A 70,321-nucleotide genomic window follows, 5' to 3' on the forward strand; every position below is an offset into this window, starting at 1 on the left:
ATCTAAGGATGTAAGATTTTCATGGACTTTAAAAATTATAATATGTCGTCATTTAAAGTAAGGATGAGCAAGTGCTAGTCACTCACTTGTGTCCGACTCTTTGCCACTCCATGGACTGTAGCCCTCCAGGCTCCTCTGTTCAAGGGATTTCCCAGGCAAGAATACTGGAGTGGGTTGCCATTTCTTTCTTCAGGGGATCTTCCTGACCCAGGGACATAAAACACATCTCTTATGTCTCCTGCATTGGCAGGCAGGTTCTTTACCACTAATGCCACCTGGGAAGCCCCATACCAGATGTAATATTCCAGGCAGAAAAAGACCAGTTACTAAAGGGTTAACTGATTGGCTCATACATAACTCATGATGCATCCTTACATATGTAGGTGAAGTTATCTTACTCTACACTTGATGAAACCCTGTTTTTACAGCTGCTGCCACAGAAAAACTTCTTTAACTTGCCTTGAACAGAGCACTGACCTTCAAAATTCCTTCAAACTCTAGCCTAATTCTCTGACACCATAAGTCATTGGTATTAGAGACTGACCTTCCTCAGTCACTCACATGAAATTACATATGGAAGGTTCCAAGTGGTGCTTGACACATGGTGGAGATGCTCAACGAATTCTCTTGCCCCCTCTAGTGATTTATCATAGTACCTTCATATCTAGTTACGCTCAGTGGAGGGTTTCATCATTACAAATCTCCAGGGGATCTTCCCGGCTCAGGGCTCGAGCCCAAATCTCCCACATTGCAAGCAGATTCTTTACCATCTGAGCTACTTGAAAAGCCCATAGAACAATCGCAGTACTCCAACTTTTTTAGGGTTGCAAGACACAGTCATCTGTAACCAGATCTTTGTTGGATTATTTGAAAGAATGAACAGATGCAATCCTAGATGAAAGATATTCAAACAAGCATTGGATCTGCCCAGGCACCCAAACTGGAGCTGGGCAGAGATCCAGGGAGCTGGGCAAACAAATCACCCTGTTGTGAATGTCAACAGCACACGTTTTGCGTGGCAATGCTGGGCAGCGATCTCAGGAAGTAGTTACCGATCAACTGCACGAAATAGTCGTTGATTCGCAGGCTAAAACTTTCCAAGCCCTTGTAAATCAAAACCAACGACCAAACTCAACTGAAAAATGATGGTTTTAGAGGTTTATGGAAACATTTAGAGAAAAAAAAAATCCATTCGCATTTGCTAGTGAAAAAATGAAGGCAATTCACAGCAAAAGTGAGTAAGCAAGGACGGCCACGGCAGGGCAGGTAGATCTGACCTATGGTTCACATACCCAGTTATATTGGGGTGTAAAATGTGTTCTTTTTCTCCCCAGCTTTACCGAGGTATAACTGACAAACAAAAACTGTATGTATTTAAGGTATGCAAATATTTTGATTTCTGCATACGTTGTGAAATAATCACTACGATGGAGCTAATTAACATATGACCACCTCATATTATAAAGTATTCTTAAAGTGCTGGGCATTATCTGGGTAAATTCATGTCGTTCACTTTATGGACTTACTGAAATTTTTACCTCCCTCTGTCTCACTGCTGAAGTAAACTGTCAGCAGTCCTTATTACCAAGGGTTAGACCAAAAAAGGAAAGTAACAGTACTTTTCTTTTCTGTGTTTCCCAGAGTTGAGAGACCCTTTTGATGTTGAGCTACTGATTCCCACTGGTTGATATTTTACCTTCTAAAGTGGTTTTCACTTGTTCAATTTATATATCATCTTAAGTAGCTTATGTTCTCCACCTAAGTTTACAAACACATAGAGCATATACAACAGTGTATATTCTCCTTAAAGGCAATACTCTCATTTTAAAAAGTTTTCTTTTAAATTTCCCTGTATTTAATACAATAATTGTATTTGTTGGGTTGGAGCTCACATAATACTGTTGTCTGACAAGAAGTTAGAAAAGGAAGACAAAGCTGTCAAAAAAGGAACCAAGCCATAGAGGAGTCCTTATTTTGTCCCTAACTTGTGTTGATTGCAAAGCTTTTACTGTTCCTCTCTCGTTAATAGTTACAGCCTTTGTACCCTATTCAGGAACTGCCCTGTTTATGGTCATAAACAAAGCAGGGTCGAGGAATGCTAGGTCTAGAATGACATCAGAAATGATTTATTTCAGTTTCAAAACTATTTTTTTTTTCAGTTGTGGAATACATTTGTCTGATAAAAGCTTTATTGGGAGCCCAATAAGGAAGAAAAAAAGAAAAGAAGGGTAAGAGGAAAGACAGAAAGAAAAGGAGGAAAGTGGGAGCAACTGGGGTCTATAGTCATTTGAGGAAATAAAAATAAAATAGATGAGCAGGTCACAGAGTGCAGGAAGGGAAGCTGTACAGGTTTTCTGGAGACACTGGTCCAGAATTGATCAGTCCTTTGTTTCTTAGCCAACTAGTTCATTTCTAGAATGTACCTCCCATCACCCTGCTCTGCCCCACCCCGTCTCTGTCAGCAGGTCTTGATAATTTCCATCTTCCCGTTGTTATTCAACTATTCAAGTAGATAAATTAAATAGCAATCCCCAACCCCCACCCCAAATATGCTGCAGGGAAAACCCCCCAAACTTTGAAAATAACTTAAAGCGTATTTTGAAAGTCATTTGTAATAGTTAAAAAAAAAAAGTTTTGAATAAACTATAGAAATTCAAGCATAAGAGAATATCCAAGACATGGGTATAAAGTAAAACGGTTCTTTGCATCTTTATCTAGTATCAGGGTTTGGGTTGAAAGGTACAGGTCAGCTATTACTATGAGGTCTCTATAAAGAGAACCAGTTAGAAAGATCAAAGGAAATATACAAATAGTAAGTTAAATGCTTAATGTAGCTGAAGGCACAGAGTGTGAGGATTTGTTTAAAAATGTGGGACACGCATTCCTGTTTCTTTTGTTTCTTTTTTTTGTCATTAATCAATGACAGTTGTACCCCGGATGCCGAAATGGCACTTGGAAGAATGCCAGTGTGGGAGGGGCAGAGTTCATATATTTCCATTCCTGACAGGGTGTGGATTGAAACTCGCCTGGCCAGCTGTTAGGAGCACCTCTGAAGGCAAGAAGGTAAATGCTCGCATTGCCTGTTATTTTTAGTGATGGACATTGCACTGGAATTTTACATTAAACGCTTGAAACCCAAAGCTGACTTGATTGAAACCAAAGGCTGTGCAATTTTATTTTTATTAAATCGAATATCTTTTAAAACAGAGCAATTTGTTTTACGATGGTTTGAATTTTTTGTAAATGTGGCAATACCTGTATCTTTCACAAGTATTTCTTGTGTAAGAATTGTTTATCATTTACTTAATTATAACCAGGCTTTATATTTATTCCACTAAAATGGTATCACCTATGTGAACTTAGAATTTCATTCTTGGGTTCTTAATAGCTTTGTGGAAATTATAAAAAATTATAAGTCATGGAATAATTTGGGGATATAAATTTTTTCTTTCTATTCTATATAGGTAAGAATAATTTCACTCAATGTTTTGGGTTGTTAGAAAATCTGTTTAGTCTAAGCTTTAAAATTTTCACTTTAAAGGAAATCATATTTTAATAAGTGAATAATTTCTTATATATAGTAGGAAATTAATCAAAAGTTGATTCTATTGTATAATGTCTATTGATTACAGCTGCCTGCAGAATGTATACAGTTAATAAGAAATAATTATCATCTAATATTTCAAGCATTAGAATTGCTTGCAATGGAAAAGAAGTAAATGATAGCTAATAAATCTATAAAAATGTAGCAAGTGCTCATATATGCCATCATTCTTTATGATGGGATGCAAAGATGAATAGAAACATGGAACCTACCCTCAAGAGCATTATGCTTTGGAAGCAAAGAGTGTGCTCAGTGTGTGGTCCGGTGCTGACCGTGCTGACTGTGCTGACCATGTGGTCGGTTGCTAAGCTGTGCTGACTCTTGTGACCCTCTAGCCTGGAGGCCACCAGGCTCCTCTGTCCGTGGGATTCTCCAGGCAAGAAGACTGGAGTGGGTTGCCATTTCTTTCTCCTGGGGGTCTCCCTGACCTAGGGATGGAACCCAGGGATCTTTACTCAGTGGTAAAGAATTGCACTGCAGGTGGATTCTTTACCACTGAGCCACCTGGGAAGCCGTGGAAGCAAAGATAGAAATATAAAAAACAGACAGAGTGATAAGGGAAACAAATATACAAATGTGTGTGCTTCATGTGAACAAATATAAATATGTTTCATATATACATATGGTTGCAAGATTAGAAAGCACATGGAAAAATAAAGGCAATTGATTTGTCAGTACTGTGAGAGCAAAATTCAAATTTATTGAACTTGTTTGGCCTTGGGAACCATGTTCAGTATCTTGTAATAACTTATAATAAAAAAAGAGTCTAAGGGTTTGCTGCATTGCGGGCAGATTCTTTACCATCTGAGCCACCAGGGATGCCCCTGAATAAATAGATATATGTATATACGTAACTGGATCACTTTGCTGAACTTCTGAAACTAACAGAACATTTAAAATCACCTATATTTCAATAAAAATTAAACAAAAATAAAAAACAAACAACCCCCCAAAGTGTATTGTGCAGATGGAAGTACCTCATTACTGATATTCTGCCATTTGTACAGCAGATTTGAATTTGAGAATCAAAGTTCTTCTACTTCGTTACTTGTTAGGTAAATAACAAGTCACTTACCTGGGAAGTACAATAGGGAAAAATATGATACTTTGTTATTGATATCAAAGTGACATCTTTTTTTTCCCTGAATTAAACTTGCTCAGTAGCACCAGCGATGGCTGGCTTCCCTGGTGGCTCAGCAGTCAAGAATCTGGCTGCAAGTACAGGAGACATGGATTGGATCCCTGGGTCAGGAAGATCCCCTGGAGGAGGCCATGGCAACCCACTCCAGTATTCTTACCTGGAGAATCCCCGGGACAGAGGAGCCTGATGGGCTGCAGTCCATGGGGTCACGAAGAGCTGGACACGAGTGAGGCCACTTAGCAAGCGAGCGTGTATGTGTGTGTACCTGGTTCACTTTGCTGTACACCTGGAGCAAACCCAACATTGCACACCAACTACATTCCAGTGAAAAAACCATTTTTAAAAATGGCCACACCAAGTGACCCACCACACGCCCTATGGCAGGGAGATGCCTCCAGCGGGTATATGTTTTACTGATGTCTCTGAGCGGGGACCTGGGCTGTAGAAAAGGACCACCCAGCATGGCACCCATCAGGGCTGTTCTGAACTGACCTCTCTGCCCTTGGGCAACTCAGGCATTCGTTTGTCTGTCCTTCCAAGACTCCTGTGATCTACCCAGGAGTTCTCCTCTAGATTGAATATTTGCTGGAAAATCTTTTCCACATTGCATTGAAATCTGTGTAAATGCATCATAAATGTAGATTGGAATTGCAAGACTGCAAACCCTTTTATCTCAAATCCAGACTGACTTACATAATTTAATATTTAAGTCCCCAAAACACCTCCTGCCAGCCATGGTGGTGGTGTTTAGTCACTAAATCATGTTCGACTCTTTGAAACCCCATGAACTGTAACCCACCAGGCTCCCTTGTCCATGGGATTCTCCAGGCAAGGATACTGGAGTGCGGTGCCATGCCCTCCTCCAGAGGATCTTCCTGACCCAGGGACCGAACCCAGGTCTCCTGCATCTCCTGCATTGGCAGGTGGGTCCTTTACCACTAGAGCCACCAGGGAAGCCCCACATATACTTATATCTACTCTTTTTTAGATTATCTCCCCATATAGGTCATTATAGAGTATTCAGTTTTGCTCTGGAGCAAGAGTGTTATCTGTGACCGTGGGCAGCGAGGTGCAGGCGGAAAGAGGGAGGCTTTGAACTTGGGCTGAATTGACTGGTGTGAACATCAGCTGCATCACTTAATGGCTGGATGTACAATGAAGATACTTTCTAGACTTATGAGATGTTTTGAGAACTACAGACAACGTTTATGAAATGTGGGTCACATTGAAGGCTCAAATGAAGTGGTAGCTGTTATTACAAAGTCATCATGGGTGAAGGTAGTACTAATTTCTTGAGCTGAATAGATTTTTGAGGGACCTTTCTCTCTTAAAAAGTTGTTTCAAGTCTAAAGATAATGATGACTGAGGTAAATTATGTACAAGTTTTTCAAGTTGTAGTTTATTAAGTGGCAGCTTACATCAGCAACCAGCCTTTAGGTTTAGACCTAGCCAAACAGAAGCTTCGTGTGTGGTGGATCTTTTCTAGATTAGATATAAAGTACTTCCTGTTAATGTTTGGGGAACATATCCTATTTGTATCTGGAGCCAAATTTCACTGTGATAAGTTACTCTTGATGTTTGAGTATAATCTTAGCCCTTGTGTTAAACACAAACTTGCAACGCCTAAAAATGAATTGCCATGTTTAGTAATATATTTAGAGCATATTTTAAAATTATATATAACTTTAAAAAGTTATATATGTATATACACTCCTACATATAAAATAGACAACCAACAAGGACCCAATGGGGAAATATAATGAATATTTTGTAGTTCAGTTCAGTCACTCAGTCATGTCCGACTCTTTGCGACACCATGGACTGCAGCACACCAGGCTGCCCTGTCCACCACCAACTCCCTGAGCTTGCTCAAGCTCATGTCCATTGAGTCAGTGAGGCCATCCAACCATCTCATCCTCTGTTGTCCCCTTCTCCAGCCTTCAATCTTTCCCAGCATCAGGGTCTTTCTCAGTGAGTCAGTTCTTTGCATCAGGTGGCCAAAGTATTGGAGTCTCAGCTTCAGCATCCAATGAATATTCAGGATTGATTTCCTTTAGGATGGACTGGCTGGATCTCCTTGCAGTCCAAGGGACTCTCAAGAGTCTTCTTTAACACCAGTTTGAAAGCACAAATTCTTTGGCGCTCAGCTTTCTTTATAGTCCAACTCTCACATCCCTACATGACCATAGGAAAAACCATAGCCTTGACTAGACAAATCTTTGTTGGCAAAGTAATGTCTCTGCTTTTTAATATGCTGTCTAGATTGGTCATAACTTTTCTTCCAAGGAGCAATTGTCTTTTAATTTCATGGCTGCAGTCACCATCTGCAGTGATTTTGGAGCCCCCCAAGATAAAGTCTGTCACTATTTTCATTGTTTCCCAATCTATTTGCCGTGAAGTGATGGGACTGGATGCCATAATCTTAGTTTTCTGAATATTGAATTTTAAGCCTACTTTTTCACTCTCCTGTTTCACTTTCATCAAGAGGCTCTTTAGTTCTTCTTCACTTTCTGCCATAAGGGGGTTGTCATCTGCATATCTGAGGTATTGATATTTCTCCCAGCAATCTTGATTCTAGCTTGTGCTTCATCCAGCTTGGCATTTCGCATGATCTACTCTGCATATAAGTTAAATAAGCAGGGTGACAATATACAGCCTTGATGAACTCCTTTCCCAATTTGGAACCAGTCTGTGTTCATATCCAGGTCTAACTGTTGCTTCCTGACCTGCATACAGGCTTGTAGTAGTAGTAGGTTTGTAGTAACCTCTAAGAAAAAAGAACCTGAAAAATAATTCACTTACATAGCTGAATCACTGTGCTATCCGCCCAAAAGCAATACAGCGTTGCAAACAACTACACGTCAATTTAACAAATCAAGAGAATTAAAATAAAATATGTAATATGTATATGTATGCACATAAAGTGTTAGTTGCTCAGTCGTCTCTGACTCTTTGTGACCCCAAGGCTGTAGCCCGCCAGGCTTTTCTGTCCATGAGACTTGCCAGGGAAGAATAATGGAGTGGGTTGCCATTTCCTTCTCCAGCAGATCTTCTCAACCCAGGGACTGAATCTGAGTCTCCTGCATCGGCAGTGGACTCTTTACCGCTGAGCCACCAGGGAAGCCTGTTCTGCAATAGAGTGTGGATTTCTCAAAGGCAGAAACTGTCTTGTTCAGTTTATCTTTTCATACTCAGTGACTAAGCCAGTGGGAGAATTTCATAAACGCTTGTTTATCAAAACATTAGATTATTGTCAGATTTAGCCAGTTTCTAATTGTAGAATTAAAAAAAAAAACCCTCAGAAGATGATTGCCATTTAATTAAGTTATTCAGTGTTCATGTTTTCCATAGTTTAGAGTTTTGTATAAAGACAGGTGGCTCAGAGGGTAAAAGTGTCCATCTGCAATGTGGAAGAGTCGGGTTTGATCCCTGGGTTAGGAAGATCCACTGGAGAAGGAAATGGCAACACACTCCAGTACTTTTGACTAGAAACTTTCATGGACGGTAGAGCCTGGTGGGCTACAGTCCTTGGGATCGCAAAGAGTTGCGCAGGACTGAGCCACTCTTGGGCTTCCCTTGTAGCTCAGCTGGTGACGAATCCGCCTGCAGTGTGGGAGACCTGGGTTCGACCCCTGGGTTGGGAAGATCCCCTGGAGAAGGGAAAGGGTACCCACTCCAGTATTCTGTCCTGCAGAATTCCATGGACGGTGTAAGTCCATGGGGTCTCAAAGAGTCGGACAGACTGAGCGACTTTCACTTCACTTTCACATGAAGCCAGAAGGATTCTCCCTATTACAGATGCTCACACAGAGTCATCAATATCCATTGCCACTCTCAGGGCACTCTTCTCTTACTACGCTTTCATCTCTGCCTTGGGAGGGGAGGTGGTGCGAAGCTATGCTGCCTTCTGGGGAGGCTTAGAACTAGCCTACGGGGTTGATGCTGTTCAGTCAGTCAGTCCTGTCCAACCCCTTGCGACCCCATGGACTGCAGCATGCCAGGCTTTCCTGTCCTTCTCTATCTCCCGGAGCTTACTCAAACTCATGTCCATTGAGTCAGGGTTGGCATCCAACCATCTCATTCTCTGTTGTCCCCTTCTCTTCCTGCCCTCAATCTTTCCCAGCATGACAGTCTTTTCTAATGAGTCAGTTCTTCGAATCAGGTGGCCATAGTACTGGAGCTTGAGCTTCAGCATCAGTCCTGCCAATGAATATTCAGGACTGATTTCCTTTAGAATTGACTCTTTCAATCTCCTAACAGTCCAAGGGACTCTCAAGAGTCTTTTTCAGTGCAGTTTGAAAGCATCAACTCTTTGGCACTCAGCCTTCTTTATGGTCCGACTCTCACATCTGTACATGACTACTGCAAAAACCAGAGCTGTGACTAGATGGTCCTTTGTTGGCAAAGTAATGTCTCTGCTTTTTAATATGCTCTCTAGGTTTGTCACAGTTTTTCTTGCTATCACAGCTAACTCGGTTAATGCTCAGGGAAAGAGGACAAGACGGTAGTTGGAGCCACATTAGGGAACTTATGCAAAGTTCACAAAATTGAGTGCAGATTCCATGTTCTTTTCTTTTTAAATATTTCTTTCTTTATTTGGCTGCATTGTGTCTTGGTGGTGTCAGGTGAGATCTTTCACTGAAGCACATGGGCTCCCCACTTGTGGCCTGTGGGCTCCGCAGTTGCACAAGGGCTCAGTTGCTCCGTGGCACGGGGGATCTTGGTCCACAGCATTGCGAGGCAGGTTCTTAGCCACTGGGCCACCAGGGAAATCCAGATTCCTTGTTCTTTACGCACAAATGGGCAGAGAGAGTTTGGTGGTGGTGGTGGGGTGGGGCTGGGGTGGGGCTGCTCTGCAGCTCACAGAGTAAAGACAATTCCAGAATGAGAAATGAGGGCCCAAAGCAGTACATTCAGTGAGAACAGGCCCAGGCAGGGGGAGGGCTCAGCCTCATCTTTTCCCCGCCAGTGTTTCATTGTGTACAGATTCCCTCACCTCTGCCGGCCTGGTTTTTTTTTTTTTGAATCTGGGGAAGAAGGGAGTGGCCGGCATGAACAACTCTGCTCTTTTTAAAGCAGGTAAGACACTAATTGTTGAGGTCTGTGCGTTGTCATGCCAGAAAGCAACGCCCTTTCACTCTGGGCCACATCCACACCAGGGAACAAGGTGAAGCTGTGCAAACAGCTGGGAGCCAAGGGCTGGGCTGGGATCATTCAGTCGTTAATCCAAGTCCATTTTCCTCGTCAATATTGTCTGCATCAAATCTTCTTTTCATAGCAGGGAATAAATAGCCACAATGGCCATGGCCTTCCCCTCCCTTGATACCAAACTTTTTTTTTGGCCAGGCCATGTGGCATTTGGGATCTTAGTTCCCTGATCAGGGATTGAAACCACGCCCTCTGCGTTGTGAGTGCAGAGTCTTAACCACTGGACCTCCAGGGAAGTTCCCATTCCAAAGATTTTGATCAAATATCAACATTGGTTGTACAGCCAAGGCTTTAAAAAACATAAGGCTATTTTTTATCCAAAATTTTATGATTTAACAAAAGCCCGTGAATCCCCTCAACTCAGATATTTTAAAATTTATTTGATTTCTCTACTTTTTTAGTCGACTTGTCACTACATGAGCTGTGCTTATAGGTAGAATGTGTTGGAGGTGAAGATATTTTTCAACACACCAAGTTTAGCTTTCTGAGGTGTGAGGCATTACTGAATTTCCAGACGCACCAGGAACATATGTTTCTTGGAAAGTACCTTACCGGAACCCAGTATTAATAGCACAAAATGAGAAATACGTTATGGACAAATTTGGCAGAAAAAAAATGTGACATTAAAAATGGACCAAGGCCAGACCAAGAGGAGGAAGCGCGTGTGCGGTGGGCATGTGCGTGCCAGCCCGACACTGAGGGGCGACGCAGCAGAAATAGCAAATATAGTAGAGGGAGCACTTAATCTGGATAAATCCGTGGAAGTTTTTAAAAAATCGATTAATTTACTTTTGCTGTGCTGGGTCTTCGTTGCTGCATGCAGGCAGTCTCTGGTTGCCGTGCATGGAGGCGGCTTCCTGTGTGGGGCACAGGCTCAAGGGGCAGAGGCGCAGTCATTGCCTCTCAGGCCCAGTTTCTCGAGGCATGGTGGATCTTCCCGGACCAGGGACCGAACCCGTGTCCCTGGCACTGATAACAGAATTCTTAACCACTGGACCACCAGAGAAGTCCACAAGTGGGATTTAATTCCTCAGTTTCTTCATCTCTAAAAAGGGAGTGATAGTATCTAACTTCGGAGAAGGCAATGGCACCCACTCCAGTACTCCTGCCTGGAAAATCCCATGGACGGAGGAGCCTGGTGGGCTGCAGTCCATGGGGTCGCTAAGAGTCGGACACGACTGAGCGCCTTCACTTTCACTTTTCACTTTCATGCACTGGAGAAGGAAATGGCAACCCACCCCAGTGTTCTTGCCTGGAGAATCCCAGGGATGGGGCAGCCTGGTGGGCTGCCATCTATGGGGTTGCACAGAGTCGGACACGACTAAAGTGACTTAGCAGCAGCAGCAGTAGTATCTAACTTGCAGAGTAGGATTAAAGCTAATATATATAAAACATACATCTGGCACAGTTTTAAAAAGTTGCCTAATGCTATCTTTTTGAATTAGGGTTTATAGACTAAAAAGGTCCATACTTGCCTGGGGGCCCACTGGTTGGGCTTCAGCACTTCCAGGGCAGGGGCTCGGGTTCCATCTCTAGTTGGGGAACTCCCAAATGCCGCATGGTGTGGTCAACGAAATAAAAATGCAAAAAAAATTTTAACAAAGGTCTAAACTGGGAAGATGCTAAAGATGCAGTAACTATTGCCTAACACTTACTGTGGGCCTCAAGTCTAGTGGTAAAAACACAAATAAGAGGGCTTACGTTTCCATCCTGGAACACCACAATAGTCACAGGCAAAAAGACAGAAGAAAGGACAGCTCATCTGAGAGGGATGGGTCCAAGCTGAAGGCTTCGTAAGAGTCTCTTGAGTCTTCTGGAGTAGACTTTTGGTGGGCAAGGTTTAGAACCACTAGTGAATTCTAAACCTCCAAGATCTTTCAAGGCTTATTATCTTGAACAATGCCAATGACTGACTTCAGAGCCCCATGTCCTGTAGGCTGCATGTGGAATGAGTCAGGAGGTGAGAATTTTCCAGTGGACACAGCCCCGGATGACCAGCTGGACGTTTCCGACGTTGTAGAACACAGAGGGGAGGAAACTGAGGAAACACTTAGGTGAAGGAGTTGGAATGACCTTGGTGGTCAACTTGACCTTGGGAAATGGTAGCCTTTGACTTTATTTACCTAATTAAAGGCAGTTCTACAACAAAGTAAGTAGAATTCCTCTAAAGATATGTTTAAACTCTAATCCCCGGTACCTGTGAATGAGACCTTATACGAAGTAGGGGGTTTGCAAATGTAAACAAGTTAAGGTGAGTTCGTGCTGGATTAGGGTGAGCCTTAAACCAAAGGCGAGTGTCCGGATGCGACACACAAGGAAGACACAGGGAGGAGCACGATGCGAAGCTGGGGGCCGAGGTTACAGTGATGTCTCTACAAGCCGAGGACTGCTGCCAGCGGAGCTGGGAGAGAGGCATGGGACAGATCTTCCCTCAGAGTCTCCGAAAAACTCCTTGGTTTTGGACTTCTGGCCTCCAGAACCCTGGGAAAGTCCATTTTTTGTTATTTGAGTCACCCGGTTTGCAGCGATTTGTTACGGCAGGCCCAGGAAACTGATCACACTGCTTAATGAATACAGATCTCTATCTGAGTCAGTATCAATATCCACATCTCCATGTATATACCACGAGGATAATGACCTTAGTTTTCCAGTTTTTAATGACACGGTGACTAATGGTGTATGGTTGTATCTCGGGTGTTTAAAACGACAGCTGTTTACCTACTGTGCCCTGAGGATCGTTTCTCTCTTTTGTTTTGTTTTCTTGTTGGTTTCAGAGTGTCATCAGATTCACAATGGACTCTCTCATCGCAGCAAATACCAAGTTTTGCTTTGATCTGTTCCAAAAGATCAGCACAGATGACTGTCGGAAGAACATCTTCTTCTGCCCGCTGAGCCTCTCGGCCGCGCTCGGCATGGTCCGCCTGGGGGCCAGGAGCGGCAGCGCGCGCCAGATCGACCAGGTGCGGACCGCGCTCCGCGTCCGGGCGCAGAGTCGGCCCCGATCCCTTGGCAAGCCTGACTGTTCCCTGCGCCCCGGGGTTGCTGGGAACTGCATTTTCATTTATGGGGCACGCCCTGCTTTCTCTTCAATCCAACCGTACTTCCAGGCTCAGGGGCGCCCCTGGCTCCCTGAGGACGCCTGCTGCGTCTCACCTGACAGCTGCTCTCCTGTCTCTGTCTGTCTGCGTGCGTGCTCAGCCACCTCAGTCGTGTCTGACTCTTTGCAACCTCATTGACTGGAGCCCGCCAGGGATTTCCCAGGCAAGAATACTGGAGTGGGTTGCATTCCCTTCTCCAGGGGATCTTCCCGACCCAGGGATCCAACCTGCATCTTTTATGTCTCCTGCATTGTAGGCAGATCTTTCCCTACTGAGTCACCAGGGAAGCCCTTGTCTGTCTACATGTCTGGTGCTTTTTCTCTATATAATTATTGATACCAATATTGCCAGTATTTTTTAATATGTGCTTGTGTTTTCTCTCTCACTCATTCCATTAAATAAAAATGTATTAAGCACCAGTTATGTATCCAGTGGTGAAAGATTCTGGTGTCCTCCTTGACTTTCTCTCTCACTTCACATCCAGTTTGTCAGGAAGGACTGCTGGCTTTTCTTTTGAAATACATCCACGACTCTGGCCCTCCCCACCACCTCCCTGATGCCTGAATCCAGATTCCTCACGAGTGGCCTTGCTTCCACTGTCAGGGTTCTCAGCCCTGGTGCCAGAAAGATTCTTTAAAACCAAAGTCAGATCTTGTTTCCTGTTGGCTCAAAACCTGGACTTCCATTTCCCTAACGACAGAAGCCTGAGTTCTTGCAATGGCCTGTGAGGGTTTAGGGGTCTGGGTTCTGGGTAACCTGGCGACTCCCTCCCTCACCTCCCCTCTCTCTGGCCACACCGACCCCCCACCCCTTCCTTGGGAAATCCACACCCATTCCTGCTTTAGGGTCTTTGCTCCATCCTATGCCCCTAGGTGACTGATCTAGAACTTAATCTCTACTTTAGGACTGTGATCAGATTTCACCTTCTCAAACAGATTGACTTTGATTTCTCAATTTAAGGCTACATGTGTTTGTGTGTGTGTGTATGTGTGAGTGTGTGTTAGTTGCTCAGTCCTGTCCTACTCTTTGCGACCCCATGGACTATAGCCCTCCAGTCTCCTCTATCCATGGGACCCTCCAGGCAAGAGAATACTGGAGTCGGTAGCTGTTCCCTCCTCCAGAGGATCTTTCTGACTCAGGGATTGAACCTGGGTCTCCCATACTGCAGGCAGATTCTTTACTATCTGAGCCACCAGGGAAGCCCCTTAAGGCTGCATACTGACCCCCAACACTGTGAGATTCCCTCTTGTCCCAGCTGCTTTCCCCACATGCATTTTCCATCTTCTGACATACCGCCTAGAGTAATTAATTACTATTTCATCCCTCTCCCACTAGAATGTAACCTCTCAGCGGGCAGGACTCTGTCCTAGAGCAGCAACCCAATACAAATGTGTAGAACGAATGAATGCCCTCCAGTAAACCACAGGCTCCTGAGGCCGGCCTTACAATTGCCTGATCTAGTCCAGAGTGCAGAGGCTAAGTGTGAGCACAGCTGTGTCCCTAAAATGGAAGAGTGAATTATTGGACTGAGGCAGCAGGTGTGTGGGGTCATTCTACTTTATTCATGTGCTTTATTTGGTGTGTTACTCCGTCCCAGGTGGCGCAGTAGTAAAGAATCTGATTGCCAATGCAGGGGATTAAGGAGATGCAGGTTCAATCTTCTCCAGAAGATCCCCTGGAGAAGGGAATGGCAACCTATTCCAATGTTCTTGCCTGTAAAATCCCACAGGCAGAGAGGCCTGGCGGGCTACAATCCATGGGATTACAGAGTTGGACACGACTTAGCATGTCCACGCGCACACACACACACCCCCCTTATTCCATTAGCCACACTTGGCTAGATTGCAATCGGCATCCTCCAGGCCAGGTTTCGGATGCTCCTTCTCCAGGCTCTTGAGTGTCACAGCAGACCTACCCTGACGATGCCAGATGCCCCCCTTGTCTCCCATCTTTCTGCAAAGCTCTCGATAACTTATCTTCTGCTCTACTGATTTGAAGCTCTAGGTCAGCGCAGTCTAACACAAATATAATCTAAGCCACATATGTAATTAAAAACTTTTTAGTAGCCATGCTAAGAAAGTATAAAAATAGATGAGACTAATTTTAATAATATATATTATTTAACCCAATACCTTGAAAATATTATCATAGCAACATGCAATCAGTTAAAACATTTAAATAAAAAATTTTATGTTCTTTTTTTTTCATATTAAGTCTTCAAAATCTGATGTGTATTTTATACTTCTAGTCAATTCAGGCCATCTCATAGCCAAGTGTGACTTGCAGATGCCTTGATAATCTTTTAGCTTGGCTACATTCTTTCTTAAATGCAGGGGCATAGCTTTCTGTTTACTTCCCATCCTTCCACTTCACAGCCTGAGTCAAAAGAAACATGTACCTTTCTTTTTTTAAAATTTATTTTTAATTAGAGGATAATTGCTTTACAACATTGTGCTGGTTTCTGCCAAATGTCAACATGAATCAGCCACAGGTATACACTGTCCCCTCCCTCTTGAACCTCCCTGCCACCTCCCCCCCATCCCCCCCTCTCGGCTGTCACAGAGCCCCAGGCTGAGCTCCCTGCGTCAGACAGCAAATTCTCACCGGCTGTCTAATTTACACGAGGGATGTACCTGCCTCCATGCTGCTCTCTTAGTTTGTCCCACCCTGTCCTTCCCCAGCTGCCACCTTTCTTTAAACCGTTATTTAAACTGTTAATGATTATTTTAACTCTGTAATCCTTATCATTGCCACATTATAAAAATGTTTCTGAAGCTGTTCAGACTTCCTGCTGTTTGTGTGGTCTGAAAGACCCCATCTCCACTCTCGCGCAGGTACTGCACTTCAACGAATTTTCCCAGAATAAAGGGAACGAGCCGGATCCCTGTCTGAAAAAAGCAGAGCAAGAAGTGCCTGCTGACAGCAACCTGGAAGGGCAGAAGGAAGTGACGGGGTCCCTGACCCTGCAGGTGGGCCACCATGAACTCTGCCCCTCCGTCCAAAGTGCTCCTCCGGCCTGTCCTGTGTGAGACCACAGTCTTTTCTCCTCCTGAGATCCTGGCAGACCTCAGCAGCCACAGCCGCAGCAATAATCCCAAATGACCCAATTCCTTTCTGATTATGCGTCTTATGTGTCCTTGGCTGTAAAGAGTAGGATCTAGAGTCTTCTGCTTAGGATCAAGAAGCTCAGACCATAGTCCCAGCACTCACCTAGATTTACAGGCCACGGTTCCCCAGGGTGGAGCTAGGCTGAGGAGGATGGGGTGGGGGAAGCAGCTCCCCACGACTCTCTCTCCACTTCTGCTGTTTCCTGCTGGAGTCTGTACTGACACTGAAGGTTTGTATGGGTTGTCTTATACCAGGAACTGTAAAGATATTCTCCAGTTTGTATATCCTCCTACGTTAGGAAGTTTAAGACTCTTTCTTGACTCTTTTTGAAAACAGAGGAAAACAAGGCACACTCATCCAAAATGCAGTGTGCTTTGTCGGGTCCCCGTTTTCGTATTTCCCGCCTGATCTTGATCCAACGTGGGAGCCAGGACAGGGACCACGCCCACCCTCCGTCCCTCGCTTCTTCTCCGCTTGCTCCCCCACCTGGTAACAAAGTGAAATGATAGCTTGCTTTATGAGGCTTTAACGCGTTTTAGTTAAGATCACGTTTTATTTCTTCCTTTGTTTAGACCGAGTCTTCAAAGGATGAGAGTGGACTGCTCAGCTGCTATTTCGGGCAGCTTCTCTCCAAATTAGCCAGGATCAAAGTCGATTACACCCTGAGTATTGCCAACAGGCTTTATGCGGAGCGAGAATTCCCAATCTGCCCGGTGAGTTAGGCATGGCTGCTGATTAAAACCACCCTTTGACTTATATTTCAAAACCATCAGGGAGCTGGATTTCTCCCCTGCTGTCTAGAGCCCAAACCTCTGGCAGGAGGAGGTGGCGCTGGGATGTCCAGGACCCGTCTCTCTCTCCCCCACACCTTCTGTCGCCCTCCTCCCAGTTTTCCAATTGCACACTTCAGGAGGCCCCCTGACGGATGGGAGTGGGCGGGGAGCGGAGGGCCACGTGACGAACAGCCTCTGCAGGCCTGGAGCTCGTGTGGGTTTGGTAAGAATGCTCTCTCCTGTGACCTTGACGGTCTTTCCCACTCACGGTGCCCGGTAGAGGCACTGGTAGCTCCTCTCCCAGCTGGTCCCTCCCTCGCAGCTCAAAGCGCTTCTCTAAAACTCCCTTTTATGCCACGATCAGGCCACATGCCTATGAAATTGTACTCATTTTAAGATGCGGTGCAGTGTGGCCGAAGGAGACTGACTGGAGCCAAAAGGCGCAAGTCCTGTCTCTGTGGCTAAAGGCTTTGGAACCATCCGGGCTTCAGTTTCCTCTCTCGCCACTAGAGAGAGCGAGTGAGCCGCAGCGAGCGTGAGTGGGCGTGACCAATGCACAGGCGGGCCACGAGCGTCAGGGGCGTGTTTCAGGGGCGGGGTCGCGTTCTTGGACCAAAATTAGTATGTTCTCTTATAATGGAAATGAGATTTTATATGTTTTTTTTTTTTAAAACTAGCTTTATTGAAATATAAATTCATATAAAACACAACTCACTTATTAAAAATGCTCACAGCAGTGATTTCGGTATATTACATTACAAAATTCTTTAAAATTGTGGTAAAATATCTATAGCATAAAAACTGCCATTTTAACCTTTTCTAAGTATGCAGTTCGGTGGCATTAGTTGTATTCACGGTGTTGTGTAATGATTACCCTATTTCCAAAACGTTTTCATCACTGTGAATAGAAACTCTGTACAGTACCATTACTCAGTGTTCTAATTCTTAAAAACTTAAAGCATTTTACAGCAAAGGCTCTAAAGTTACTTGCTATTTGTCCTGTGCTGTGCTTAGTCTCTCAGTTGTGTCCGACACTTTGCGACCCCACGGACTGTAGCCCACCAGCCTCCTCTGTCCACGGGGATTCTCCAGGCAAGAATGCTGGAGTGGGTTGCCATGACCTCCTCCATTCCAACTCAGGAATCGAACTGGGGTCTCCTGCACTGCAGGCAAATTCTTTACCAGCTGAGCTGTGAGTCTCCACAAACGGGATGTCCAGGTCTGGTGGGAAAGCTAGTGTGCTTTTAACCGTGGACTGCTCCCTAATAAGCATTCTATACCCTCAATTAACACTACAGGAAATGAAATGTCTCTGTGTAATTAAGTCTGGGGGTAGATAGAGACCCCACGCACCCAGTATAAATGACTAGGCACTTCTTTCTCATTAGGCTTCTCAGGACTGCTTCACTCCTAAACTATTAGCATAATTGTATGGTTTTATGTCACTGTTTCCATTTATCTCAATTTATCAGGAATACTTAGATGGTGTGATTCAATTTTACCACACGACGGTCGAAAGTGTTGATTTTCGGAAAGACAGTGAAAAATCCAGGCAAGAGATTAACTTCTGGGTTGAATCTCAATCCCAAGGTAAGAAAGACCCAACACATTGGAGGTGATGTTCTTTTCCATTTAAAAGAAAAAGTCAGCCCAGCTTTGCAGATCACCGGTCTGTCGGGATCCGAGGCTCACGTGTGTGGATTGGGTCCAAAGCTTGTTGTGCGGGTGTCAAACAGTTAAAGTGCTTGGATGCTGCGGGTACTTATTTCTGGCCCTTTGCTCCATCATGAAGGTGAGATGCCTTCCAGCCAAGTACAGTATCAGCAGGAGGCCAATTAGTTCCATGTTTCTCTAAGGGTCAGTAGAAAGATGGTGAATAGAACCTGTTTATTCAGAGGGAAATAGAAATAAGATCCTAATTCTTGCCAAATTTTACCTAGATTTACAGATATTTTCTGAGTGAAGGAATGGTGGTGATGTGTAGTGAAAATTTGAGTTCAACAAAAATGGAAGAATATTTTCAATCTGAAACTGCCCTGTCTGACTTTTTTGGGGGTTTAGTTTTCTTGGATTAGGCTTCCCTGGTGCCTCAGTTGGTTAAAGAATCCACCTGCAATGCAAGAGACCTGGGTTCGAACCCTGGGTCAGGAAGATCCCTGGAGAAAGAACTGGCTTTCTACTCCAGTATGTTTGCTTGGGAAATCTCATGGACAGAGGAGCCTGGCGGTCTGCAGTCCATGGGGTCACAAGAGTTGGACACGAGAGCAACTAAACCACCACCAATTTTCTTGGATTACTTCCTGGATGAGACATACTTTAGTCTTGGGAATACTAAACTGCATTTAAAAAATCTGTCTACTTGAATACTTTTGCTACAATTCATATTTGGGATGTTCTCTGGAAACTTTTTTTAGGTAAAATCAAGGAACTCTTCAGCAAGGACAGTATCAACAGTGAGACCGTGCTGGTGCTGGTGAATGCTGTCTACTTCAAGGCCAAATGGGAGAAATATTTTGACTGCGAAAACACAGTTGATGCCGTTTTCTCTCTAAGTGAGGTACCAGAGCACTGTTTTCTAGATATTCACTCAGAATTTCCACCGAATGATGGGCAGTATGTATACTCACATCTAAACTTAGGTCTCTGGGTTACGACTGGCGTTTACAAGAGCATTTGGTTATTAATGAAAATCAGTGCCTAAAGATTACGAAGCATTTTTGTGCTAGGTGCTGCACTGAGCATTTTTCCTTCATTATTTCATTTCTTCCCCAAAATGACATTATGGAAATAGGTGTTATTAATAGTCCTACTTAGGAGTCCAGGGGGAAGAAATGCGTAGGTTACTCAGCCAAACTCATGCGTTACGATTCACGTGTGTATTTGCCTCAAAAACCTGTGTCCTCACTTCAAAAGAGCAAATATATATTATCAGTATTATATATATTGTATTTTGTATATTGTATGTGACTTATGACTATATATGAGTATTATACATGCACAGAAAGAGACCCAGTAGGGAACATACATTTAGCTATCAGCATAGGTAATGCCAGGAGAGAGACATGGTGTGTACATTTGTTTATTTTTCTACATTTTCTAACTTTCTGCACAAGAACAGCTGTGCTGTTCTCTCCAGCATGGCACGTGCTCCTCTGTCCATTGGCGACCTGCCGCATACTGTGAGGCTGTCATGAGGCTTACGGTGCCCTTTCCTCTGGCAGAAGCCCAGGTGGCAGGAGTTGTTATTTAGTACCCAGAAGCTTAGCATTTAACTAAGTTTCCCACTGATGCTTCTGTGGGGCCATCCAGGCCAGTAGGGATAGAGCATCCCGGGAGGCCAGAGGCTGGGGTGGAGCAGGTAAGGACGAGGAAGCTGGCAGGGCTGGTTTCAGCTGGAGAGGCTGTGGGTAGACACCTGGATGGACATCCTACCAACAAGGGGTCTTAGGAGCTGAAGAACCTACCAAAACCATGGAAAGATGGGATGTTGGCAAAGTAGGGGCCACCTGGTCAGTGGGCAGAAGGCTTTGTTAGACTGGACCCCTGTGGTTCTGAACTTTCGGGGGAAGCCCCTTCTCACCTGGACTGACCGTGATTTCAGGGAAGTTGGGGATTGTGTGGGTTTGTGAGCTTCTTGTGGCCATGCTGTGACTTTCTACCTTGTCTGCCTCAGAGTGAAAAGAAGAATGTGAAGATGATGAACCAGAACGGGCTGTTCAGAATTGGCTTCGTGGACGAGCTGAAGGCGCAGATCTTGGAGCTTCCGTACACGAAGGGGAAGCTTGACATGGTCGTGCTGCTGCCGTCCGGCTCTGCGGACAACCTGAAGGCCCTGGAAGAGGTAAGTCTTCATTTGCACATCTCTGCAGCTGCAGTCCATGGAGGCGCAAAGAGTCTGACACAACTGAGCGACTCAGCAACAATGACGACAGCATATTTTGGGGCTCCCCTTTTGGCTCAGATGGTGGAGAATCCTCCTGCAATGCAGGAGACCCAGGTTCAATTTCTAGGTCGGGAAGATCCCCTGCAGAAGGGAATGGCACCCCACTCCAGTACTCTTGCCTGGAGAATCCCATGGATGGAGGAGCCTGGTGGGGTACAGTCCATTGGGTTGCAAGTAATCGGACACGACTGAGCGACTAACACACACACACACACACACACCATATTTCATCATATCATCTTGAAGAAGGATGGTATCTGGGCTATCAGAGAATCAGAGAATACATACGAATCTGAATTCATGAGATATTTATTTCTCATTTGTCGAGAACTAAAGAACGAATGCCAAAAATATTGGATAGGACTTTTTTTGCTCATCTCGTGGTTCTCTGCAGTTATTTTTCCAGACCAAGGGATCTGGAAGCCGAGGAACTTGAGAATTGCAAAAATGAAGTAACTTTTCCTTTTTCCTGAATATCCTGACGTCTGGCCTCTTCTCACACTATTTTGCTGTAGCTCAGTTAGCGTTCCTTTAGCTTAATCCTCTTCCTCGGTCCTCGTGCTTGGACAGAAGTGGAGATGCTGATGTTGAAGCAGATTACTTGTGAAGTAGGAATTAATAATAAAGGTCCAGCTTGGTGGGGTGGGGGTGGGGAAGAGAGAAAGTGAGACAGAAATACAGGGATATGGGAGAACAGGGAGACAATGAGAACCATAACTCTTACTCCAAGTTTATCACGTGCCAGCGCTACGTGAGGGCTTCCCAGGGCGCTCAGTGGTGAAGAACCCGCCTGCCGTGCAGGAGACACGGGAGACGCGGCTTCCATCCCTGGGTTGGGAAGATCCCCTGGAGAAGGAAATGACCCTCCACTCCACTGTTCTCATCTGGAAAATTCCATGAACAGAGGAGCCCAGTGGGCTGCAGTCCATGAGGCCACAGAGAGCCTGACATGACTGAGCGACTGAGCACAGCCGTACTGTGGGAAGTACTTTACATACATTAGTTTGCTTAATCCTTGCAAAACTCCAGTGGTATTACCTCTGTTTTATAAAGAGGAGGTTGAACTTCAGAATATTAAGGATTGGCCAAGCTCACCTGATGTAATCTAATGAGCTTTGCTGAGCATTGAACACTAACCTGTCAGACACCAAAGAACAGAGGAATCCAAATTTTCTGGTATCTTTTAAAGAGGAAAGAGATTTTCTTGGAGGACTTTTAAATGAAATCAGAGGATTCTGAGGCAGAGACCTTGAGGATTGTTACCAGCGGTGGAAATAGATTCAGGCCCCCCTTGGAAGTGTATAGGGCATCCTTTGCAAGCTCATCATCTGACCTTGAATATGATTTTCTTCCTCTTGTAGCTTGAAAGGAATATCACCTACGAAAAACTCGTGTCCTGGAGCAGTTCGGAAAATATGTCAGAAAAAAGAGTAGCTGTCTCCTTCCCTCGGTTCACCCTGGAAGACAGCTACGATCTCAACCCTATTCTACAAGACATGGGCATCACAGATATCTTCGATGAAACAAAGGCTGACCTTTCTGGAATCTCTCCAAGGCCCAGTTTGTACCTGTCAAAAGTCGTCCATAAAACTTTTGTGGAGGTGGATGAAAATGGCACCCAGGCGGTCGCAGCCAGTGGGGTTGTCGGCATGGAAAAGTCCTCACCATCCTGGGAGACATTTAACGCTAACCGCCCTTTTCTCTTTTTCATCAGACACAACAAAACCCAAACCATTCTCTTCTATGGCAGGGTCTGCTCTCCTTGAAAGGGGAACACGGTCTGGTGCTTGGAGCTGGGAGAAAGCGATGATACGATTCACCCCTGGTATCACAGGGGCATTTGCGTTTCGCTAGCATCCAGAGCTGACTGAATTTCATCACGACTCCACGCTCGCCACCTCCGGCCGTTGGTCCGCACTTCTCCTGACCTTTCTCTCACCCTGTCGCAGGTTCTCATCTAAGTCCTTTAGTACTAAAAGGTCCTGCTCCCTCCCCGAACTTTCACCACCCTAAGCTTTCAAGCATATAAGTTTACCTGCTGTGACCTGAAGGTCAGCATCATTGAGGATGATATAGATTCTAAGTTGCAGACCTCCTTATAAAGGAATCCTGAAAATTCAAGTCATTAGTCCGCTTCTAGGAACTGGCAGATGCAGGAAACACTTTTCCACGAGTCGCAAGAGAAAAGGTTTCCGTGGGATCTGTTTTGGAAACTCAGCCGTGCTCCTGCTGCGACCCTGTGCCCCGGGCGGGGCGCTCCTCCTCTTGCTGTCTGTCTTCTGCTGCCTGGAGGGTGTCCTGTGGGGCTGGGCTTGGTGGCGGCTCAAGGGAGTAAGACTCCCCCAGCGGCGAGCATTTTGCAGAGAGCAGGGTGGCATTTGTCTTGTGAATCTGACATGGACTCAGGAGAGTAGCCAGTGAATTAAAGAGAGACGTAGTCTCAGTTTTCCTTATAGAGCCATCACCATGAGGCACTTCCTCTGTCTCTTCTTCACACCTGTCCTCAGGGAATTCTCCTCTGAAGTTGCTCCTAAGGGCTTCCCTGGTGGCTTGGACGGTCAAGAACCCGCCTGCCAACGCAGGAGACCTGGGTTGGATCCCTGGGTTGGGAAGATCTCCTGGAGAAGGAAATGGCAACCCACTCCAGTATTCTAGCCTGGAAAATCCCATGGACAGAGGAGCCTGGTGGCTGCAGTCCACGGGGTCGCAGAGTTGGACACGCCTGAGCGACTGAGCTGCACCGCACTGGGCATGCGCTAGTGGCTCCTAAACAGCGCGCTGCAGGAGGGAGGGAGGGGCCGCCCTCACCGCTGGCCCCTCCTGTGCCCTCCCTCCATCCTCTGCCACGTGGCCTGATCTGTCCTCCCAGAGGGCTCCTAAGAGCCCACCGGGGCCTGGGCACGATGCTCGTGGAAACCCTTTCCCATCAACTGCAAGCCAGATACCAGAGCGTTCAAGACCCCAGGACACAGGACCTTTGTTCTCGGAGGTGTCGATCTGAGTTCTTGATCTCTGCCTCAACTGCATGGTCTGGAGTGACCACTCACACTCTCCGGTAAAGGTGGATTCTGGTCTGGCTTGTGGTCCGGTTTCCCTGCTCTGTGACTGCCCTCCTCCCGGCTGCCCCTGTGTTGGTGAAGTGTGGCTGTAGCTGTTTCTACAGGAGGAGGCGGGTTAACTTTACCTGCTCTTGTGCTGGGCCTCCCCCTGGCTCTGTCTGTGCTCTCTCGTGCTCTCTCTCGTTCTCTCTCTAGTTCTCTCTCTCGTTCTCTCTCTCGTTCTCTCTCTAGTTCTCTCTGAAGAGACAAGGGTCATGCCCTTTATACAGGCGTCTCATGGTTTAGACTTGCTCACAGCATAAAAGATTCTCATTGGTAACATGAGGCTGTTCTTCCAAGTCCTTTACCCAGAATACATCTCCCACGTGTCAAATTTGTCTCAGATAATCAAAAATCGTCTCTCCCGTGGTTCCCTTTTGAGGGTAGGGTTTCCAGGGCTGGTTCCATACTGACCTGACGGTGCGGCTGGACACTAACCTTGATCTGTATTATGGGTCTGGCATTGTCTGGTGTTGCTTTTGTTCTTATTCTTTTCTTTGCTGTGCATATTTTCTCATTTGCATTGGGGTTTTTCAGAATTTTAATCACGAAGGGAAAATGAATCTATTTACAATAAAGAGAAGAGTGTGATTCTTAAATCTGTCTGAAGTCAGTAAATGCCATCTTTACTGACCTTTCACTAATCAAAATGTTTCCTAGTGAATAAAACATTTTTGTCATAAAATATGTATTATGTGTTACCAACTGACTTTTTTTAGTGATATAAATACTTTTAAGCTCTTCATCCAAAAATGCAATAATACATACCCTATAAAGCTAACAATTCTTTTCAGTTATTTGGGAATAACACATCTTGTGCCAGCAATAATTCTTTTCCCAGCTTTCCACCCTAAGTACATATAAAGACATACCAAAAAAGATGAAAACTCACAGTAATTCTAAAATCTAAGAATGATGGCCAGTGGATCATCAGAATAAGGAAGACACCTCTGCTGATTGTGCCAGCAATAATTCTTTTCCCAGCTTTCCACCCTAAGTACATATAAAGACATACCAAAAAAGATGAAAACTCTCAGTAATTCTAAAATCTAAGAATGATGGCCAGTGGATCATCAGAATAAGGAAGACACCTCTGCTGATCGCACGTCGATGTGGCCGGGTGGAAAGGCACAGCTGAGAGGGGACCTGGGGGCGGCCTGTGTGCCAGGGCCTGTGTGCCAGCCTGCCTCATTTTCTCCCCCCATGCCATCCCCTGAGTTCAGAAATACAAGACAGCGCCAGTCTAAACCAGGCACCCATCTCTCTACTTCATATTTGTTGCTGTCTCCCAGCCGGAGTCTGTGTGGGATGGACGTGTACACACTGCTGTGTTGAAAATGGATCACTGACAAGGACCTATTGCAGAGCGCAGGAGCTCTGCTCAGTGTCACGTGGCAGCCTGGATGGGAGGGGAGTTGGGGGAGAAGGGATACTCTTATATGTATGGCTGGGTCCCTTTGCTTTTCACAACACTGTTAATCTGCTATACCCCAATACAAAAGAAAAAGTTAAAACAAATCTGTTTTCTTTCTGAAACCACTGAAGACTGGATGAAGCTCCCCGAGTCTGACTCAGAGGAAGGCGAGGGCAGGAGCGTGCTCTCCCGTCCAGGCAGTGTAGTCATTCCAAGTGAAGTCCTTCTGGGGGAACAAAACCAGAAGAGCCCTGGTGGAGATGTTCCTGGATTTGTATGGTACCTCTCTGCTTTGCGTGTCAGAGTCAGGCCATCTGAGGAAACAGAACCACAGAACCACAGTAGATGGAACCCCTGAGACCTGGGGAATTAAGCTCAAAATTAGAAGCCCTCTGACTCTCTTTTCTACTCTCAAACCAGCATGAGCGACCCTTCAGTATGTCAGCCGGAGGCAGTGAGGGCCCGGTGGTTGGTGGGCTGCGGTGGGGGCCAGAGAGCCAGCCAGGGCTGGCGAGTCGGGAGTGGGATCAGCACTTCTGGTCCAAGGTCTCCTCCGTCCACAACGCTGCAGGCCGACACATGAGACAACATCGTCAAAAATGTACTCACTCACGTCTACTCTCGATGTTCTGGCAAGAGAATCACGAGCACAGTAACTAACAGCATCCCTGGCGCTCCCTGCTTCACAGGTTCTGTCTGTTTCATCTTAGTGCAACTCAAGTTCTCTTTGACTGCATACATTTTTCTTACAGATTTCTGCCTGAAGTTGCTCTTCAGTTTCCCCTTAAACTGGGGTGAGCCAGAACTTCTAGTGCTTCATCCCCGATGGCTGTTTACTTCTTTTGCACGTGTGGCTTTTAATAAAACCACCATGTCCTTAATCTGTGCTGCAGGTCCTATAAGTGGTGACAGGGAGAGGAAGCTGAGCGGTTGCCTCCGTGGGTTTCTTTGCTCCCAGGTTGAATGCCAGCTTCAAACTTGTTCTTTCTTCACATTGCTAACATTGTATTCTTGCTTTTCCGAATCTACTGTCTTATTCTTTTCTGCTTAATACAAGCTCCACAAAATTTATCCCCATATTTGCACACCTCTTATCAGTATATTCTCCATATTTAACATCTGATTTAAAAACTCTCTTATTCTAATGCACAATTTTGCTTATAAGTAATGATATCCACATTAGTGCATCAAAGAATGTTTTAACTACAAATGGCAAAAAGGATTTAAGAAGCAACCAAATGCATGACAGTGAGGCTGATGGAAATCCACGCAGGTTTTGTCAATTCACATAGGTTCTGAATAAACCAGCCCACGTCCAAGGCTGAATACACGGGGAAAACCTGCAGGGTCATAGGAAAAAGTAGTGCCAGATACGGATGGGCCACATCAAGCTATGAGGCTTCAGGAAATTCCTATGACAAGAGCCAGAAGAGGGGTGTAGACAACTTGGGCCTGAAGAGTCAGATTTAAGGAGGCATCACCTTTATGGAATTGGAGCTGAAGTCAGCTGTGATAAGATGTGAAAGAATGGAATGAAATGTAAGAAGACTACTAGGGAGCTAAAAATATAATGTGTGTGTTAGTTGCTCAGTTGTGTTTGACTCTTTGCGACCCCACGGACTATAGCCTGCCAGGCTCCTCTGTCCATGCGATTTCCCAGGTAAGAATACTGGAGTGGGTTGCCATTTCCTTCTCCAGGGAATCTTCCCGACCCAGGGATCAAACCCGTGTCTCCTGCAATTAGAAGCCCACACACTGAAACTACAGAGTAGCTTCCGCTGGCCAAAACCAGACGAGCCAAAAAACTAGACATGGCTAAAAAGCCCATGAACAGCAGTGAAGACCCAGCACAGTCAAAAATAAACAAATAAATCTTAAAAGAATTGTTGCTGTTGTTCAGTTGCTAAGCCATGTCTGACTCTTGGTGACTTCATGGACTACAGCTCCCCAGGCTCCCCTGTCCTTCGCCATCTCCTGGAACTTGCTCAAACTCATGTCCATGGAGTCGGTGATGCCATCCAACCATCTCATCCTCTGTCGCCCCTTTCTCCTCCCGCCCTCAGTCTTTCCAGCATCAGGGTCTTTTCTAATACCAGGCTCCTGTCCACTGAATTCTCCAGGCAGGAATATTGGAGTGGGTTGCCATGCCCTCCTCTGTTCTGGCCTACCCTTTGCCAAAACCACATTTAAGTATTTAATGACAAGTCTTGCCCTCCAATAGAACAGGCCTTACATTCTTCTCCTTCAAGAGCACTTGGGCTATTCTTGGTGCTCTGCTATTCCATATAAATTTAGAATCGGCTGGTTAATATTTTGAAAAATGAAACCTCTTGGGATTTTGATTGAAATTATAATAATCAATTTGAGAGAATTGAAATTTTTACAGTATCGAGTCTTCCAAACCACAAAATATTTCCCACCATTTGCTTAAATCTTCTTAATATTTTTATATTATGTTTGATATTTTTCTATTTACAGGTTTGCACATTTTTCAGTTTTAATAAATATGAGATGCTTCCTGATAATCTTTTAAATTGTACATTTAAGAAATTTTCAATTTCTAACTGTATGTTGCTAGTATATTAAAATATTTGATTTTTTAAATATTGACCTCACAGTCAGCAATTTGCTAAACTCACTTTTCAATTCTTATAATGTATGTGTGGGTTCCTCTGTAAATGATTATTCTGTTTTTTCATTTTGAGTCTTGAGACTTTAATGATTTGATCTATCAATTGTTTGTGGTTAAAGTTTCTTTACTTCAGTTTTTAAAATTAATTTTTATGGAGTTGATTCACAATTTTGTGTTAGTTTGTGCTGTACAGCAAAGTGCATCACTTGCACACACACACATATCCACTCTTTTTAGACTCATTTCCCACATAGGTCATTACAGAGTATGGAGTAGACTTCTCTGTGCTGTACAGTAGGTCCTTACTAGATTGTGTGCATATATATATGTGTGTCGTGTTCTTGTTCAATTGCTAAGTCAAGTTCTACTCTTTGGGACCCCCATGGACTGCAGCAGGCTAGGTTCCTCTGTCTCTCACCGTCTCCAGGAGGAGTCTGCTCTATTTCATGTCCATTGAGTTGGTGATTTTTTAATATATTAATAATAATGTACATATGTCAGTCCCAACCTGCCAATTTATCCTTCCTCCACACCTCTTTCCTTCCTTGGAGACCATAAGTTTGTTTTCTACATCTGTGACTCTTTTTCTGTTTTGTAAAAAAGTTAATTTGTACTTTTTTTTTTAAGATTTCACATATAAGTGGTATCGTATGATTTGGTTCAGTTTTGAACGGAAGCAGTGATAGCAGACACACTTGTTTTTTGTTTGATCACAAATAGTATACTGTTTTTTCCTCTCTCTCCATTTCTTTCTGTGTATTGACTCCATTGAAGAACATGTAGTATGAGTGTGATTCCTACTCAATGTGTGAAGACTCCAACGTTCGAGCCATTAATGTGCCAGTTCTGAGAAGTCCCCGGAGGATTCTTCACAGACTTTGATAAACTGATACAGAGTTTATCTAAAGGAGACTATATATAAGATTTGCCAAGGAATTTGGGGGAAGCAAAAAAGAGTGAAAGGGCTTGGCTAGATAATTAAAACAGGCTTGCCTCAGGTGAGCTGTCCTATGGGTAGAACCAAAGACAGAGAGGCTTATTCAGGTCCTCTGGGGGGTGGAGGTGAGGGGAGTGGTCCTCAGAGAGAACCAGGGCAGGGTAAGGGGCAAGTTAACCACCCTGAGGTCTCCAGTGGAGGCCGGCTTCTGTGACCCTCTGGGGGCTCTGGAGGACACGCTGCACTAGAAAACTGGCCTCATTCTGACACAAGGGACCCATCTGTCCTTTTTACCCTTCTGCAGGTGAGTCACACCTGAGGTGTGGCTTGGCTGGGGGCAGGCTGCTGCCTAGCTTCCCGGGCAGGTAGCTTCCAGTGAGCTGGAAGTCATTTGACTGACAAAAGAGTGACTATGAACTATTAGGCAAAACAGCAGCTCGGCAGCAGGAGCAGTGGGGGAAGCAATCTGATTGGGACCCCAGGAGCATCCATGCCTTTTAATGAAGAATGAGGATCTTATAGGCAGTATCAGTAACAGACATGTGGAAGTTGTGCCAAAACTTGAGGGGCGGTGGGGAAACCATTAGTGCCCTGGTTTGGGGCTTAATTCCTTCCTCTCCTCACTCCTAAGCATAGAAAGCATTCTCCTATTTTCTAATCATCCACCTATTTCCTACCTTTAGGATCATTTTGATACAGGAAGGAAGAAACTGACAGAAAAATGGGATTGGGGCAGGGTCTAACGATTGGAGGTTGTGATGACATTGACAATTAGGTTTAGAGAAAACAATAATGAGATCTCTAGCCAAAGAGAGGAGGGCTTCCCTGGTGGATCAGTGGTAAAGAATCCACCTGCAAAAGGAATCTGCAGGAGACTCGGGTTTGATCCCTGGGTCCGAAGATCCTCTGGAGGAAGTCATGTCAACCCACTCTAGTATTTTTGCCGGGATAATCCCATGGATTATCATGGGATCACAGAGTCGGACACAACTGATGGTACTGAGCATGTGTACACACAACCCAAGGGAGGAATTGCAGAGTTCAGCAGTTTATAGCAGGAACAGTTCCTGCTGATGGTAGCATCCAAAGCGTGACCCTGTGCATGAGCTACAAGCCAGAGGGAAGGTGAGGGTCACTGACACACACGTGAAGACACAGAGAGGGGTGGTGGCAGGCAGGGGGACAGGAAGACATGTGACAAGGACCAAGGGGGCTTCTGGAGGGGGAAAGGATGCCACAGCAAGATGGGGGCCATCTCTAAAGGACACCCTGAAGGTGTCACTCTGAAGGTGACTGAAGGAAGAAAGGCTTGGGAGAAGCAGAAGTAAGCAGAGAGGCAAGGAATGGGGACCTCACCTCCTGACTGCAAGATGAGAGTGGTTGTCCCCAGGCGAAGACTTTGTGGTCTGTGGTGGTCTTCAGGGTAAAGCCAGGTTTTCCTGTAAAAATCAGGTGGTAGAAAAAATGCTTTAGGAGAAAGCAGGGGGCTTATGGAGATAAGTGGGAACTAGAACCGAGAGTCCAGGGTCACAGAGAAAGGGATTAGGAGATATCAACTGATGGACATATTAAAACATAGAGCACTATGGCCAGCTCAAATATTTTTTGCTATTTTATTTATTAAAATAAAAATAATCATTTTATTTTATTTTTTAGTGTTTTTTTTTTAATTTGTTTGCATTGAGCAAATTGTGAACATTGAGATTGGTACGTACATTATCCACGGTCTTAGCAGCTGCTTCACTAAGCTGCTTCTTTAGACAGTCAGGTGAGAGGGAAGAGCTGAGATGGACTTCTAGGATTTGCTGCTTGGCAACGGCGACGAATCCTCACACACTTTACCAATGAGAATCATCTAAAGAGCCAACAGAGCCAGTAGGAATACCCTAGGGGTGGCAGGAAAGGCTGGAATTTGGAGGTGTAATTTCCGAATGCGTTTTAAAAAACAATGTTGTTTTCCTGAAATCAGTGAGCTTGTTGGATGTTCATGAATTATTGGCACTTGGGTTTTCTTTGGAGGGAATGATGCTGAAGCTGAAACTCCAGTACTATGGCCACCTCATGCAAAGAGCTGACTCATTGGAAAAGACTCTGATGCTGGGAGGGATTGGGGGCAGGAGGAGAAGGGGACGACAGAGGATGAGATGGCTGGATGGCATCACTGACTCGATGGACGTGAGTCTGAGTGAACTCCTGGAGTTGGTGATGGACAGGAGGCCTGGCGTGCTGCAATTCATGGGGTCGCAAAGAGTCGGACACGACTGAGCGACTGAACTGATCTGAACTGATTCCAGTGTCTGGTGGGCTAGTGGTAAAGAATCTGCCAGCCAATGCAGGAAACGCAGGAGACTTGGATTCGATCCCTAGATCTCGAAGACCCCTGGAAAAGGAAATGGCAGCCCCGTCCAGTATCCTTGCCTGGGAAATCCCGGACAGAGGAGCCTGGCAGGCTACAGTCTATGGGGTTGCAGAAGAGTTGGACACGATTCAGTGACTCAGACAATAACAACCCGGGTCTGGTACACAGTGAACTCTCGACAAACGTTCGGTAAGTGAATTAAAATGAGACGTTTCATAATGAATGGGCAGAATCCTTGAGAACGGGAGTGGTGTGTGTGTGTTGCCTCTCCAGTTTTCCTCAGTACCTTTTCTCTTTCTTTTCTAGGAAGTTAGCTTTCATACTTTACTTCTTCCTTTGCATTTGGTAACCCCAAGTCACGCAACTGAGAAGTTAACTTTATTGCGGGGTCTGGTCTTGTCAGGACAGCGCTCTGTACGTCTGACATTAGGAAGTATGCTCTCAGATGTTCACCCAGCCTGTAAACCAGCGCTTCCCGACCTTGGCTGCACACCAGGATCACCTGAGGTGATAAAAATTCTGACGCCTGTTCCTGCCTTAACAATGCTGACTCAGTTGTCTGGTGGTGGGGGGCGGGGGGCGGCGGGGTCACTTGGCCACAGATTTTCTTTTTAAGTTTCCCAGGGGATTTTGCTGTGCATCCAGGGTGAAAACCAGTGGACTGAATGGTTCTTTTCAGAGGGTCCCCCATAGTATCAGGGAGGGAGGCCCCCTTATCACTGTCTGCTCCCACCCCCAGCATGGGGCGTAATTCATTTCTCTTGGTCATTCCAGTCCCTTTCGTCCCGGGGTGAATTCCTGCTTTTAGTCTTGTTTTGTCATCTGGTTAATTTAGATCTCTTTATGCTTGGGCCCCTAAAAGAATGTCTGAGAGACTTTGGAGAAGTGAGAATTGAAGCTCTATTCCTCTGTGTCGAGGTGTGTATTACTCACCACACAGCTGCTGACAACTTCAAGTGCAGAACTTCGCGATCATGAAGGAAAGAAACAGAAAATTCAATCCTCAGTTTTGTTGTAACCCTTGCATGCTAATTTTATTAGGGAAATAGCCATTGAGAAACCAAAGCTTGTTTCACGGGAAATGCGAGCCATGATGACTAGGGAGAGGCAGAGAGACCTATAAATTAAAGACTTCACCTGCTCATTTAGCACATGCTTCCTGGTTCCTTGCCCTGTCACCTCTGTCTTTCCAGAAACCAGGTAAGTTCCTTCTGCACCAACATGAGATTTCTGTGTTATGAGAGCCCCCATGTTTGTTAGTTTGAAAGAAGTACTTTTCTTGTACTAATCCCAAGTACCTAACTCGCCTTGGGGTGGTTTTGTTTAATTCAGTGTTTACTCAGCTGTGACAACGTTCTCTTGTCTGTAAGTTAATTCATTTTATTTCTGAGTGAACCTGCAAGAAATCCTTGCAAGGAAACATGGGGTTGACATGGAAGTTTAAACAGCAGATATAAGATGCCTTTGCAGGGATGGGCCCTTGAGAGCAAAAATCCCTCAGAGTAGGCTTTTGATTGGCTTTAATCTCATTTTTGTTTTAAGATTTTTCTTTATTAACTAGTTGTAATTTGGCTGGTGAAAGTGAAAGCTTTAGTCACTCAGTCGTGTCTGACTCTTTTCGACCCTACAGACTGTAGCCGGCTAGGCTCCTCTGTCCATGGAATTCTTCAGAAAAGAATACTGGACCGGGTAGCCATTTCCTTCACCAGGGGATCTTCCCAATCCAGGGATCGAACCCGGGTCTTCTGTATTGCAGGCAGATTTAGCTGGTGAAGAAGAAAATACAAAGCATGTTCTAGTTATTTTTGGTAAATGTTAATTGCTCTTTAACTTTTGTGAGATAAGCAAAAATAATATGAACTCACTGCATAAGCTTGAAACAATATAGAAAGCTATATAAAAAAAGCTCTTTTGCCCCCAGTTAATAATCCATGACCAGAGACGCGTCACTGCCCTTTAAGGAGCATTTAGCCTGGGGTCAGGTTTGCATGCAGCTAGGGACTGGGGTTTAGGAGCTCTCGTGTATCTGGTCACTTTGTGCTGGATTTGAAGCAACTGAGAAATCAGCGTCAGAGAAGGCCACTTTGCTTTTGTTGAGGCTGGATCTGAGAACTCTGCTCGGACTCGAGGCCAACCCTTCCTACAGAACAAGCCCCTGGCCTTGTTCTCGGCAGTGGGACACGCCCGACATGGGAGGGCCAGGCTGGGCCAGCCCAGGAGGGGCGGCCAGCAGGCAGGTGCTGGTGTGGGCAGTTCCGACAGAAGGAGAGAGAGCAGAGCCTCTAGGGGATTCAGCCTGCTCCCTGGGACCCAGGAACCCAGAGTGTGCGGTGACACCCTGTGATTCATGTCCCGTCAAGAGCAGGGCTGGGAAGTGACCTTTCGCTGCGAGGGTGAAACTCCCTACGTCCTGGCTCAGTGCCCGAAGAGAAGCGGGAGAGGGTGCCCCGACACGAAGCCCTGTGGCTAAGTGCCGGGTTCTGGTTGCTGTTGTTCCAGGTCCTGCTGGAATCATCATGGACTCACTGGTCCCAGCAAGCACTTCGTTTGGGTTGGATCTTTTCAAAGACCTGAGTAAAACAGATGAAGGCAACGTCTTGTTTTCCCCTGCGGGCATCTCAACCACGATTGGAATGCTGCCCCCCATGATCCGAGGAGCCACCGCCACCCAGGAGCAGGAGGTAGCGTGGGTTTTCCTTGCTTTCCAGCCACAGGCTTGTCTCTAGGGCAACACTCTGGCATTACCTTGAAAACCTGCCTCCCTTGATCTGGGGCCAGGAAAAGACAGCATCTGACTGGGGCGATTTCAGGCCTATCAGCGAAGTTCTTTCTCCTCTTCCAATACCATCATGCCTTCTGCTCCCAAATGCTTGAGATTCTTTTGGGTAAGTGTCTTTGTCCAAAGCAATTCAGTTCAGTTCAGTCACTCAGTCGTGTCCAACTCTTTGCAACCCCATGAACTGCGGCACGCCAGGCTTCCCTGTCCATCACCAACTCCTGGAGCTTACTCAAACTCACATCCATCAAGTCAGTGATGCCATCCAACCATCCCATCCTCTGTCATCCCCTTCTCCTCTTGCCTTCAATCTTTCCCAGCATCAGGGTCTTTTCCAATGAGTCAGTTCTTTGCATCAGGTGACTAAAGTATTGGAGTTTCAGCCTCAGCATCAGTCCTTCCAATGAATATTCGGGACTGATTTCTTTTAGGATGGACTGGTTGGATCTCCTTGCAGTCCAAGGGACTCTCAAGAGTCTTCTCCAACATCACAGTTCAAAAGCATCAATTCTTCGGCGCTCAGCTTTCTTTATAGTCCAACTCTCACATCCATACATGACTTCTAGAAAAACCATAGCTGTGACTAGACAGACCTTTGTTGGCAAAGTAGTGTCTCTGTTATTTAATATGCTGTCTAGGTTTATCATAGCTTGCTCCTTTTCTTCCAAGGATCAAGCGTCTTTTAATTTCATGGCTGCAGTTGCCATCTGCAGTAATTTTGGAGCCCCCCAAAATAAAGCCAGCCACTGTTTCCTCATCTATTTGCCATGAAGTGGGAAAGCCATTAAGCTCATAATTATAGGTAGAGCAAGGAGGACAGAGCTCCTGGGGGAAACGACATGGTGTGAATGCCACGTCAAGGAGGGATGAATGAAGGGACTAACCAGCAGGGGTGAGATGAGCGCACAGCCCAGAACTTCTCAGGGTTTTGCAGGGACAGCCCTGTTCCTTGTGGACGAAGGAGGCCTGTTTAACAGTCATCCATTTTACCCGCACTGGGTCCCTGTGAGCTTTTCTCTGCTCTCACCACGGCCATAGTACTTTTTTTTTCTTCCTAGGTGCCTTTCTCTGAAAAAGACACAGAAAGCTCAAGAATCAAAGCTGAAGAAAAAGAGGTGGGGAGACATGGGCTTCCCTGGTGGCTCACTGGTAAAGAACCCACCTGCCAATGCAGGAGACGTGGGTTCGATCTCTGGGTTGGGAAGATCCCCTGGAGAAGGAACTGGCAACCCGCTCCAGTATTCTTGCCTGGAGAATCCCATGGACGGAGGAGCCTGGTGGCTACAGTCTGTGGGGTCGCAAAAGAGTGATTCAGCGACTAAACACCAAACAGCAGGACGCGTCCTGGAGCGTCCAGTGACGCCTTGGCAGATGTGGCTTCCCTGGGGAAATGGGTAGAAAGGTGTGATACTTATTGTTAAGCAATAATAACAATGGCAGCCAAATAATGTGGCTTATAGAGTACCATACAATAATAAACCGCAGTGTTAAGAGGAGGCCTCAGCTTTAATGCTCACTAACCACTAGGGTACATATCCATAAAGGCAAATAGACTGAAGAGTCCCTGTAGCAGAGGGAACGTGTTTTGGAGTTAGCAGCTGTGTGTGCTAAGTCACTTCAGTCGTGTCCGGCTCTTTGTGCCCCTGTGGACTGTAGCCTACCAGGCTCCTCTGTCCATGGAATTTTCCAGGCAAGAATACTGGAGTGGGTTGCCATTTCCTTCTCCAGAGGATCTTCCCGACCCAGGGATCTAACCCGTGTCTCCTACGTCTCCTGCATTGGCAGGGGAGTTCTTTACTATTAGTGCCACCTGGGGAGCCCATTTTGGAGTTAGAGTTCAAATCCTGGCTTCGTCACTTAACAGCTGTGCCAGTCTGTGCAAGTTGTTCATCTTTAAGCCTCTGTAAAGTGTCTAGTAGAGCAACCAGAACACCCTGGTGACTCACCCCATGGGCGCTGTGGTAGTAGTGGGTGATAATATTACTACAGACTTCCCTGGTGGCTCAGATGGTAAAGAATCTGCCTGCAATGCAGGAGACCCAGGATTGATCTCTGGATCAAGAAGATCCCCTGGAGAAGGGACTGGCAACCCACTTCAGTATTCCTGCCTGGAGAATTCCATGGACAGAGGAGCCTGGCGGGCTACAGTCCATGGGGTCACAGAATCAGACAGGACTGGGGGACTAACACTTTTATCACATTCTATTTTTATTTTAAGGAACTCTTCCTACTCTGATGATGTTTTACTCAAAAAAATATTAGGCCAGAACCAATGACTTCTTGAGATCTCTTCTGGCTCTAGGGTTACAGTATTCCTCACTCATGCGGCAGTCTGTGCACACGTGGCAGAATCCGTAGGGCAGGGCTGGCACTCAGAGGTGAACAGAGCTCCCTGGCAGGTCACGTCTGCCATGACCGCTATCACAGCCCTTTTCCCAGGCCCTCATTAAATTGTGGCTCAAGTCCCCCAACAGTATGAGCCATTCGGTCCACGATCCCGCGTGGCCAGGCTGTCTGCATGGCTCAGCTGCATATATGAGGAGTCAGGCTTCCTTGCGGAGTATGTACCACAGAGTTGGGTCCAACGGCCGCTCTGCTATCTCGTCAGTCTATCAGTGCTACAGCTGTTTTCAGGCACTTTCTCTCCCAAGCATAGTCCTGTGCAGAGTCTTTGTGCAAACTAGGAAAAGGTTCACCTTGGGTGACAGATGCCTACTCCTGGGTGAAAAGCTTTTAATCTTTCACCACTGAGTGTGATGTTATCTGTGGGCTTTTCACATATGGCATTCTGTCCATGGGATTCTCCAGGCAAGAATACTGCAGTGGATTGCCATGCCCTCCTCCAGGGAATCTTCCTGACCCAGGGATCGAACCGAGTCTCTTTTGTCTCTTGCACTGGCAGGCGTGTCCTTACCGCTGACCCACCGCCGAAGTGCAGTAATGACCTCACTGCTTTGCGGGGTTCTACTCAGGAGCGCCCCCTGGTGTTTGTTTGTAGTGCTGCAGACCAGGGTGTGTGTTGATGGCCTTTGTGCTCAGGGACCAACCTGGTGCCTGTTCCTCTTGACACTTAGATTCAGGCAAGACACAAACCAGTCCCTCAGGCAGCCTCTGAAAAGTCAGAGTGTTGGACACACATTCCACACGCTTCTCTCCTCAGGGAGTTGGGGTTGCGAGTTTTCCCCCAATCACACCATGAGGTGTGGCAGGGAGAAGCATGGCGGGGGGAACATCATGAATTGTCCTGGGTTCATGCTTCTCTGGGCTACAGGAATCTCTGAGCTGGTTCCTGGGTTTCTTGTATTGTTGTTAAGTTGGTGTTTCCAGTGGAGGAAGAATGGCATCCAGAACCTACACCAAGCTCATGGACGACCCCCAAGGCTGCCGTGTCTTCTTGGTGTGGGAAGGGTGGTGAATCTAGGTTTACTTTTGCCAAGATAACTCACTGAGTTTTTGTTTTGATTTTGAAGTTAGAGAAGACAGAAGAGATACATCACCAGCTCCAAAGGGTTTTGAGTGAGATAAGCAAACCCAATGATGATTATGAACTGAAAATAGCCAACCGACTGTTTGGAGAAAAGACATACCTCTTCCTTCAAGTGAGTTTTGCTGAGTTCACAACATCTGTGAGTGGTACTCAGGAATGGCCAAATGACTCTGTTAAGACTGGGATCTTTGAGGCAAGATGCCTAATTTGAGTGCCTGACTCAACCCACATCACTGGGGGTGTCCCTCCCATCTCTCCCTCTCACCCTCCACCCCACCTGCCTCTTGACCTGTTCTCCAGATACCCAGACCTTTTGGGAGCTTCTTTTTCATCTTGAAATCTGATTGTTGCCTTAACTGTATTGAACCTGCACAAAAATATGCATGGAAGTACTCAAAGTGATTCACCCAGGCCCTAAAAAGATCTCTTCTTACAATGTTAGTCATCTTCCTGTACAGATAAATTTGTTTAGAAATGATGGTAATGGATGAATTGAATTTTAAAGCTATTTCTATTCCTTCCCTGTTTCTCCTAAAGAAATACTTAGATTATGTTGAAAAACATTACCATGCTTCTCTGGAACCTGTTGATTTTGTAAATGCAGCAGATGAAAGTCGAAAGAAGATTAATTCCTGGGTTGAAAGCCAAACAAATGGTAGTGTATGGATGAATTGTTCATCATAAAAACACTTCTGAGTATCTGCTGTGAGTGAAGCCCTGTGCTGGACGCTGCATAGGGTATAAGGGTGTACAAGCTTTGGGAGGGGACCTGAGATGGGTATTTCAGCTTGGAGGGACTGGAGCCAAGGAGTGGGGGAATCCACTGCAGACAGTGGAATGGCCTCAGCAGATGTGGAGAGAGCCAAGGGAATTGGGCAGGGGACCACAGGAAGCCAACTTCGTGGAGACAAGTAGTGGAGAATTACTTGCGCATAGCTGGGGATCCCAGTGACTTTGGGGCTCCTGATACCTGGCTCATGTCTGTCGTGAGGTCACATTTGACTTTTACGTGAGCACCTTTCTTTCTGAGTCTGGGTCCATAAGTAAAAACGTCAGAGGGCTCCTTTCTCTCGGTCAGTGAGAAGCATCAGCCCACTAAAGACGCGCCTGGGCCGTCCGCGGCTGGGCTCCTGGCACGGAGGGCGGCAGCCTTGAGCCTCGTCCGCAGCAGGGACTCGACAAAGCCCCGCCTCCTCCGCCCCGCCTCACGCCCCGGTAGGAGCCAAACTCGCAGGAAATAGCAGAGAGCAATGTTAAGATTTTGCAGAGCAGTGCTGATACTTTAGTGTTAGTATTTCAGAATACATTAAAAAAAAAAAAAAGGGTTTATTTAAGGATTTGGCTGTGCCAGGTCTTAGTTTTGGCTTGTGGAATCTTCCGTGGAGGCACGCGAGGTCTTTAACTGCAGCATGCAAACTCTTAGGTGCGGTTTGTGGGATCGCGCTCCCTGACCAGGGAGAATACATTTAAAAAACAAAATTCCAGTTATCAGAGAGACAGCTGTCATTTCAGATTGCATTTTTTCTTCATACTCAGTTCAAAGGAAATGAAAATTTTAAAAGGGGGATAAAAGAGGATCTATCAAAGGGTTGGTTGAGGGCAGTATTCTTCAGAATTTCAGTGGGATGGGCTGAACCCAGAGATAAAACATCAGCTCCTTTGCAATAAAATAAGAGATCTCTAAACCTCACGTAGCTATAATGAGTGGGTTAAAAATAATAATAGCTAACTCCGAGTGCTTATTATGAGCTGGATAATATTCCAAGTGCTTCTCTACATAGGGAATCATTGATTCCTTTCAGCAGCTCTGTGAGGCAGGTTTTATTCCTGTTTTACAGGTGTGGAAACTGAGGCTCAGAGAGCTTAAGTAACTTACCCAGGACCCCTCAGCTGATGAGAGGCAAAGCTGGATGCCGGCAGTGGCAATCTGACTCCAGAGCCTGAGCTCTTAGCCCTCACACCTCAGTTTATCCTATGGGATAAATTGGAGATGGGCAAAGTGAGAACCTCCTATGATTTCTGCCAGCGAACTCTTTATTGGCTAAGCCTTCAGGCGCTGACCTGGCTGAGGTTTGAACGGTCGGTCAAGTCCGTGTTCATCGTATCTGACATGTGTAGATCTGACTTGTAATTTTGAAGATGGACCCATTTTGTTCTTGTGGCTGTTCATTTGCAGAAAAAATCAAGGACCTGCTTCCAGACGGCTCTTTAAGCAGCTCCATCAAGCTGGTGGTAGTGAATGTAATTTATTTTAAAGGGCAATGGGACAGGGAGTTTAAGAAAGAAAATACCAAGGAGGAGGAATTTTGGCTGAATAAGGTATGTTCTTTAATTAATTTATGTGATATGCTTACAGATAAAATGTAGAATCTGGAGTCATCTTTGAGCAAATGTACATGGTATGTGGCTTCCCAGGTGGCTCAGTGGTAAAGAATCTGCCTGCTAGTGTAGGAGACACAGGTTCGATCCCTGGGTCGGGAAGATCCCCTTGAGGAGGAAATGACAACCCATTCCAGTTTTCTTGCCTGAAAAATCCATTGGACAGAGGAGCCTGGCAGGCTACAGTCCAAAGGGTCACAAAGAGTCAGACACATCTGAGCCACTACACAGCAACAGTGATATATGTGTATATAAATAAAATGCTGATTCCCAGGCTCTGGTCTTTAGCATGGTCGTAGGTTGAGCAAATTATTCTGGGGAGTCCCCTTGGTGGCCTTCCGCCCCTTGACGCCTCGAGCTCTGCTGACTCGTTGCAGAGCACAAGCAAGTCTGTGCCGATGATGACACAGCGCCAGTCCTTTAGCTTCAAGACCCTGGAGGACGTGCCGGCCAAAATTCTGGGCCTTCCGTATCGAAGCCATGACCTCAGCATGTTCGTGCTGCTGCCCAATGACATCGACGGGCTGGAGAAGGTAAAGCCTTACCTCTTCCTCGTTCTGCCTTCATCTCCCGAGGCTCTCTGTCCCAGAGCTTGTTTCTGGGTGAGTCTGGAGTTAGGGCTCTGATCTGGAGCTGGTGAAATAGAAAATATTTCTGTCTCTGCAGCAGGTAAAGATGGGTATCTAAAGAGGAGCATTACATGGTGTCAGGTTTATTGAGAAGAACCAGTACTAAAATATTTGGGGATGAGATAACATGAACATTTGAGGTCATATAGGAGTTCTAAAGATAACCCACCATTCTCCAAAGTGGTTGATCTCTGTAGACCCTCTTCCCCAGGGAAGAAAGTCACCTATGCACGTGGACAGCAATTTTGAATTCTATTCACAGGCTATTGGACTTTCTGAGTTCCTTTTTTAGACATTTCATTTTTTAAAAGACTTTTTTAGGGCAATTTTATGTTTACAGCAAAACTTGGAGGCAGGTACAGAGATTTGCAATACACCTTGTGCCCCACATGCCACAGCCTCCCCATAATCGGCATCACTCACCAGTGTGTTTTTTTTAACCCCAAATAAACCTACCTCCACTCATAATAAAAGTCCATAGGACCCTTAATCATAAATCCCTTGATTTAGTCCTGCCCACTGGTTGCTCAGACAGTAAAGAATCTGCTGTAATGGGGGAGACCTGGGTTTGATTCCTGGGGTGGGACGGTCTGCTGGAAAAGGGAATGGCAACCTGCTCCAGGATTCTTGCCTGGAAAATCCCATGGACACAGGAGCCTGGCAAGCTATAGTCCATGGGGTCGAAAAAAGTCAAACACAACCGAGTGACTAACACTTAAACTGAAGCTGCTTTGTAGTTAAAACACTGATGTGGCGAGTAGCCTGTGCTTTGGAGAACAGGGAGGTTGTTTTAAGTCCCTGTTCTGTTTAGTGCCTTTCGACCCTTTGACGTTTCTTCATTTCTTGGAACCTCAATATTTTCTCATTTATAAAATGAGTTCCACAGTTCTTAATGTGTGTGTTGTAATGATTAGAATACACACACACACACGCACACACACATACATGTACATCCTGGACCAACTCTAAGGGACCTCCTAGAATGGATCTGAAAAATGAAGTCGCTCAGTCGTGTCCCCGTGGACAGTAGCCTACCAGGTTCCTCCATTTCCTTCTCCAGGAGATCTTCCAGACCCAGGGATTGAACATGGGTCTCCCGCATTGTAGGCAGATGCTTTACTGTCTGAGCCACTAGGGAAGTCCAGAATGGATCTAGGACATGAAGACTTGCCTAGAATGGTTCCAGTTCTTGGAAAGTGCTCGATAAATCGATGGATGCTGTATTATTAAGATACTAGAAGCTCTCCTGCTTCTGTGAAACGTGTTTAGCTGCTGCTAAGTCGCTTCAGTCGTGTCCGACTCTGTGCGACCCCATAGATGGCAGCCCACCAGGCTCCCTCGTCCCTGGGATTCTCCAGGCAAGAACACTGGAGTGGGTTGCCATTTCTTCTCCAATGCATGAAAGTGAAAAGTGAAAGTGAAGTCGCTCAGTCGTGTCCGACTCTTCGCGACCCCACGGACTGCGGCCCACCAGGCCCTCCGTCCCTGGGATCCTCCAGGCAGGAGCACTGGCGGGGGCACCATCGCCTTCTCCATTAGCAGCATTATATGTTGGCAAATATTTTGGGAAAGCAAAATGGCAGGACGAATGCAAGCTTTATGAGACTGACACACTACTTACTGTTCTAACAAGGCACTTATCTGCAAGCTTAAAAGTATTCATAATCTGACTCAAAAAGCCCAGTTGTGGGAATTACTGTAGGGAAATAATTCAAGAATAAAATTTACTTTCTGAGCCAAATCAGCAGCATCTTCCTTAAATCCCTGGTGGCTCAGACGGTAAAGAATCTGCCTGCAATACAGGAGACCCGGGTTCTATCCCTGGGTAGGAAAGATCCCCTGGAGAAGGGAATGGAAAGCCACTCCAGTATTGCTGTCTGGAGAATTCCATGGACAGAAGAGCTTGCAGGCTAGAGTCTACGGGATTGCAAAAAGCCAGACACTAGGATGCTCGGCTTGAAATTTATATAATAGTAATCATAATTTATTATTAATAGATGCTGCATCCACAGTATCTATCAGCATCCACTTGATACATATTTAGATGATTGTAAAATGAATGAGAGGATGAATGTTAGGTGGAATTTATCAGCTTGATGGAAATATCTATCAGTTTGAAGATACTTAGAGATATGCAGTGCTGTGAAATATATTTACTTTATAACAAGAAAAGTGGATATTCAATGTAATTGCAACTATATAAATATATATTATATTAATATAATATAAATTACATTCATTATAATTTTATAAATTAAGTTCATTATAATATAGTAATATATAAACTATATTATAATATTCATTATATAAGATAGTATATAAATTATATAATACATATGTAGACAAAGATTATGGAGAAGGCAATGGCACCCCACTCCAGTACTCTTGCCTGGAAAATCCCATGGATGGAGGAGCCTGGAAGGCTGCAGTCCATGGGGTCGCTGAGGGTTGGACACGACTGAGCGACTTCACTTTCACTTTTCACTTTCATGCATCGGGGAAGGAAATGGCAACCCACTCCAGTGTTCTTGCCTGGAGAATCCCAGGGACGGGGGAGCCTGGTGGGCTGCCGTCTATGGGGTTGCACAGAGTCGGACACGACTGAAGCGACTTAGCAGCAGCAGCAGACAAAGATTAAAGGGGAATAGTAAAAAATGAAATAATATATATTAAATTGATAGAATAAGAAATGACTTAAAAATTTATTTACATGCAATAGAGTTTTCATACATACACAGATAATTTAAATATAGAAATATAAGACAAGTAGCTGGTATATGTATATATATAAATAGCAGTTGAGTGAAATAAAATTTCTGGTTTCATTTGTTGCTAAAGCTAATATTAATAATTTCTGACTGACTGACATTAGTATTGCACTGTTTTGAATTTGCACTGATGATCAAGCCATTCTTCCCTCTTTTTCTCCTTACCAGATTATAGATAAAATAACTCCTGAGAAGTTAATAGAGTGGACCAGCGCGGGGCGTATGGAAGAGAGGGCCGTGGACTTGCACTTGCCCCGGTTCCGGGCGGCGGGCAGCTATGACCTGGAGGCCGCCTCCGCGGGGCTGTGCGCCGCTGGCCTCGCGGGGAGCCCCGTGGGCGCCGGGCTGCGCGCCCAGAGGCTGCTGCACAGGTCGGTGCTGGAGGTGACCGAGGCGGGCACGGAGGCTGCGGCCGCCACCGCTGTGGGCTTCGCCGTCACGCCGGCCCAGGACTGGGAACGTTTTCACTGCAATCACCCTTTCCTGTTCTTCATCAGGCACAACGAGTCCGACAGCGTCCTTTTCTTTGGCCGATTTTCTTCTCCTTAGTACAGTCCCTGTCTTGGCGGAAAGCGACCACCACCGCCGGTGCCGGGGTGTTCACAGGTTTATGGAAATAGCCCGCTCTTTAAAAAATTGTTTTACTTGAATTCCAGCCTTACCATCAAAATCAATGATTAATGATGGCAATACTGTTTTCTCTGAAACGGAAATGTTTTGTTTGTGACGTGCAGATATCAGGTCAAATCAAGGCTCCTTAATAACCTTCCACTGATTTCCTCTAGGAGATCAATGCTTTGTAGTTTCGTGCACTATGGAGAGAAACAGTCTCTTTGCTGAAGACCGTGGACTAGTGCTTTTGAGACTCCCACCAGTTCTAATATTTTGGTAGATTATAATACAGGAGTAAAAGAAAACAAACATTTATATTCAGTTCATGTGTTGCTTTTTTCTTTCTTAGCATATAGTGTGGCAAACTGAACCTAGGAAAGAGAATTGAGAAACACATTAGCAAAACATAAATTAAAACTCAAAAACTGAAACAAAACAAAACAATCTACCAGGCAGAGAGGATTCCCGTATTTTCATCCTCTGTTCTAATAGTAGATTATCCATGGTCAGTTACATGAACACTTTGATATTGTGAAATAAATGTGATCATAAAATCCACCCTTTTAAGCCTAGAACCTGACACATTTTGACAAATGTGCCGTGAAAACGCTACCACACCCGGAACACAGAGCGCTTCGTCATCCCCCAGGGTTCTCTGCTCTGCTTCTGAGTCAGCTGTCCCTGAACAAGCCCTGCCAGCCGGCGGCTGCCCTGCCTTCCGTCAGTCCAGGGTAGACCTGCCGTCTCTAGCTTCACACAAACTGATTCCGACCATGTCCTCTTTCATGCCTAGCTTCTGTGGCTCGGCACTGTGTTTTCAGATTCATGAGACTAGGTGGGATATCAGAAGTTGATTACTTTCTACTGACAAGCAGTGTTCCATCATCTGGATAAACCACATTTGTTTATCCATTTACTCATTGACGGGCATTTTTGTTGCTTCCAGTGTGTGGCAGCTATACGTAATAATTGTTGTCTAGTTGCTCAGTCGTGTCCAAATCTTTTGTGACCGCATGGACTGTAGCCCGCCAGACTCCGCTGTCCTTGAGATTCTCCAGACAAGAATACTGAAGTGGGTAGCATTTCCTCCTCCAGGGGATTGCCCCAACATGGAGGTTGAACTCACGTCTCCTGCATTGCAGGTGGGTTCTTTACCACCGAGTCACCAGGGAAGCCAGTGAATAATGTTACTATGCCCAGAAGTTTGTGTGAACATATGTTTTCACTTCTCTTTGAGTGGATAACTAGGAGCGAAATTACCGAGTCAGACGATAAATACATGTTTAATTGTATAGGAAACAGCCAGTATGTTCTCCAAAACGCCCATACCATTTTCTACTACAAGCAATGAGTGAGCATTGCAGGCGTCCTGAAGACACACCAGTGGGTGGTGTGGCCGGTCTTCTTCATTATAGCTGTTCTCGTGGATGTGAGGTGGTATCTCATTGTGGTTATGCATCTTCCTTTTGACTAATAATGTTGAGCATCTTTTCATGTGCATATTGACCCTGTGTATATATTCTTTTGTGAAATGTCTGTTCAAATCTTTTGCCCATTTTTATTAGATTGTTTGCTTTCTCATTATTGATGTGTAATTGCTTTTAATATATTCTAAATAAAAATTTTCTGTCAGATATATTTTTCTTAATGGTGTCTTGAAAAGCAGTTTTAAATTTTAATGGGATCCAATTCATTAATTTTTTCTTTTATAGTTTCTATTTTTCTGTCTTATTTGAGAAATCTTTGTCTATCTCAAGTCTGCTAAGACTTTCTCCTAGAACTTTTATGATATTAGCTTTTGCATTTAGATCTATGATCTATTTTTTTTTTTGTATACCCAATAGTCTTTGTTTTATTTATTTATTTATTTTAATTGGAGGCTACTTACTTTAAAATATTGTAGTGGTTTTGCCATACATTGAAATGAATCACCCATGGGTGTACATGTGTTCCCCATCCTGACCCTCGCTCTCACCTCCTTCCCCACCCCATCCCTCAGGGTCATCCCAGTGCACCAGCCCTGAGCACCCTGTCTCATGCAATGAACCTGGACTGGCGATCTGTTTCACATATGATAATATACATGTTTCAATGCTATTCTCTCAAATCATCCACGCACAGGTTTCATGCGTGGGGACAGTGGTCAAGATGGGGAGGGGGATGTCTGGTCTTTATATGGACGGGCACGGTTAAGCAGGTTTGCAGGGGCTGGGCGATTGCAAAGAGCAGGACAAGGGTGAGTGAGATAAAGTCCATTTCCCAGTATTGCAAGTCCCCACTTTCTGAGACTACGTGACCTACGTGATCCAGACTTTGCAAGGGGCAAGCTGAGTTACAGAGGCAGAAGGAGAAGGAGGTTATGTAAAATTTTAACTTTTCCTCTTCAGTGGCGCATTATTATTAATGTGGACATTCAGTCGTTCCAGCCACTTGTATTCTGAAAAGACTACATTCATCCTCAGGTGATTTAAGTGCCTTGGAATCCTTGTGACGCGTACACATGCTGGATCTGCTTCTAGACCCTCTTCTGGTCCCCTGATCTGTTTCCATCACATGTCACCACCTCTTTATCCCTGACAATAGCCCCCTCCTGCGGTCTAATCTGTCTAATAATAACGTAACCAATTAGGCTTTCATATGGCCAGTGTCGGCAGGCTGTGCCTTTTGCCATCCTTTCAGTTAACCTGTATGTGTTCCTAAGTGAGGTTTTTAAAAAAAGATTTATTTATTTTGTTTATTTTTGACTGCCCTGGGTTTGTGTTGCTGCACATGGGCTTTCTCTAGTTGCTGTTCTTGGGCTTCTCACGCGGTGGCTTCTCTGGCTGTGGAGCACAGACTTTCGGGGGCAGGGGCTCAGCAGCTGTGGCTCCCTAGCATGCGGGGTCTTCCTGGACCAGGGATTGAAACTGTGTCCTTTGCATTGGCAGGCAGATTCTTGACCACTGGACCACCAGGGAAGTCCTGATTTTTGTTTTAAGTAGACATCGTAGACTGGGATGTTGTGGTTATCCCATGGATGTAAAATGGACTCCCCATCAAAAAAAAAAAATAAAAAAGGTTGGATACTGAGATTAATGATTCCACACAAAAATGTTAATTCCTCGTGTAATGAAGTTTCTGGGGAGCCTGTGGCAGGGTTCCTGGCTACCGAGAGCCTGCAGGGCTTGACCATGATTAGGAGCTGGCCTGGGGAAGGGCTCCTGGGCATGGTCAGGCTTGCTTGGCTTGCACTTCCTGCAGATACCGGGGGAGGGAGCTCCAGGCCTTTCCTTGCCAGCTGGCTTAGTTTTTGTGTGTGTGTGTGTGTGTGTGTGTGTGTGTGTGTGTGTGTGTCTAGGGTGGGGGTGGTTAGAGGGAAACAAAAAGGGGTGGGACTAGAATGTTGTCAGGAGAAGGCAATGGTAACCCCACCCCAATCCTGCCTGGAGAACCCCGTGGACAGAAGAGCCTGGTGGGCCACAGTCCATGGAGTCGCAAAGAGTCGGACACGACTCAGTGACTAAACCACAGAATGTTGTCAATAGTCAATTATCAAAAATGAGTCACTCTTTATTACACCCTTTATTCTCGCTTTTAAATGTAGTCTGACAGTTTCTATCCTTTTGTGTGTGTTTGTGTATCAGTCGCTCAGTGCAGCCCTTTGTGACCCCATGGACGGAACACCGCCAGGCTCTTCTGTCTATGAAATTTTTCATGGAAGAATACTGGAGTGGGTTGCCATTTCCTACTCCAGAGGATCTTCCCAACTCAGGGCTTGAACCCGAGTCTCCTGCATTGCAGGCAGATTCTTTACTGTCTGAGTCAAACAAGTTTGCGTGCCCCATCAGAGAGAGCTCAAACAAACTGAAATGTCAGAGTTTGGAGCAGAGAAAGGTTTATTGAAGGACTAAGCAAGGAGACGCTAAGAGTTGGACACGACTGAGCGACTTTACTTTCACTTTTCACTTTCATGCATTGGAGAAGGAAATGGCAACCCACTCCAGTGTTCTTGCCTGGAGAATCCCAGGGACAGGGGAGCCTGGTGAGCTGCCGTCTATGGGGTTGCACAGAGTCGGACACGACTGAAGCGACTTAGCAGCAGCAGCAGCAGCAAGCAAGGAGAATGAATGGCGTGGGCTAAAAAAACAAAAAACAAAAAACTGAACTCCCCGGTGATTTGGAGGGAGAACTTTTTGTAAGCAAAATTTGGGGTGAGCGCTGCAGGGCCTGTGATTCTCTTCCAGTTGGTTGTTAGCAGGGTGGTGCTCTAGGAAAGTTTTGCTCAGCCAGAAGGAAGTTACCATCCCCCAGTTGGGAGGGGGGCGGGGCTTAGTTCCTGCAGAAAAGCTCAAGCGGGTTCTGTATGTATATCCCTTGAGGGGGAACCAGGATCCCATTTTAATGTTGCGCTATAGTTTCTTAATTGTTCCTTCTTTGTTTCTGCATTTCCTCCCTTGCCTGATCAGCAACTGTTTGAATCTGCCCTTTGTTACCCAAGGGCTTCCTCTCAGAGCTCAGTTGGTCAAAATTCTGCCTGCAATGGAGGAGACCCCAGTTCAATCCCTAGGTTGGGAAGATCCCCTGGAGAAGGGAAAGGCTACCCACTCCAGTGTTCTGGCCTGGAGAATTCCATGGACTGTATAGTCTGTGGGGTCACAAAGAGTCAGACACAACTGAGCGACTTTTACTTTGGTACTCAGGAAAACCTAGGAGACTAAAACCTTTTTCTTACAAATAACAAACTGGGACAAGAAAAGGATTTTGTGACCAGGAAGGTCCCACATGGTCCTACTTGTTTTCACTTCCAAGTTACGATTGCATGCTCAGTCACTCAGTCATGTCCAACTCTTTGTGACCCCACGGACTGTAGCCTGCCAGGCTCCTCTGTCCAGGCAAGAATACTGGAGTGGATTGCCATGTCCTTCTTCAGGGGATTGAGAGGGTAACAGGCAGGAAGGCCAGGGGTCTCCAAATGCAGGAAATAGCCTACAAGTGTCAGACATTTTTCTCTCTCTTAAGGGGCAGGAGGAAACAAACTAGCGATATTTCTTCCTTCTCTATACAAATTTAAAAAGAGGTTTCTCTTAAAATACTGTGTTGCCATAATGACACCTGGTTTCACCTGAAGTTAACTATTCTCAAACCTTGAGTTAACCAATGCCATTTTCTTACGGGAATGTTTGTCTTAGGCTATGCTAATGTACTACACATTTACCCCAAACTCTTGTCTTCAAGTTCCGCCTCTTGGCTCAGAACCTACTTGACAAATCAGTATGTTATACTCAGATATTGTTCCCCTAATCTATGTAAACGGAACTATTTGTATGGTGATCTGCCCTTCTTCAAGATTCAAGTTAATCATTTTATGGCCCAGGATAAACCATTTGGTGCCAAGATTATCCCAAAATGCATCTTATGGGTGAGGGGCCTGGTGCCATTCTGAATTTTAAGACATTCCTTTCTTTCATTAACAGACTGCTAGTGACTATATAACATCCAGCTAAAGACTAGCAGGGGGGTACTCTTTCTGCCCCCTTCTGATGCCTATGTCAGAAGCTTCCTCTATCTCCTTTATACTTTAATAAAACTTTATTACACAAAAGCTCTGAGTGATCAAGCCTAGTCTCTGGCCCCGGATTGAATTCTCCTCCGGGGGCCAAGAATCCCAGAGTCTTTGCGTGATTCAACAACAACCTTTCAGGATCTTCCCGACCCAGGGATCAAACCCACGTCCCTTGCGTGTCTTGCATCACAGGTGGATTCTTTCTGCTGCAGCACCTGCGAAGCCCGTCTCACTCTTGTGTCCCCACCCGTGAGGCAGGAGAGTTTTCCTTGGTTCACTTTCCTTCCAGTGTTTGAGGCGGCCAGATCTTAACATGCGCTATAATCCTTTCATATTCTGGTTCCAGCCTACTTCTGCAGGCTTATCATGGTCTACTCTGGTTTTGAATTTTTCTTTTTATAAATTCATATGTTTCCAAATTATCTTTCCAATGTGTGGCAGGCCACTTGCCCTTTGTTGAAAAGAAAGAAGGAAGAAAAAGAAAAGCACCAAGTAAACTGAAAAAGTACTGTTTTATTGATCATCTGTTTCATCAGAGCAAACATTTTCAGCTGGTAAGCGTCCCCCATATCACTTAAACTCAAATAAATGTGGAGGTCTAGCTGAGTAGATTTGAATAATAGATGTGATTTTTGAAACAGCAGATATATTATGTCAAAGTTAGGTGAAGATAGAATATTGATATATCCTTTTATCTTATGTTGAACATTTTGTCCAAATGGGAGCTTCCATGGGGAAATAGAGTAGGTTTACATGTGTTTGTGGAAAGAGAGGGAGAAGGACAGACATGCTCTTTCAGAGATTATTTTCTTAGAGATGACTATGAGGTTGGAAAGGAAAACGAATCCAAGGGAACCTGTTACACCAGCATTCAAGCTCCGGGAACAGCTCTCTGAATGTCCCCGAGTATGGCCGCTGCCCAAGGACGTCTAAGGGGAAGAGACTCGGCCACAGAAGAGGATGCTGTTGGTCTTGATGTGCTTGATGAGGAACAGGAAAGGGCGATCGCAGCGGAAGCTCTCAGAATTTCTTCCTGCTCTTTCAATAATTTCTACACCAGTAGCAGCTGCGGCCTCCGTGCCCTCCTCGGTCACCTCCACAAAGCACTTGTGGAAGACCTTTGACACCACCAGATCGCGTCCCCCGGTCATGCCCGAGAAGTCGGCCACCCCATCACGGAAGGCGTCCACCATCCCCAGGGCTTGCAGTGTGGGCACGAGGTCGTAGCTCTCTTCCACTTTAAACCGAGGCAGGTATAAGTCCACTTGTCTCTTCCTCATATTCTGTGGGCTCGTCCACGCTATTAACTTCTCAGCAGTGAGCTGGTCTTCAAGCTGTAACAGTGGAAAAGGAACAACTGTCAGGATTCTCAGCGGTCATGGAGCCCACCTAACCTAGGATTGAATTGTCTGGAAAACGATTGTCTTCACAGTAAACATGAATACAGGAGGTTCAGTTCTATTATACATATAAACTCACTATACTATATACATATATTTATATACAGCATGTAATCTCATTGTATAAGCTGAATATTTTGTAATATTTATATGATAAACTGAGCCTTCTGTATATATATGTGTATATATATCCATACATAACAGCAGAACGGTTAAATAAATTTATTTTGTAAAAGATGAACTATATATCTTCACTTCTTAAGTTGCCAGATCACTACATGTTTCATTTTCAAATAGTCTTGTCTTGTTAATGTCTTTTTGTGCATAGTTTTTGCATGATATAATTATAGTGTACAACCCATTATTATTCCTTTTACTTGCTTGACCTATTTGAAAATGTTTTCTGTATAGATATGTTTCTCTGATCAAGTTTAAATTGTTGCATAATACCACCATTAAGTAGAGATTCAGTGTATGTGTTTACTTAATTAACATTTTTAGGCATCGTGTGTTAGTCCCTAAGCTACCACATATATATTTTACGTGTGGCAAGTTCACTGCAAATTCAGCATCATTGGTATTACAGTAATTGCAGATGGCCATTTATGGAATGACTTTTACATGCCGGATATTGTTATTGGTTTCTTTACAAATTATCTTGAACCAATATAACAATGCTAAAAGGAAGATTCACTTTTTTTTAAATTCCCAGCAATGAGGCTCCAAAGAACTCTGAGAGAATGCGTCTGAATAGAAAGTGAGCATCAAGATAGGTTGGTTTGTCTGCTCTCTACGAAGCACGTGATTCAGTCTGCAGAATGGAGCTCAGCAGTGTTTTACTTTGTTTGATGTTGTTCATGAGTGAAAGAGTCACCTACATTTGACTCTTAGTCTCCCCTGTCTTCAAATGAATAGCCTGGAGTAGGTGAAGTTTTGACGGTTGCAAAATATTCACATGTGAGCCAAGCATATTACTTTTTGAAGTGGCATTCTAGTTTTCTCAGAGTATTACTGGGGCCTGTGAAGTTAAGATTTTCTACATATTCTTCCGTATCACACTATAAGGTCTATTTTTTTGGAAAGTGACAGGATGCCAAGTTCTCCTTCATGATTTTCCATTAGACTCAACAGAGAAGAAATGACACACTCCAGTATTTTGCTCTCCTGGCACATCACCAGCATTCTGTGAGCACTGCTTCTGTGAGCAGCCCGCACAGGCGCTGTGTCGCCAGCAATGTAAGCAGCAGCATGAAGCGCCACAGGCACCAGGTTTTACCTCCTGCAGACCGTCTACTTCATCGGGCAGCAGCACCATCATGCTTAGCTCAGAGCCTTTGTACGGGATTTCCAGGATCTTGGCTTGCACGTCCTCCAGTGACATGAAATTGAAACTATTGGTTTGTTTCATCATCTGCACAGGTTTGCTTGCATCCTGCAATAAATTCATGTGGCCAAAAATGCTAAATGGGCATTAGTCCAAAAGAAAAAAAAAGATAATCTTATTGAGATACCAAACTCATCTTCCTTCTAAGAGATGGTCTGGGAAATCTGTGAATTAGAGACAAGAGTTTCTTCACCTATACCAACTAAATAAAGGCAAAAAAAGACAGCCTCGATAGATCCTACTTCTACTCGCAGTTATAAAGGAAATGATCAAATATGTATTTAACTTTCACATTGTACAGAGAGCTATGTTACATTATTATATATTAATTACAGACAATACCTTGTTCAGCCAAAACTTTTCCTCCACAGTATTTTCTTCCTTAAATTTCTGGTTCCACTGCCCTTTGAAATAGACGGCGTTCACCAGAACCAGAACAGTAGAGCTGTCGAGAGAGTCTTTGGGAAACAGATCCTTGATTCTTTCTGCAAAGACAGAAAATCAAAAGTCTGTCATGAAAGGCACAAGTGGTTTGTCTGGAAGATGTTTAGAAAGTTGCAACTGATGATTAAATATTCACACAAGCCAGCCTGTGAGGGACTCCATGCCCAGTGGTTCACCAGGTGAGGCTTTGCTCACGGCCCCAGCCTGATGCAGTCACCCTCGTGTTCAGTCTGTGTGTGGGGGGGCATCAGTCATCTCACAAGAAGCCCCGATGGCCTGATTCTAGATACAGTTTCCACGAATCATATTTCTGCATCCTTCCCTCACTGCCCACCCCGCGTCCTCTTCTGTTTCCTCCAGCCTGTGTTCATTCTCCTGTTCTTCCTTCCTTTCTCTCTCTCTGTCTTTTGAAATTTGAGCTCAATATTCTGAAGAAGTAGCCAGAATACTCTTCTGGACAATCAACATGCACCCAGTAATCTAAAGTACGTGGCAGACACCATTCCCTGAGGGGTCTTCATCTTCATTCTCCACGTTGAGTTGCTGTAGGTTGGTCCTCTGTTTTGGACAGGGAGACTTTGCCCAGCCACCTGCCCTGGGAGGGGAGGACACCTATGACAATCCTGTGGGAGGGGGACATGGGCCAGACACCTCCTAATGCAGGTGGTCATTTCTGCAGAAAGGGTGGTTTGGGGGAGAGAAGGTTGTTTCCCAATTAGCAAAGGGACCCTTTCTAATATCTTCTCTTAGGGAATCATAATCCAGAAGTTAAGCCTCTAATTAAAAGAAACACTTACGAATCAACCTGAAGTCTGAGCAGAGACTTGGGATCCACAAGACACTGTCTTCCAGACCCAGCTGTGCCTGCAGGGGGCTGGCCCTGGGAGCCCCACCTGCCCGTTTCTCTCTGCATGACGTGGACCGTCCACCCCCTGCAGGGCCTCCCCACCCTCTGCAGTCTCGTCTCACCCTGCTCCTGACAGCCCGGTCAGGGTCCAGCACCGTGTTCACACACAGCAGGGACTCAGCCGTGGTTTGTAATGAGTGACTCTCTCATAACCTACCATTGGTTTGGCTCTCCACCCAGGAATTAATCATCTTTCGACTTTCCTCTGCAGCATTTTTAAAATCAGCAGATTCCACACTGGCTAGATAAAATTTCTGAACATTATCCATGTATTCCTATGACATGAGCAGGAAGGAAGCAGGAATGAAAAGTAATTTATCAGTAACTATGTAGGTATTCCCAAATTAAATGTGTTAAATCCTGATCAAGCAGAGTTCACAAGCCAATCCCTAGCCTCCCCTCACTGGTGTGCTATCAGCCTCTGGACACTCCAGCGGGTGCGGTTGTGGTCGGGGAGCCTGGCGCCCCTGGAAGTAATGCCCCTGTGTGGGTCCCCAGTCTCCTCTGCACCCCCCGCCCCCATTAGGAGATGTGGCCTGAGGACCCGGGATGCAGACCAAAGGCGTGACAGACCAGGAAACTCACCTGGAGAAACCGAAACTCCTTTTCTCCGTAGAGCCTGTTGGCGACACTCAGCTCATAGGCATCAGTGGATTTCTTTAATTCCATCAGAAGCTTTTGAAAGTGATGATGAACATTTCCTGGCCTTTCAACCTTCAAATGTCGAAAAGTGAGCTCATTGGAATCTCTGTCAATGTGAACTCTACACCCCCAGGGGTCTGTTGGATCCCTGTCTAGAGGGAGCTATCCCCAGGGATGATGGTTGTGGTTATTTCCCCTAATTGGCGCGTGTTACTGGAATTAGCTTTCCTAATCTTTACATTAAATCTTCCAGGTAACTCTCTCTTCCTGCTCTAACACACTCCAACCTTTTCTCTGTTGAACTAGAGATGCATCAGCATTCCATTATTGCACTGTCTCTCAGTCGTCTCTAGCGGTTAGGGTAAAGGTCTCAGCTAAACATAAGCTCCTGGAGGCCTGGAGCCATAGAGAATTTCTAAGTCACCAGCTGTGTGAGAACATGAACTCTGTGTGTCGTCTATGTTGTGATTCGATGCCCTGTTATATCCTTTGGGGGATTACCTTTGAAGACCTGTTGACTGTGATCTGTGGCTCTTCACTGTGATGGCCACACTTCCCAGTGCGGGAACAGTGGGTGCCAGATAGCCTGGGAACAGCTGTACCTCAGCATCTCTAAGTCTTCAGTGCCATTCGCATGAAGACAGGAGAGCTCAGAGAGCTTAGAAACTTCTCCAAGGAGATACAGATAACTTTTTCAACATAAGCTTGTCTCAGTTCAGAATCTCTCACTTTCTGGCTAAGAGTTTTAGACTATTTAGATAAACCGTAGCTCTCATTCATTTTCCAAAATACTCCATAATACACTTGATCGTATGCTTATTGCTCTTAATCTAAGAGCTAATTAAGTCTATGCAATTATAGGAACATATTGTGATTAATATACTCATTTTTATTCTATATAATAATATATAACCTTTATGAGAGTTTCCAGAGTTTACCAGCGTTTACCAGAGTTTCCTGGCCCTGCTGTCCTATTTGAATGTATTTGGGTGCGATGCAGCAACCCTTTTATTGCCCCTGGCTAATTGGGATGGAGTCACTGTGGCTGAGAGCCATCGTATTTTTGCCATGTTCCTCATTCCTGAACAGCAGATCACTATTTGAAGCTCCTTCAGGTTTCAGAGTCCCTGATGTTAAGCATATGCTTCTCTCCTTTCAGAAAAACAAAGATATGAAGTAAATAAGTGACGGGAAGGGAAGTGAAGTTGCTCAGTCATGTCTGACTCTTTGTGATCCCACGGACTGTAGCCTACCAGGCTCCTCCGTCCATGGGATTTTCCCGGCAAGAGTACTGGAGTGGGTTTCCATTTCCTTCTCCAGGGCATCTTCCTGACCCAGGGATCGAACCCAGGTCTCCCTCATTGCAGGCAGATGCTGTGCCGTCTGAGCTACCAGGGAAGTAAATAAGCATGTAATGTGAAATGAGAGGGCTTTCCAGGTGGTGCCAGTGGTAAAGGACCTGTATGCTGATGCAGGAGACATGAGAGATGCTGGTTCAGTCCCTGGGGTGGGAAGATCCCCTGGAGGTGGGTACGGCAACCCACTGCAGTATTTTTGCCTGGAGAACCCCACGGACAGAGGAACCTGGAGGGTTACAGTTCATGGGGTCACAATGAGTAGGACATAACTGAAATGATTTCCCACGTGCACACATGTGAACTGAGAAACAACTCTCTCCAGTTTGCCTAGCATGACCTCTAAAAATGGACTTTTCCCAGTCTATCTGAAATCCCCAGTTTAAGCTACGACCCTCTTGGACATATGACCCTCTCTACATCCAATGCTCTCTGCCTCACGGGATTTCTTTCGCTGTTCCTCTTGGCTTCTCTGTGATTTCATTGAAGTGAAGGACCTGGAGAAGGCAGGGAGTCGGACAAGGAGTCTGTAACGATCTATACACATCAGAGTAAGTAAAAATGAAAGAACGGAAGGACAAAAGAATACCCACAGACAAAACTATATACCAAATAACCGCCCCTCACGAGACAAACTCAAGAGGAAACAAAAAGCACACAGAAATGTTCAGTGAAAGCTTCATCCTTAAAAAACACAGTCTGTGTGTGGAAAACACAAAGCTGCTTGAGCGCTGTCCACTTTAAAGAACCGTGTCTCGTTTCTCATTCATCATTGAGGAAACATGTAAAGAGGTCTCCCGTGGATTTTAGTCAGGGCCTCACTTCCAGTGAACTCTTCCATTAAAGCCTCACCTTTGGTTGTTGGGCAACTGGAGGGCTTCATCCCAGCCCCCAGAGGAAGTCCAGGCACAGGAAGCAGGTGGGGAGCCCTGCGGGAGAGTGCGTGCCCCTCTCTGTGCCCACCCAGTCATGGGGCTGCTTGAGCTTCCCGTGGGACACAGGGACAGCAAACCTGTGGTCATCTGCACAGCAGCCAGCAGACAACCCATGCAAACCTGTGCGGGAAAGGCAGCTGCCACCTACCTTCTGCATTTCTGATGCGGTGTTTTCTCGGGCCCCTAAGTAAGTCATGGCTAAGGCTGACGAGATACTGAAAGGCGACAGGAAGATGTTTTCCTTCTCTGATTTTCTGATCTGGTGGAACAGATCAATTGCAAGGTGGATGATTGCTTCACTGAGGGAACTCATGGTGGCCGGATGTGGTCTGGAAGTCCTGGAAGAGCATCAGATGCATTTTATCATCACTCTAGGGAAGGAAGGTAGTCTGTAATGAGAATTTCTAAAAGAAATGCCTTATGTGTGGGTTGTGGATTTCTGGCAACGAAGATTTTTCCTTTGTATACATTTAGTAATTAGAAGACTTGAAATTAGGAATACCGGAGTGGGTTGCTATGCCTTCCTCCAGGGGATCTTCCCCACCCAGGGACTGAACCCACATCTCTTACAGCTCCTGGACTGGTAGATTTGTTCTTTACCACTAGTGCCACCTGGGAAGCCTTATTTATAGAAAACGTTTCTTAAATATAATAGAAACTTGATGTTATACATTTCATAATTGAGAGATGTACCTGTATCCATCTCATAATTAGACGACTATTGAAATTAGTATTTAAAGAACATTTTTCTAAAAAGTAATAGCGTATCTTTACTGTTTCTTCCTTACTGACTATACAAGAGTGGGTAAAAAGTGCTTTATAACAGAGGTAAAAAGCAAGAGAGTTCCAGAAAAACATCTATTTCTGCTTAATTGACTATGCCAAAGCCTTTGACTGTGTGGATCACAGTAAACTGTGGAAAATTCTGAAAGAGATGGTAATACCAGACCACCTGACCTGCCTCTTGAGAAATTTGTATGCAGGTCAGGAAGCAACAGTTGGAACTGGACATGGAACAACAGACTGGTTCCAAATAGGAAAAGGAGTACATCAAGGCTGTATATCGTCACCTTGCTTATTTAACTTCTATGCAGAGTACATCATGAGAAACGCTGGACTGGAAGAAACACAAGCTGGAATCAAGATTGCCAGGAGAAATATCAATAACTGCAGATATGAAGATGACATCACCCTTAGGGCAGAAAGTGAAGAGGAACTAAAAAGCCTCTTGATGAAAGTGAAAGTGGAGAGTGAAAAAGTTGGCTTAAAGCTCAACATTCAGAAAACGAAGATCATGGCATCTGGTACCATCACTTCATGGGAAATAGATGGAGAAACAGTGGAAACAGTGTCAGACTTTATATTTCTGGGCTCCAAAATCACTGCAGATGGTGACTGCAGCCATGAAATTAAAAGACGCTTACTCCTTGGAAGGAAAGTTATGACCAACCTAGATAGCATATTCAAAAGCAGAGACATTAATTTGCAAACATAGGTCCGTCTAGTCAAGGCTATGGTTTTTCCTGTGGTCATGTATGGATATGAGAGTTGGACTGTGAAGAAAGCTGAGTGGCGAAGAATTGATGCTTTTGAACTGTGGTGTTGGAGAAGACTCTTGAGAGTCCCTTGGACTGCAAGGAGATCCAACCAGTCCATTCTGAAGGAGATCGGCCCTGGGATTTCTTTGGAAGGAATGATGCTAATGATGAAACTCCAGTACTTTGGCCACCTCATGTGAAGAGTTGACTCATTGGAAAAGACACTGATGCTGGGAGGGATTAGGGGCAGGAGGAAAAGGGGACAACAGAGGATGAGATGGCTGGATGGCATCACTGACTCGAAAGAGGTGAGTCTGAGTGAACTCTGGGAGCTGGTGACGGACAGGGAGGCTTGGCTTGCTACGATTCATGCGGTCACAAGGAGTTGGACAGGACTGAGTGACTAAACTGAACTGAACTGAACAGAGGTTGTGTTGTTGTTGTTCAGTTGCTAAGTCGTGTCCAACTCTTTGCACTCCATGGACAAGCTCCTCTGTCCTCCACTACCTCCCAGAGTTTGTCCACATTCCTATTCATTGAGTCCGTGATGCTGTATAACCATCCCATCCATGCTGCCCCCTTTTCTTTTTCCTTTCAATTTTCCCCAGCCTCCAGGTCTTTCCCAGTGAATTTATAACAGATTCAAAGGCAAAACGGATGTGGTAACATCCAGCCATCTCCCATCAGGTACCTCCGTGCCTTACTTGAAGGATCTGTGGATGCTGGACAGCCTACCCCTGATACACGTGCTCCCGAGGGAACGTGGGTTTTCTTTTAGAAATAAGTAAATTACCTGTGGACTAAATCAGGAGAAAAAGTTCTTCTGTGGCAGAATACGTAAAATACCATCATACCAAATGAAATATTTAACACACGCACGATAAAACATCACATTCATTATTAATTTCAGAAAGGACTCCTGAGTTAGCGCAGAGCTGCTGGAAGCACTTACCTGTGTTCCTGGAGGAAGCAGAGGTGGGCAGGCAGCCTGCAAGCCTGTGTGCCGGGCGTGCTCAGCCCTGAATATATATACCTCTTCCAGCCGCCGCCCGTGCCTCAAGGCAGCTGGTATTTCAAGATCAACTTCTGATTTCTTCACGAGTTACCTTCAACTTCATGAGGAAGAAGTCTTTATGAGTCAAGACAAGATTATTCACCAACTCCTGTAGGTCCTTTCCTTCTGCAGAAGAGATTGTGCCCTACCATCCATGCTCATGGGAAACGCATGTACATGCCTTTCCGGCACCTGTGACAGTACACTTATGTGGCAGATTCTTCACGTACCCTCAGGAACTAGGCCCAGCCAGAAATAACCCTTAAAAATCTTTCTTCTCTTGTTAATACATGTTGACTCGTGTTTAAGACCATTTCTAACACAAACAATTGAAACGCTGACAGTTTTTAAGTTCTGAAAAGGTTGTTTCTTTAAAAATATTTTGTATACCTGGGAAAATAGCTCAATGTCTCAGCTGAAGAGAGACTGGCAAACTGTGTCAGCTGTAGGTGGAGACCAGGGGTGATTTGCCTCCCCTCGAGGCTGGACCCTGGCGCGGTCCTCCCGGTGACCCCATTGTCCTCGTGGTTAATCCCAGCTGTGCCCTGGTTGCTAAGGTCAGAGGGCAGCTCATTTTCCAGCAGACTCACTTGCTCTCAGTGAGAAGAACAACGGATACAAACAGGACCCATTTTAAGGGCAGTTTTCTAATGCTTTTTACGAAGATTTCTCAGAAAAGTAAATAGCTTGAGCTCCAGAACTACAACATTTCTCCATCATCCTGAAATGCAGCACACCCACTTCTGATTCATGACTAGAACAACAGAGTTAAATGTCTGTAAGAAAAAAAGAGGAAAAAATGTGTTCTTTGAATGGCATGGCTGAGTCTCACCACTGGAGTCTCATCTCTTCAAGCATCTGGTGTTCCTGTAATAGAATAATATCAAACACTGCTGACTATTTACTGAGGGGGTTTTGTATTCACTGATTTTCCTCTTTAGTACTATGTTTAGGTTGGTGAGTTGGTTTTCCCCATTTCACAGATAACAGAAATGAGCCACAGAGTGACTGAACAGAAGCCCAGGTGGTGAATTGCCCAGGTGAGCTCTCCAGGCAGGTAGCTGGTTCCAGGAGGCTGCGTGTGTATCCCCTCCCCACAGGGAGGTGTAGACAGACTCGGGGCCTTTACTGACAAATCTCCTTGTGTTTAGATGAAAAGAAGCTGCGTCTTCTGCCCTCTCAGTAGAGATCACGTTCTCCCACAAAATATAAAGGTGTGGGAATGGGTCCCTAATTTCTCCTCCAAGGACGCCACAGTCATTAGGGAGGAAGGCAGGGTTTCAGATACTCTTTTAGGGTTGTGTAAAATTTAGCAGTTTCAGTGTGGACGTATGTTTTAATTTCTTAGGCATATACTTAAGAATGAAATCTGTGGGTCAGCGGTAAGTTTACACTTGATCGATTGATTGGCTGAATTTCACTCTCTGATTGATTTAGAAGAACTACCAGACTGCCTTCCCCAGCAGCTGCACCACTTTACTTCCAGCAGGTTAGGAGAAAGCACGTGTGTGTGGGCTCCAATCCTCTCCTCACCCCGGCACTCAGTACTGCCCTTGGTCCAAGTGTGCAGTCCCAGCACAGCACCCACTCACAGGAAGCCTCACCCACCTCAGAGTCCCAGAAGCACAGGGATGGAGACACGAGCTGGAGGAAGGGGAGACCTGTGTGCCTAAACCGGAAAGATGATTCCTGAGCTCAGCCCTGCTGCTCTTAGGGCTCCTCCTGGTTATGTGTCCTGACCCCTGAATGACACTGGAGGTCAAAGACCCCAGAGCTGAGACTGGGTGGGCTGAGCGAGGATGGAGTCTGCTGGAGTCTGATGGGAAGCTGAGTGTAAAGAAGAAGGAAATAGCAGGAGAAAAGACCCAGGATGAAAAACAACAAACATGAGGTATAAGAGGTCCCAGTCAAGGCTGGGTCACGGGTGCTGTCAGAGAGCAGGGAAGCCCCCTGGGCAGGGTGAACAGGGTGAATAGGCCAAAGCAGGGTGAACGTCTTTGGGTTCAAAGAGAAAGGGCTCTGAGCCCAGAGACAGATGCAAGGAGCCCCGGCTGGTCCTGGAGGAAGCCCAGGGGACAGAGCAGGAGTCGAGGACTCAAGGGAACCACTGACTGAGCTGATTCCTCCTGTGAGTAAGTTACCGAGGTTGGTCGTGCAGAGGCTGGCTTTGAGGAAAAGCAACTAACTGATGAAGATCAAGATTTTGTTCTGGAGGAGGAAATGGCAACCCACTCCAGTATTCTTGCCTGGGAAATCCCATGAACAGAGGAGACTGTCGGGCAACAGTCAGTCCATAGGGTGGCAAAGAGTGGGACACGACTGAGCATGTATGCAAAGCAAAGGATTTTGCTTAAATTTAGAGGGAACTTTGGTTAGTTCAAATAAGAATCCATATCACATCCTGGTCCCCCTCCTTTTCAAAAGTGCTCCTGGCATGTATTAGACAAGGTGAAGACACCACGATGTCACACAGTGTCACAGGACACTCAGCACTTCTCAGACGATTCTGCAAGTCAGTACTTGCCACCCGTCTTTGGGTATTTTCTAAATATACCAACATCATTGGCATCATGAATCCCAGAATCCAATAAAACTGAAGAGGAAATGACATGTCCAGGAACCATCCCACATATTTCTAATACCTGTGTAGGTTGCTTCAAAATAGCTCCTCTGATCTCCTCCTGTTTTCTTCCTTCCTTGTGAAGGGCGTGAAGGTTCACCAGCTTTGCTGAGGTGCACATCCTAGGGGGCATTTTATCTCTTCCTTCTTATTACGCACGTGGTCATACCCATCTGCAGGTAAACTGGTTACTTGAGAAAACCCTTCAAGCTTTCAATAACAGGATATCTGCCAATTACTGTTTTATTTATTTATTTTTTTAAATTTTATTTTATTTAACTTAACAATATTGTATTGGTTTTGCCATAAATTAAAATGAATCTGCCACAGGTATACATGTGTTCCCCATCCTGAACCCTCCTCCCTCCCCATACCATCCCTCTGGGCCGTCCCAGTGCACCAGCCCCAAGCATCCAGTATCGTGCATCGAACCTGGACTGGCGACTCGTTTCATATATGATCAATTACTGTTTTAATATTCCCATACAGATACAGATCCGTACAATGTAAATAGCATCTGAACAGGATGAATCAGATTTACCTTAATGTCCCTTAGTTGGGGAATGGTCTTGTCTGTAGGTGTGTCATGGCAGACTGAGACAGTTCATTCTCACCACCCGTCTCCCCATTCCCATGCCTCCAGTTCCACTCGGGACCGTCATCCTACTCTGTGCTTAGCACCATCCAACCCTCTCTCACATCTCCTGTCTCTAGAACCATTTCTACAGCCCTTCCTTTCAGCAGTTTTTGATTGACATTTAACATTCCAATTGATTTCGTGTGTGTTTGCTAAGTCACTTCAGTCGTTTCCCACTCTTTGTGACCCTATGGGCTGTAGCCCACCAGGCTCCTCTGTCCATGGAGAGTCTCCAGGCAAGAATACTGGAGTGGGTTGCCATGCCCTCCTCCAGGGGATCTTCCCAATCCAGGGATTGAACCTGGGTCTCTTATGTCTCCCGTGTTGGCAACCTGGTTCTTTACCACCAGTGCCAACTGGGAAGCCCCTTGAATTGATTAAAATTATATATTAAGGAAGGACTGAGTAAGTCCTTAGTCAAAATTTTATTCTCTAACTTCTTATCATATCAGAAAGATCGCACTGCCTCCAGGATTCGCTTTTATGGGTCTCTTAATTTTTTGGTAGAATGCAGGAAGAGAGAGACTGTTCTTTGTGCATGAACTAGGAATCAGTGACTCTTGGTCTCTTACATTTGAAAGAAGGCTTCTTGATTCCATGTGAATGTAGGGGTGATCACATAATGTGTTTGATTATCTATTTTTATAATTTCTTAATGATTCACTCTCCATTCATTGAGTTCTTAATTATGTTCTATGACTTAGTACTGAGCTTAGTGAAGGGTCTCTACCACAGTGGTAGAAGCAGGGACTCAATGACAAGGGAGGTTTGCCAAGGCTCCTTTACATTTGGTGGCCACTGACTTCCTAAGCCTCATCCTCTGAGACAAACTCTGAGACCACGATAGCACCATCCTTCCCCACCCCATGACTTCTGCAACCAGCCTCTGTGTTCCCGGACGTGACTCTGGCTTTAGCACATATCTCACCAGGACTGCCAGGGACAGCTGTCATCAGCACCTTCAGTTTCTCAGTGATCCAAGCAAGATAACGTCAACTCCATAGACTCCAGTAAATGTCTATCATTGCTCAAGGAACGCCTGGCTCTAACTCCTTCCAGGGATTTCCTCCCTGCATCTGATGACCACCTGACAGAACATCCTAATTACCTGTACTTCCAGTGAAAGATTTCTGGCTGTTTTAAGAAATAAAAAACGGGGAGATGCCGGGAGCCGGCATATTGCATATTGAGTGCAGCACTTTCCACAGCATCATCTTTCAGGATCTGGAATAGCTCAACTGGAATTCTATCACTGCTGGTAGCCATGTGAGGAGCTCCGCCCCTGGCAAAGGTCATGAGGAAGGAGGCTTGGCATACACAAAGGCAGGATCAAGCCTCAGGAGTCTCCCTGGAAATTCTCGAGCAATCTACCCCCAAAACCAGAGTCTGCCTACTTTCTGCTTTGTGGTTTCACCTGTCCCCCACTACCTCGCTCTGAAAAAAGAGTTAGCTACAGCTCCAGTTAATAATTCCTGGGTGTGACAGTGTTTCAACCTACAAACTCCCTTGGAAGTCCTCTAGCCTGCCTGAATAGGTTTTTCCGGCCACATGTGATTGCTCAGAGCCTCCAAACTATGAGAGGCATGAGGTGTTCTAAACTGTCTAAATACAGATTCCTTTGAGCAGTCAAAAGATTGATTAGAAATTGTATTGGTGAAGGGATTTTCACTTGTTGGGCCAATATTTGCTGCTAAGTCTCCATATCCCTTACCTGCTGTGTCCCTGGCAGTGTATTGATTAATATAATTGGTGTAAGTAGTAGCTGTAATGTTTGTAACCTGGGACCCTTGAGGTAATTCTTTTTCTTGTTATAGCCCACCACACCTTTGCTCTGTAGGAATGCAACTTTATCTAATGCTTTTTGGAGGCTGGCACCTGACTTTAGAATAATCACCTTTAGAGGAAAAGGCCTCTGGGCCAGAAGATGATGCAAATCACCTAAACTTTTGCATATGATAAGTTTGCAGGAAGAAAGCCTGGCTTACTGCATGACTCTACCCCTTCCCCCATTATCGTCTATGCATAACTTAAGGTATAAAAACTACTTTGGAAAATAAAGTGCGGGCCTTGTTCACCGAAACTTGGTCTCACCATGTCGTTCTTTCTCTTACCTTCTGGCTGAATTATTCAGCCTCTTTTCTCCACTGAATTTCCTCACTGAGCGATCCTTATTCTATTACTCTTTATATCCTCAATTAACGTTTAATTAAGCAGTTGTTTCGTGATCCTCGCCAAGCCGTCCCCGCTTCGAATTCCCTGGATCCACCAGGGCTGGACCCGGCAAGATGTGCTCCTGAAATTCAGGGCACTGCATTGAATGTTGATGTACAGTGTTGTTTTGATGGGGCTCATGTCCTTCTTTGAATGTATTTTTGATTGCTGAAATGGTTGACTTTTTGCTCTAGTAAACTACCGTAACTTAACAGTTTAGGCACGGGAGCGTGAGAGGGCACTTCTCTGCTCTCCAGGCACTGTGTTAGGTTCCTAGGACCTCTGTCGTGAGCGGCCCACACTGAGGTTCCAAACCACCGTATTCATTCTCTCCCACTTCTGGAGGCTTGAGGTCTAAAATCAGTGTGTTCTCAGGACCACACTTCCTCGCGAGGCTCTCGGGGAGAATTCTCTTTACCTTTCCTACTCCCTGGTGGTTCCTCGAGTTTCCGGGCCTGTGCCTCTGTCTCGACATGACCGTCTTCCCTGTGTCTCTTCTCTTCATATAAGGGTCCAGTCACTGGATGAGGACCCAGCTTGAGTCAGTACGATCTTATGTTAACTAGCTATGCCTATGATCTATTTACACATAAGGTCACACTCTGTGATTAGAAATAAATTGGGGGGGGGTGTGGGGGGCAGAGGAAGGTCTCTTCAGTGCGGTACCACCAGCGATCCTATCAGCCAAACTAAACACTCGTAAGAGTCTGGAGAGAAGCCATGGCAGTATTTCTCCATGACCACGAGACATTTATCTGTATCCATGCGATCCTGAGCAAGCCTGCGCAGCGCGGACACTGAGAGCTCAGGACACGAGGCCCTGGAGCAGCGGGGCCGGCGGTGGCGTTGGAGCGGACGCGGCGCCGGGGGGCGGCGCGCAGGAGGCGGTCAGGGCCTCGCAGGGCCGGCCTGCGGGTGTGGGCGGCTCTGTCGTGGCTCCGGCGGTGCTTCTCCTCCCCAGAACCCAGAAGGGTGAGGAGAGATGCGCTCTGGCTTGTTCCTGGTTTCAGGGCCACTTCTCGTGGCAGCAGTTCAGAGCCCCAGGAGGTGAAGTCCTCGTTTCAAGGGTGGAGATGGGAGGGCAGCGCGGGAAACTGGCTGCCCCGGCAGGGGCTTTTCCTGAGGCCTTCCTGGAGGCTTAGCTCCAAAGCCGAGGTGTATTTAATGGTGGAGCCCTGCTGACCCAGCTCCCTTGTTTAGATGCTGTGCGTGTTTGGTGAGAGAGAGAGACAGAGAGAGAGAACGTGTAGGGAGGCAGGGAGAGGAAAAGAGGGGGAGAGAGAGAGAGGTGGAAGGGAGGGCGGTGCAGAGGGAGGCAGAGAGACTGAGCCCCGGCGGCGGACCGGGGTCCTGGAACCGTCACAGCTGAGGTTCCAGCCCCTGCGTGAGGCTGGAAGGCTGCCCCAGCGCACACCTTGGAGCAAGCTTCCAGGTGCCTATGGAGGCATTATTACTGTACGAAGCTGCAACATCTCAAGGGCCTGTGTTCTGTCTCCAGACTTAGCTAGCTGAGAATCTCCTGCGTTCACAGGGGCAGGTTTCCCAACCTGCCCACATGTCACAAAAGAACAGTGAGCTTGTCGCCTCCCTCAGATCTTCCTGATGAGAAACGCCTGGGAGCAACCAAGACAAATCTCCTTTACTGATGGATCAAGACTGCACAGGCCCACTCACAGGGCTTCTGCTTCCCTGGCTCATAGAGATTCCTGTAAGCTGTGAAGAGTGCAGCATCCGAAGGGCATAGTTCAGCTCAGAACGACTTGTTCTGAAGATAAGATAAGGCAAGGTGATGGAAGGAGTAATGACAACTTTTCACTAACAACATAACTTCTCAAATCTTTCACTGTTTTCAGATTGGGATCTTTTGGAGACCCAGCCAGAGGAGCGTCTGGAAATCTTCTCAAACTAAATGTGATATTTCTACCTATGAGTTTACACCGGACACATTTTTATGTTATTCCTGATGCTTATTCAAACACAAGGAAATACCAAAACTCTGGAGTGTTTCATGGTTATATAGTTTTAAGATACTTTGGTTTAAACCCATGAATGAAACTTATAAAGTTTCTTGCCAATACAGTGTGTAGTATTCAATTAGTATACAACCTTTGTGTTATTAATCCGATCAAAATTTCTTCTCTTATGAAGGTTATTCCTCATTTATTTCATCTCTGGAAATGTTTAGTGATTCAACCTGCCGATAGCAAAGCTTAAGACTCTACGTTAGCCACACAACCAATGAGTGTTTAGCGGTATCCATCTTCGTCTTAAGTGAAATAGCACAGGGAAATTATGCTCTGATCCATCTCATTCAATAAAATACTAGCTTTCATATTTAATAATTGGCTATCACTTTTTGTATTTTTTACTATTATTTCCTATGATCGTATTGTTCTAAGTGTTTCAAGGTCTCTTGTATTGAGATGTAACTACATTCGTTGTCGATTAGTCGTTTGGTTTATCTGACTCTTTGCGACCCCATGGACTGACTGTAGCCCACCAGGCTTCTCTGTCCGTGGGATTCTCCCGGCAAGAACACTGGAGAGGGAAGCCATTCCCTTCTCCAGGGGACCTTTCCAACCCAGGGATCAAATCCATGTCTCCTGCATTGTCAGGCGGGTTCTTTACCACTGAGCCACCGGGGATGCCCAGCTACATTTATCCATAGTGTAAAATTGTCATCTGAGGGGATTACATAACACACACTCATTCTTTTCAGTCTCTTGTTTGCACAGCACAGCGTGTAGGAGTTTAATCCATGTTGTCAGTAGTTTTTTCCTTTTTATCTCTAAGTACTATTCTTGGGTTTGTACTTTCCTCCACCTGTTTTGTTCACCTGTTAGACATTTGAGGTTTTGCCAGCTTTCTGGCCATTACGAATAAGGCTTCAGTGAACATTTGTGTCTTAGACCTTTTGTGGTGGATGTATTCATATCTCTTGGGTAAAATCAGGATGTGGAATTACTGGTCTGGTAATAGTCTGGTCATGCTTTTTACCCTGTAAGAAAGTAGTGATATGTGCCACTTTGTGTACTTGAGAAAGACTTTCTCTAGAAGTGCATTGCTCAGCCAAGGAGATATGTGGTTTTCTGGAGACATCACCCAGATGGCAGCATAGGAGACCCCAGCTTCCCCTCTCCCTTAGAGATCAACAGTGTGACAGCTGTTCTTGAACAACACACCTCCCGAAAAAGAAATGACAATACTGTGATGAGAGAGTGTGAATGATGTATGAGTGATGAATGATGAATGGTGGATGAAGAGCTGTACGTATTTTATGTATGAACGTCAGGAGTTTTGAGGTGAGTATATATCTGTGAAACCATCATGCCAATCTGTGTAATAAACATATCACCTCCAAATGATTCCTCTTCCCTGAGAGAGCAGTGTTAGTGCAAGCTGTGCTGGTGGTCACTTTGTAGAAAATGAGGGTATCAGATTTGTATGTAGAAAATGAGTGTACCGCATGTTCACCTTCAACTTACTCCATGGTATGGGCCAATAATATTTTAATAAAGATGGAAAAAATAAAATTGCAAGACTGTTTTCCTGAGTGGTTGCAGCTTTTGTATCCCTACCAGTGGTGTGGGAGAGTTCCGGTTGATCCACGTTTTCTCCACACAGGGTTTGACCAGTCTTTTAATTTTAGCTTTGTGCAATCCCATGGGCAATCCCAAGTTGGTGTCCTGTGGTGTCTGGTGTTGTGTTGTTTAGTCACTACATCATATCCAGCTCTTTTTTGAACCCAGGTCTCCTGCTTGGCAGTCAGATTCCTTATCACTACACCACCAGGGAAGCCTGTCCTGTGGTGTATATGCAGTATATTCTTTATTAAGCATCTGTTATCTTTATGTTTAAAGTCACACATTGATTTTTATTACTTTGTGTTCAAAAATAACTTTCTTCATGTATGAATGATGTATAAAGAGCTGTATGTATTTAATGTATGAACGTCATGAGTTTTGAGGTGAGTATATATCTGTGAAACCGTCATGCCAATCTTTGTAATAAACATATCACCTCCAAATGATTCTTCTTGCCCTGAGAAAAGTTATGTTTTGGAATATAAAATTTGTCAGTTCTTTGCTTTATGGGTTGGTGGAATTCAGGGTCATGTGTCAGCCCTTCTTCTCACTGGATGGTCTCCCAATCTTATCCCATCTCTGCCTTCAGCTACAATCACCATATTTCTCTCGGTAGCTCTAACATATGTATCATCTGTCTTACCTACTTAGAGACTCAGTTCACATCCCAAGTCTGAGTTCTAGATGCTTATATCTAGGCTCTTACATGGGTTACAGAGCCTTCCATGTTCTGACAGCAGTCTGCCTTTTTAACCTCATCATGCTGCACTATTTTGATTTCTATGTAGGATAATATCTTTCTATATGATCTTTTCCATGTGTGGGGGTCACTTGCAGTTTGTTGGAAAAAAAAAGGATGAGCAACAAATGACATGAACAAGCCATGGTTTTATTGATAATGCATTTCAGAAAATTAAAAAATTTAGACATGTAAGGGTCCCACATACCACCTGAACTCAAGTAAATATGAATGTTTAGGTTTGAAAAGTAAAAATAACTTTTGAAATAGGAGCTATGATATTTCAAACTTAGTAGAAGATAGAGTATGGAAATAACTTTTTAAAATATAGTGAACACTTTGTCCAAGGAGGCGTTTTCATGTGGAATAGAGTAGGTTACATGTGTTTGTAGAGAGAGAGAGACAGACAATATTTTATCCAATACATTGTGAGTGGTGACTATAAGTTTGGAAAGGAAAATAAATCCAAGGGAACCTGTTGCACCAGCATTCAAGCTCCGGGAACAGCTCTCTGAATGTCCCTGAGTATGGCCGCTGCCCAAGGACGTCTAAGGGGAAGAGACTCGGCCACCGAAGAGGATGCTGTTGGTCTTGATGTGCTTGATGAGGAACAGGAAAGGGTGATCGCAGCGGAAACTCTCACGAATCGGCAATGATGTGAGGACAGCAACACCCACACCGGTAGCAGCTGCGGCCTCCGTGCCCTCCTCGGTCACCTCCACAAAGGACTTGTGGAAGACCTTTGATACCGCCAGATCACGACTCCCGTTCATGCCCGAGAAGTTGGCGACCCTGAAAATGAAGGCGTCCACCATCCCCAGGGCTTTCAGTGTGGGCACGAGGTCGTAGCTCTCTTCCACTTTAAACCGAGGCAGGTATAAGTCCACTTGTTGCTTCCACATATTCTGTGGGCTCGTCCACGCTATTAACTTCTCAGCAGTGAGCTGGTCTTCAAGCTGTAACAGTGGAAAAGGAACAACTGTCAGGATTCTCATGGTCATGGAGCCCACCTAACCTTGGATTGAAATGTCTGGGAAACCTTTATTTTAACAATAAACATGAATACAGGAGATTCAGTTTATTACATTTTCTCTGAGGAGGAAACAATAACAGTCCTGAATATATATCATATGATTAAATAAATGTTTTTATACATTTATAACTTTGCTCTTTCTATGTATGTATGTACACACTATATACACGTATGTAGAAATGTCTATACACATGTGTAGATGTGTGTTATATAAACATGCACACAGAAATGAAACAACATGTGTTTCATGTGAAGGTCATGTCTGACTCTTTGTGACCCCATGGTCTGCATCCCTCCAGGCTTCTCTGTCCATGATTTCCCAGGCAGAAG

The 70,321-nt window shown here is 45.3% G+C and overlaps 4 protein-coding genes across 5 annotated transcripts in view; 2 read left to right on the top strand and 2 right to left on the bottom strand.

Annotated features, from left to right (window-relative positions):
- The first annotated feature begins 3,015 nt into the window (after positions 1 to 3,015).
- On the top strand, positions 3,016 to 24,662 carry SERPINB12 (serpin family B member 12). Its single transcript, XM_019987010.2, has 8 exons — positions 3,016 to 3,063; positions 12,728 to 12,913; positions 15,886 to 16,020; positions 16,732 to 16,872; positions 18,405 to 18,522; positions 19,347 to 19,489; positions 20,606 to 20,773; positions 22,237 to 24,662. Exons 2-8 carry the CDS (start codon positions 12,746 to 12,748, stop codon positions 22,639 to 22,641), a joined length of 1,278 nt encoding a protein of 425 aa, XP_019842569.2. The 5' UTR covers positions 3,016 to 3,063; positions 12,728 to 12,745; the 3' UTR covers positions 22,642 to 24,662.
- Positions 24,663 to 31,976: 7,314 nt separating this feature from the next.
- Positions 31,977 to 45,594, top strand: SERPINB13 (serpin family B member 13). 2 transcript variants are annotated; one of them, XM_019987027.2, is made up of 7 exons: positions 31,977 to 32,515; positions 33,815 to 33,996; positions 37,562 to 37,690; positions 38,116 to 38,233; positions 39,755 to 39,897; positions 40,335 to 40,490; positions 43,523 to 45,594. In XM_019987027.2, the coding sequence occupies exons 2-7, from the start codon at positions 33,832 to 33,834 to the stop codon at positions 43,901 to 43,903; spliced, it is 1,092 nt and encodes a 363-aa protein (XP_019842586.2). In that variant the 5' UTR covers positions 31,977 to 32,515; positions 33,815 to 33,831; the 3' UTR covers positions 43,904 to 45,594. The 2 variants fall into 2 exon arrangements, with proteins under 2 accessions (XP_019842586.2, XP_070635263.1); XM_070779162.1 differs by lacking the exon at positions 31,977 to 32,515 and adding an exon at positions 33,578 to 33,640.
- A 4,458-nt stretch (positions 45,595 to 50,052) lies between these two features.
- Positions 50,053 to 59,098, bottom strand: LOC109577725 (serpin B4-like). Its single transcript, XM_070778604.1, has 8 exons — positions 59,066 to 59,098; positions 56,724 to 56,913; positions 56,109 to 56,137; positions 54,229 to 54,391; positions 53,801 to 53,918; positions 52,635 to 52,777; positions 52,185 to 52,340; positions 50,053 to 50,842 (listed from the first exon to the last, which is right to left on the bottom strand). The coding sequence occupies exons 2-8, from the start codon at positions 56,886 to 56,888 to the stop codon at positions 50,438 to 50,440; spliced, it is 1,179 nt and encodes a 392-aa protein (XP_070634705.1). The 5' UTR covers positions 56,889 to 56,913; positions 59,066 to 59,098; the 3' UTR covers positions 50,053 to 50,437.
- A 9,989-nt stretch (positions 59,099 to 69,087) lies between these two features.
- The window catches only part of LOC109577728 (serpin B4-like), a 6,978-nt gene continuing 5,744 nt past the window's right edge, over positions 69,088 to 70,321 (bottom strand). The window contains exon 8 of the mRNA XM_070779163.1: positions 69,088 to 69,914. Coding sequence (XP_070635264.1) covers positions 69,507 to 69,914 — 408 coding nt within the window. The 3' untranslated portion in view covers positions 69,088 to 69,506. The remainder of the gene's footprint in view (positions 69,915 to 70,321) is intronic.

This window comes from Bos indicus, chromosome 24, assembly GCF_029378745.1.
Source record: "Bos indicus isolate NIAB-ARS_2022 breed Sahiwal x Tharparkar chromosome 24, NIAB-ARS_B.indTharparkar_mat_pri_1.0, whole genome shotgun sequence".
In the NCBI taxonomy this organism is placed as follows: domain Eukaryota; kingdom Metazoa; phylum Chordata; class Mammalia; order Artiodactyla; family Bovidae; genus Bos; species Bos indicus.

Excerpts from the sequence above, each read along its gene's own strand:
- SERPINB12 (XM_019987010.2), top strand. The coding sequence starts at position 12,746 with ATGGACTCTCTCATCGCAGCAAATACCAAGTTTTGCTTTGATCTGTTC. Across the intron at positions 16,021-16,731 it reads CGGGGTCCCTGACCCTGCAG|ACCGAGTCTTCAAAGGATGA; the intron begins GTGGGCCACCAT and ends TCCTTTGTTTAG. Across the intron at positions 16,873-18,404 it reads GAGAATTCCCAATCTGCCCG|GAATACTTAGATGGTGTGAT; the intron begins GTGAGTTAGGCA and ends TCAATTTATCAG.
- SERPINB13 (XM_019987027.2), top strand. The coding sequence starts at position 33,832 with ATGGACTCACTGGTCCCAGCAAGCACTTCGTTTGGGTTGGATCTTTTC. Across the intron at positions 33,997-37,561 it reads CCGCCACCCAGGAGCAGGAG|TTAGAGAAGACAGAAGAGAT; the intron begins GTAGCGTGGGTT and ends TTGATTTTGAAG. Across the intron at positions 39,898-40,334 it reads AGGAATTTTGGCTGAATAAG|AGCACAAGCAAGTCTGTGCC; the intron begins GTATGTTCTTTA and ends GACTCGTTGCAG.
- LOC109577725 (XM_070778604.1), bottom strand. The coding sequence starts at position 56,888 with ATGAGTTCCCTCAGTGAAGCAATCATCCACCTTGCAATTGATCTGTTC. Across the intron at positions 54,392-56,108 it reads TTCAATGAAATCACAGAGAA|AGATTCCAATGAGCTCACTT; the intron begins GCCAAGAGGAAC and ends TCACATTGACAG. Across the intron at positions 52,341-52,634 it reads AAAAGTTTTGGCTGAACAAG|GATGCAAGCAAACCTGTGCA; the intron begins GTATTGTCTGTA and ends AATTTATTGCAG.